Here is a 70889-nt window from a genome sequence, read left to right on the forward strand (position 1 = left end):
GCCCTGCGCTCTCTCCTTTTCTGCAGTCTTGCATTTCCTCCTGTCTTCAGGACTTCTCTACTTGGATGTCCCGCAGACACCTCCAACCTAACAGGTCCAAAATAGAACTTCTTATCTTCCCACCCAAACCCTCTAGACTGTAAGCTCATTGTTGGTAGGAAATGTCTGTTGATTGTTATATCATCCTCTCTCAAGGACTTAGTACAGTGCTCTGCACATGGTAAGTGCTCGATAAATATGATTGACTGACTCTGTCCTCCCCTGACTTTCCCATCACTATAGGCAACACCGCTATCCTGTCTCCCCAGCCCGTAACTTTGGCATTATCTTAGACTCATCTCTCTCATTCAACCCACATATTCAATCTGCCATCAAATCCTGATGGTTCTACCTTCATGAGAGTGCTGCAGTCTGGCCGTTCCTCTTCATCCACACTGATCCTCTCCTGATCCAAGACCTCATCCTGCATTGATTAATGCATCAGCCTCCTAGCTGACCTCCCTACCACCTGTGTCTCCACCACAGTCCAATCAATCAATTGTATTTATTGAGCACTTAGTGAATGCAGAGGACTGTACTAAGCACTTAGGAGAGTACAATATAACAGACATATTCCCTGCCCATGACAAGCTTGCAATGTAGAGGGGGGTGGCCTTATTTAATGTACTTATTTAATATAAATAAATTACAGGTCTGTACATAAGTGCGGTGGGGCTCCGGGCAGGGGCTGAATAAAGAGAGCAAGTCAGGGTGCCAGAAAATGAAGTGGGAGAAAAGGGAATGAGGGCTTAGCCAGGGAAGGCCTCTTGGAGGAGATGTGCCTTCAATACGGCTTTGAAGGTGGGGAGAGAGATTTTCTATCGGTTATGAGGAGGGAAGGCATTCCAGGGCAGAGGCAGGATGTGAGCGAGAGGTCAGCAATGAGAAACAATGAGTAGGTTGGCTTTAGAGGAGTAAAGTGTGCAGACGGGGTTGTAATAGGAGTGCAGCAAGGTGAGGTAGGAGTGGGCAAGGTGATGGAGAGCTTTCCAGCTGGTGGTAAGGAGTTTCTGTTTGATGCGGAAGCAGTGTGGCCTAGTGGATAGAGCATGGGCCTGGGAGTCAGAAGAACCTGGGTTCTAATCCCAGCTCCACCCCTTGCCGGCTGTGTGACCTTGGCAAGTCACTTAACTTCTCTGTGCCTCAGTTAACTCGTCTATCAAATGGGGATTAAGACCGTGTGAGCCCCTTGTGGGACAGGGACTGTATCCGACCTGATTACTTTGTTTCTACCCCAGCGCTTAGTACAGTGCCTGGCCCGTAGTAAGCACTTAAATACCACAATTATTATCGTGCAGTAGTGGGTAGGCAACCACCGGAGGTTCTTGAGGAGTGGGGAAACAGGGACTGAATGTGTTTGTAGATTACGATCTGGGCAGCAGCCTGAAGAATGGGCTGGAGTGTGGGGAGACAGGAAGAAGGGAAATCAGCAGGGAGGCTGATAAAGTCATCAAGGTGGGATAAGATAAGTGACTGGATTAATGTGGTAGCAGTTTGGGTGGAGAAGGAAGGATGGATTTTAGCGATGTCGTAAAGGTTGAACGACAGGATTTCATGACATTCATTCATTCAATCAATCATATTTATGGAGTGCTCTGTGTGCAGAGCACTGTAGGAAGCGCTTGGAAAATACAATACAGCAATAAAGACATCTATACAAGTAAACAGGCATCAATATAAATAAATAGAATTACAGACATTGAATATGTGCGTTGAACGAGAAACGAGTTAAGGATAATGCCATGGTTACGGGCTTGTGAGACGGGAAGGATGGTGGTGCTGTCTACAGTGATGGGACTCCTTGACTCAGCTCTCTCATTCACCCCACACATCCAATCCGTCACCGACACCTGCCGGTCTCACCTTCACAATATCGCCAAGATCTGCCCTCTCCTCTCCATCCAAACTGCTATCATGCTAGACCCCTGGCCCACCTCCTCCCGCTGACCTGGAATGCCCTCCCTCCTCACATCCGCTAAACTAACTCTCTTCCCCTCTTCAAAGCCCTACTGAGAGCTCACCTCCAGGAGGTCTTCCCAGACTGAACTCCCCTTTCCCTCTGCTCCCCCTCCCCTCCCCCCCGACCCTCTGCTCTTCCCCCTTCCCCTCCCCTCAGCACTGTGCTCATTTGTATCTTTTATTTATTACCCTATTTATTCTGTTAATGAGGTGTATATCTCCTTGATTCTATTTATCTTGATGATGTTGTCTTGTTTCTGTTTGGTTCTCTTTTGCTTTGCTGTCTGTCTCCTCCATTTACACTGTGAGCCCGTCACTGGGCAGGGATTTTCTCTGTTGCCGAATTGTACATTCCAAGCGCTTAGTACAGTGCTCTGCACATAGTAAGCGCTCAATAAATACTATTGAATGAATGAATGAATGAATGATTGAATGAATGGGAAAATCAGGGGGAGGACAGGGTTTGGAAGTCTGTTTTGGGCATGTTAGTTTGAGGTGATGGCAAGACACCCAAACAGAGATGTCTTGAAAGCAGGAAGAAGTGTGAGACTGCAGAGATGGAGAGGGGAGAGAGATCAGGGCTGGAGATGTAGATTTGGGGATCATCAACATAGAAATGGTGGTTGAACCCCTGGGAGGGCATGAGCTCTTCGAAGGAGTGGGAATAGGTGGAGAATAGGTGACCCAGACCTGACCCATTTGATTTGGCTTGATTTGAAACGTCTCAAGAAGGTGAACTCTGTTTCCTAAAAGTTGGTAGACAGAGTTGGTAGCTGCGTTCCCCGCCCATAAGGAGCTTACAGTCTAGAGGGGGACACGGATATCAATATAAATAAATTACAGATATGGACGTTAGTGCTGGGGGCCCGAGAGTGGGGTGAAGAAAGTGTGCAAACCCAAGTGCAAGAGCAGTGCAGAAGGGAGTGAGAGAAGAGGAAATGAGGGCTTAGTTAGGGAAGGCCCTTTGGAGATGTGATTTAGTTAAAGCTTTGAAGGTGGGGAGAGTGATCATCTGTGGAATACAAAGGGGGAAGGAGTTCCAGGCTGCAGGCAGGACAGGGGTGAGGGGTCAGCGGGGAGATAGACGAGATCCAGATACAGTGAGAAGGCCAGCAAAAGAGGAACGAAGTGTGAGGGCTGGGTTGGAGTAGGAGACCAGAGCTGTGGGCCAGGCCCAATAGGGAGACTCTTTTGGTGGGCTCGGGGTGGCTACTGGTGGGTCGTCCGTGGGTACCAAATATTCTACCCATGCTGGTCTCCAGTCTCACCACTCCAGTCAGAGTAAAATAGGGCACTGCAACGTCTCCCAGAGAAGCCAGTCAGGCAGAGAAAGATGGTGACAGTTATTGTGGGATCCATGGGTCTTTTCAGCAAACAGAGCAAGGAGAGGGCTTCCAAATGCTCTGCAGATCGATTGGTGAGAAAAAAGAAATGCCACTGTCTTTTAAAACGGGGCTGGGGTCACTTAGCTGCCCTTAGTTTTCGAAGATGACATTAATGTTAGTGAAGCGCAGAGGAGCAGAGTCCAGGGCTCGTATGCTCACACCGTACTGAAATTGGGTTTCTTTTCACTAAAGGCAAATCGCAAGCAGTGAATCAAAACAACAATCTATAGGTTCATCATAGCAATGGAATAAGCATTCCGGGTCCAGGAAAATGGCCTCTGAAGCCAATCTTGCTCAATACTGTTTTAAACATGATCTTGCTAATGAGGGTGGTTCAAGTCCTGTGCATTTACACTAAGTGTGGGGAGGGGAATAATTAACAAGGGCCTTAGCATCCTCAGAAATGGGGAACATTATGAACAGCAATGACCAGTCCTTATCCCTTCCTAGTCTTGGGATTCCCCAAATTGCCAAAAGAGATTCCTTCACACACACCCCACTGAGAGGCAACTGAGTTGAGGAGTGGAACGTGGAAACCTTCTACTCCATTCAAACGTCAAATGAGATTTATAAAGTGTCCCCTGCTCGGTGCTCAGCCCCATCACACTCCAGTGTCTGAGTACCCCAATCTTAGTAATGAGCACAGAAACCCCATTCACTCACCGTTCCTTTTGTAGTGGAGTTGTGTATTACCCTTACTTCAGCTATTCCTCCCAAATATGAAGAAGCGTGCGTGAGTGTGGTTGGGGGAGGTTGGGGGTTGCACTGAATCTGGACAGAACGCCTGCATGCCCGGCCAGTCCCTGGAACTAGTTAACTCAAGCATTCCTGCTCCCAAGAACCTGCAGAAAAGTTATGTAAGGTTCCAGGCTGTGATTCGTCAAGCTAGAATCGAACCCATGTGTAGGGTCCACTCCTTGATTTAGACAACGATTTGGAAGCTCGAACATTCGGCAACTGAGTCTACATCCGTGACAGAAGCAATTCTTCCGCTGTGGCTCCAGCAGTGGGTTGTTGGGAGGCGGCAACCCTCCAACCTGGGGCAGGGGTGGGGGTGAAAGGGGACTCCTTTCGACCAAAGGCCTTCGCAAGATCATGGTAGCAAAAGGCTGACCCTAAAACATCTCCAGCTGCTGCAAATCACACATATGGCAGGACAGCCAAGGACGATCTCTAAGCGTGTCCAGTGGGTGAGGACTGACCGCCACCCACGGAGATTTCCAGCTACCAACCCCACTGCACCTGATGTTCACCGAGAGCGTCATATTTGAAGATGAAAGGCAGTTAAATGGGAAATGATGTGGAAGCCAGGCAGGCTGTCATCCTAACTGTATTGCCGATGCTCACGTTACAAATCTTTAGGACTTTCTTTAATGCTAGCATTCTTCATTTCGATAGTAAGCTTTAGAAAAAAAAAGGAGAAAAAATGCAAGGTAGAGTTTTCCAATCATACGCTTTCCTCTTCTGTTGTCCAGCGGGGTCGTCGAGAACTAGGTGGGATGTCCCCAACCTGAGGAAGAAAGCGAGCTCTCCAAAGTTTTCCCAGACTGTCAGCAGGAGAAAGTTGACCTCCCACCTCACCCTGCAGGGACAGGTTGTTAAAGGAGATAGGAGCCCCATCCATCCCGATGCCCGCCTGTTATTGCATTAAGCTTTGTCCAAGGAAACTCCAGGGCAATCTCCCTAGAAAGCAGAGAAGAAGATATCTAGAATTAGAAAACAATATTCCCGGAGGCATTTTGCTGGATGAATCCATTTCAGACACTCGCTATTGGCCCACTGTCAGCCAGATTTAAAGGCCAGTGAGTCAAAACCACATTCTGCTTGGCTTCGCCACCACAAACCCCAAGAGGGCCCCGTAGAAAAGTAGATAGCCCGGCCAAGACAAGACAAAAAAGAGATCTTCCTGTTTAGCTAGAACAGGGCTGTTAGTGTCATTTCCTAGGTCATCAAAGGTAGCTGCTTAGTCCAGAGTCTGATCCTCAATTCCTGCTTCCTAGATCACACATCTCAGCTGTCCTGTGGCCATCTATTCCGTTATGGCAAAACCTCTGCCTGGCTTGGAACTTGTAAGGATCCTCTAACTTTAGTTCATATGCAGTCAGATCTGTTTTACCATTTGGGTGAAAAGGGGCGGCTCCAGAGGTCCAGGTCCCCTGGGGTTTGGGGAGTAGAGGGTTGGGGGAGATGTCATGGGGTCCACTGCGACTGTTAGAAGACCCCGGCATGGCCCTTGCGAAGGTATTCTCCCCCTCCCCTCACCACCTTCCATCTGCTGGAGCCACCGTTTCAGGTGGTGGGAGGTGGAGCCGGGAGAGAGGGAGAGGATCAACTTTGGCCTGAGCAATCCTCTTACCGTTTTGGAGCTGGAAGTGATAGTTGACAGCATAACTCCAGAAGTGTGGGTTTTGGTGCTGCGTTTTGAGATCCCCGTAATACATCTCCTGTACTCGTCTCTCACCTGGGGATTTAGAAACATAGTCAGTGGCCCATGCCCCTAACAGTGGCAGGAAAGTCAGCCCCTGCTGAATAGGGAGCAGCTTTTACCTGGCGATTGAGGACGCAGTGAATGAAGAATATGAACACTCCCTGCAGGCTGTTGATGATGGTGAATAAATATGCCATGACTTTGGCTGCGGGGCCCAACTGGAAAATCCCTAAAATCCAGGTGCAGCCCAGAATGAAGAGCTGAGCGGAGGCTTTCAATGTCAGTACCCTGAGTCGAGGAGATTTGAAAAGAAGAGATCAATTTCTGAAACTTAGCCTGCAGGAGACAGGATCATTTCCCAGAGGAGACCGTGGATGGGGGTTGGGGAAGGGGCTGCATGGCAGGATGGTGGTGCCAAAGTGATGGAGGAAGAAGAGGGAGGAGGAGGTATGTTCTCTCCCCCACTCTTTTTTATGGTATTTGTTAAGCGCTTACTATGTGTCAAACACTGTTCTAAATGCTGGGGTAATAATACCTGTGGTATTTGTTAAGCGCATACTGTGTGCCAGGAACTCTATGGATACAAGCTAATTGGGTTGGGCACAGTTCCTGTCCCACGTGGGGTTCACAGTCTCAATCCTCATTTTACAGATGAGGTAACTGAGGCACAGAGAGGTGAAGGTACTTGCCCAAGGTCCCCCAGCAGATGAGTGGTGGACCCTGGATTAGAACCCTTGACCTTCTGACTCCCAGGCCTATGCTCTATCCACTACTCCATGCTGCTTCTATTCAAGTTAATTAGGTCAAACACAGTCCCCGTCCCACCTAGGGCTCAGTGTCTAAGTAGGAGGGAGAACAGCTCTGCCATTTTAAAATCCCCCATTTTACAGTTGAGGAGACTGAGGCACAGAGAAGTTAGTGTGGCTCAGTGGAAAGAGCATGGGCTTTGGAGTCAGAGGTCATGGGTTCGAATCCCGGCTCAGCCACTTGTCAGCTGTGTGACTTTGGGCAAGTCACTTCACTTCTCGGTGCCTCAGTTACCTCATCTGTAAAATGGGGATTAAGACTGTGAGCCCCATGTGGGACAACCTGATTCCCCTGTGTCTACCCCAGCGCTTAGAACAGTGCTCGGCACATAGTAAGCACTTAACAAATACCAACATTATCATTATTATTATTATTATTAAGGGATATGTCCAAGGTCACACAGCAAGCAATTGGCAGAGCTGGGATTAGAACCCAGGTCCTCTGACTCCCGGGCCCGTGCTCTTTCTACTAGATCAAGCTGCTTCTCTCCTTTCCCCACTCTGCCTCCATCCCTCTTTGGCCTGGCTCCTAGAAACACCACCCTCATCCTGCCCTAGACCAGGGCAAACCTGGTCACCTTAGCTGAAATTTGGTTAAGTCACCAGCCACCTTTTATCTTTCCCAACCAGCTATTTTTCAACTTTAGGTGGCCATTTGCCCGGCTTAATTTATTTGTTGACAGGAAAGGAGGAGCTCAAGCAGCGGAAACTCTTATACTTCCAGGATGCAGCCTTATAAATCTTCCTGGGAGACAGAGCGGCCCTGGCCAGAGGCAATGTTCTAGCAGAGTCAGACGGAGGGTGAGGTGCCTAAATTATGCTCACAGCATAATTTAGGAGGAACGGTGGACTGCTGGGTCGAGGTGCCAGGGATCTGCCCACGGGTCCCAGGGCTGAGCTCCAGTAAGCTCTGGCACAATTTTAGCTGCGACTATTCGGGGGACAACTTCCCTCTTCTTCCTTCTCCCACTCACCCCATCATATACACAAACCCAAAATAACCCTTTTTCCTTCTGCCTTTAATCAGTACTACCTGGTGTTCCTGAGAGTAGACACATTCGCGTTGACAGTCGCAAGCTTCTCTCTCAGGATCCATAAAGTCAATGTAAAAAGGATCAAATTGATCTAACAACAAAAGCCAAAGAAACTTATCAGAATTGGAACTTGCAATTTTCCACCCAGTGTCCTTGGGGTGAAGAGTACGGCATCGCATTGCATTTCATTTGGGCCCGGATTCGATTTTCTAAAGCATTTGGCCCGAATGCCTTTTGGAAGTATGTCTACTCAATATCATATCCGTTTGGTCTCCTTTAAGATGGCAGCCCTCTCTGGGTAGTGCTTAGCACTGTCTTCACAGGCTCAAACGGGCTTCACCAGGAGATCCGGCATTTCGATCTACTGCAGGCATCTGATGAGGTGACAGGGAAGTTGCCCCAGATCCAGTCACACCTTCCCACATCAACCCCACGTGACTTTCGTTCACACCTCGCCCCCGCCCCCCTGCCCCACCGCCCCAACCCTCCCATTAATCCTCAGCTCTCGCATAGGTGTCTATAAAAGTGACAGGACCTTCCTCTAACTTTTAGGGCAGTTCTCCCCCTCAGAAAAAAAAAAATAATGGAGGGAGGATGTAGGCCAACTTGCAAAAGTTACGGCCCTCCCAAATCCTGTAGGCCAACTATTATAGATACCCACTTCTTGCACAACTACTTGCTGCCTCTAAACCTCCCATAACTCCTCTAGCCTTCCCTGAAAGACTGAGAATGGTCCTTGACCGGAGATTGACATACCACAATAATGCAACAAACAGGCCCCAGGAAACTCCAGATGAACCCTGACTCTGTGTTCAGCCAGCAGCTGTAGAAAGAGGATGGGAAGACTCAGTGTTAATGTCACCCCGTGTCACTGAATCATCCTCGGCTTGCGAATCCCCACAGGTCAGGGTCACTGCCATTTGGGCTGGAAGACAGGGCCACTGCCTGGACTGCCACAGTGGCTGGAAACGGAAATGGACTAATGAGGCTGGACAAAGCAATGAAGGGAGCAATGTGGCCAAATGAACTGGTGGGTTGCTTGTCCATTTCTGTTTTCTTTGCCTTATTGTTCCTCGAGGCAGTCTAGAGTACGCCTGAAGGGACCAGGGCTGTGAGACAGAAGTAAGAGAGTCAGAGAGGAATTGAGAAAAGAGAAGGACGAAGAGATGGAGAGAAGAATAGGAAAAGAGGTGGAGGAGAGATGAAGATAATGCCAGAGAGAGGAGGACAGAACTGCTTTTGACCCTGGTGGCACCTCCCCTCCCCTCTCTCTGTCTGTTTTCCTCTTCACCCCTTCTACGCAGACAGGGAGATGTGGGCTGACATAGGCGTGAGTTTCCCTCTCAATGTCGCCTCTCTCATCAGCTGAGACGCCAGACCTCTCTGTCGGCCATTTGGTGTAAAGGACTGGTGTTCTGCTAAGCTTTGATGTTTTGGGACTTAAATGTAGCCCACGACACCTAAAGAAGGTGGTGGGACAGTCTCCAAAACGGGTCCCATTTAGCCAAATCAGGATGTCTGATGACCATACTCATGCCCTCCAATTCAATTCCAAGTCCAAAAAGGCCTCAATCTGCTGCTGAAATAGAAAACAACCCTAGTGTGTCTCTCTCCCCACACCTCCCCAGCACTTCAAGCTGTGGAGATGCTCGAGGAAATGCTCACCAGGTGCCACTAAGCAAATCACTGCATTAAAAAAAAATGCTATTTGCTAAGTGCTTACTATATGGCAGGAACTGTACTAAGCCCTGTGGTAAATACAAGCTAATCAGGGTGGACACAGTCTTTGTCCCACTTGGGGCTAACAGTATTAATCCCCATTATACACATGAGGTAACTGAGGCACAGATAAGTTAAGTGATTTGCCCAAGATCACACAGTAGAAAAGTGGTGTAGCTGGGATTAGAGCACAGGTCTTTCTGACTCCCGGGCCCGAGCTCTAGCCACTAGGCCATGCTGCTTCTCTGATTTCCCAACCCCATCTGATCATCAGTCCCCAAAGACCAGAAAGACTTTCAAAGGATCCCAAAGCAATTTGTAAATCCAGAACAGTGCTCCACTTGACTACAAGTACAGTGCTCTGCACACAGTAAGCCTTCAATAAATACAACTGAATGAATAAATGAGTCTGTCCTTTAAGACAAGCAGCATGGCTTAGTGGGTAGAGCATGGGCCTGGGAGTCAGGAGGTCATGGGTTCTAATCCCTGCTCCGCCACTTGTCTGCTGTGTGACCTTGGACAAGTCACTTCACTTCTCTGTGGCTCAGTAACCTCATCTGTAAAATAGGGATTGAGACAGTGAACCTCAGGTGGGACAGGGTCTGTGTCCAACCTGATTTGCCTGTATCCACCCCTGTGCCTAGTACAGTGCCTGGCACATAGTAAGCGCTTAACAAATGCCATAATTATTAGTATTATTACAAATCAACAGCACCACCCCCAGGATCTGGATGTCGATGAAACATTACCGATTGTGCATCCCGTAATCCCTAGATTGGATTCCTGCAGCCGCGGCCACAATCACTCCTGGGAATCCATAGCCAAAGACACAGAGGTGCTGCACCTTGATGTTGCGGGAGCTGAAGTAGTTCACAACTTTCAAGTTCCGGACCGTGAGAAAAAGCATCACAGCCTCCACCAGCATCCAGGTGAAGCAAGCCAGGAAGAGGTAGTGCAGCAGGCCAGCAATGACAGCACATAAGGTCTGCAGGGGCGGAGGGAGAAGAAGACATGTTCAGCTGATATGGGTCCTCCTTCGAGGGAGCCAGAGCCCCTAAATCCCATGGCAGGTAACCCGGTCACCATCTCGGAGGGCTCACAAGAAGTCCCTAGGGATCTGGCCCAAGCCCAGCTGATCCCTGGAGACTAGGCTGATTCCGAGGAAGTGCTCCTCACTCCCCACCAGACAAGCAGCGTGGCTTAGTGGAAAGAGCACGGGCTTGGGAGTCAGAGGCTGTGGGTTCTAATCCCGGTTCTACCACTTGTCAGCTGTGTGACTTTGGGCAAGTCATTAAACTTCTCTCTGCCTCAGTAACCTCATCTGGAAAACGAGGATTAAGACTGTGAGCCCCACCTGGGACAACCTGATAACTTTGTATCTCCCCCAGTGCTTAGAGCAGTGGTTGGCACATAGTAAGCACTTAACGAATACCATCATCATCAACCCCGAATCCACGAAGTGGCCTGGTTTGGGCCAGATCCCGCCAGGGGGACAACCCCTCCATGTCTTTTCAACTCACCTCCAAGATTTGTGTTAGGAATGGTACCCAGGGGTGGGCCCACTGAGGCAGGGTCGCCTGTCCCCCTCCCCCCCGCCAAGCCCAGAGCAGCTATCTCAGCACCACCCCCTCAGATATAGGCAAGAAGGGGTCCCGAATAGGGGCTTCCCACAGGGTGCAGAGGGGCTCACAATGATCAAAAAGCCTGATCTGGGGTGGAAGGGAAGGAGGCGGGCCCGTTGGCTGAAACCCCTTTACTGGTATCAGATCCAAATGGTGGCCAAGAAATAAGCCCGGCTCATCTGCCTCTGTGTTGCTCTGCTGTGAGGCTCACGCTGGGGTGGGGGGCGTCAGGAGGGAGTTTGGGGCTCTTGACCTTGTTGTCGGTCTTGTCCACTCCAGTGAGAAAGAGGAGCTCAGCCAGGAAGAGACACACACAGAGATGCAGATGGATGGAGGTGTTGGGGTTCTGGATGGAGCGGCACTGTAGAAAAGTGATGATGGCCAAGCAGAGGCACAGCAGAGAGAGGATCAATCCCACGTGGCTGATCACAAATAAGGCCAAGTCCATCTGGAAGGAAAGACGGATACACACCCAGAACTTCACTGGCCAGCACCTTCCAGGTCACGCCACTGAATCCCATGATCCAAAGGCAGAATAGGACCTCAGGAGGTGTTCCAATCCATACCCCCCATCTTCACGCTGAGCCACCCCTAAACCATCCCAGGCCTCTGATAATCTATTCTGTTGGTCCAAACCTGTCACTTTCTCTGGAGTCAAATCAGCTGATCTCTTGTTCAGCAAATGGAAACCTGAACACTAAGGGTGGGTAGAGTCAGAGAGATGTTGAGAGAAATTCAGCTGACTGTGAATCTCCTTTTCTCCAGTTCCTCTTGGCTTATAATAATAATTATGGTATTTAAGTGCTTACTATGTGCCAGGGAATGTACTAAGCGCTGGGTTGGATACAAGCAAATCGGGTTGGACACAGTCCCCGTCCCCTGTGGGGCTCACAGTCTTGAGCCCCATTTTTACAGATGAGGTAACAGGCCCAGAGAAGTGAAGTGACTTGCCCAAGGTCACATAGCAGACGAGTGGCAGAGCCGGGAATAGAACCCACGACCTTCTGGCTCCCAGGCCTGTGCTCCATCCATCAGGAAAGGGATCTACTGAGCAAACATGCATGTACGTATGTGTGTGTGTGTTTGTGTGTGTGGCTGGGTGAACTCTGGCCGGGCTCCCGTGACAGTCTCTTAGCAACTCTGCAATTTACGTTGACCCCTGGAAATCACTTCACACACTGCAGAGCCTAGGGGATGGGCACTGAAAAGTCAACAGCCTTGAACCCCAGCTCTGATGAACTCAGATCTTGGGACGCTGCAGTGGCATTTGCTAAAAAGTGCCCCTGAGCTTGAAAGAAAGAGTACCGCTTAGCCGTGAAGAGTTGGCTAACCCACCCATGAGAGTAGCTCACACTTTAGGGGACCCGGATCATCTGATCAAAACCAATCAATACACCGGCTCTGGGTCACCTCTCCAGACCAGATTTTGCAGTCGGCACAGTGGGTTCAGCTGTTTTCCCTGCTTAGTTCAATCCTGTAACAGTGCCAGGATGCCTGTAAATGGGGCTCAAGAGGAGCAGTCGGATCAGTATTTGCAGCCTTTTGAAGATACTCGGAAGAGTGTGATGCTCTACATTTTCAGTGGGTGCCTGTTTGCCCCAACTATCGAGGACAAGAGATTGTGTTGACCAATTCTACTGTATTGTCTTCTCCCGGGTATTTAGTCCAGTGTTCTGCTCATGGTTAGCGCTCAGTAGAGACTATGGATTACTGACAGATCGACAACTAGACCGAGACCACCTTGTCGCATCCAGGTACTTGTTCCTCAGTTACCCAGCAGTGTCACCTCTAGGTGACAAAAGATTGGCATCACAAGGCCCTGCTCTCCCTGGATTGCTCGGTCCAACATCTGTGTACTTCACCCACTTGTCGCTCCCACAGAAAATCCACTGCCTTCGTTCCCCCTTTCTGACCCTACCGGCAGGGGCTGGAAAAGACCACCACTCATTCGCTCCTCCGGGGACCCAGAACTCTCAGATACCTGATTCAGCTCCTCACGGGCAGAGCTCTTCTTGGCCAGCCTGAGCTAATGGGTCAAAGGGAAGAGTCCCATTTACCGTTATCTCCCCGGAAGCCATGATGATGGCCAGGTTGGCCAAGTGTCTGCAGCTACACACTGAATGTGTCACATTGGAGTTCTCCATCTTACATCCTGCAGATGTCCACCATCCATCATGGCCATCCGAAACCCAGGAGACACAGATTAACTGGTCTGAGTAAATCTTTGGCTGGAGAATGAAAGGGATAGAATAAAAGAGTTTGATTTAGTCTGGGAACAGGTTTTATTTCAGGCAAATTTTTCAGATCTTTCGTGAAGGTAGACAGTGAGGGCTTTCTTTCACAAGTACTCCCAAGTCACTGTGTACCCCAAAGCATGATGATGCAGCTTCACTTCAAGGTCAGAGATACTGTTATTGCCTAGCATTCTTTACCTAGGCTACCAGCTACCAGCTACCAGCTTGAAATGGAGTGATTTGATATCGATGACAAACTTGGGGATTTGAATGTGGAGCTATGCCAGGAGTTTGGTCCATAGGAAGCCGAGATATTGCCACATTCTTAGGAAAATTGAAAGCAGGAGTGCTGAGGCATTCAACCTCAATTCAATCATTCAATGGTACTGAGTCCTTACTCTGTGCAGAGCACTCTTCTAGGCGCTTGGGAGAATACAATACAAGGAGCTGATGGTCTACTAAAAAACACCCAAATTATGGTATTTGTTAAGTGCTTATTACATGCAAGGCACTGTACTAAACGCCGGGGTGGATACGAGCAAATCAGGTTGGACGCAGTCGCTGTTCTACATGGGGCTCCCAGTCTCAATCCCCATTTTACAGATGAGGTAACTGAGGCACAGCGAAGTGAAGTGACTTGACTAAGGTCACACAGCAGACAAGTGGTGAAGCCAGGATTAGAACCCAGGTCCTTCCGACTTCCAGGCCTGTGCTCTATCCACTGGACCACGCTGCTTGTGGCTATTAATCAGCCGATCAATCAGTCGGTCATATTCACTTAGTGCTTACTCTGTGTAGGGGCACCGGACTAAGGGGAGAGTACCGTAGAGTAGGTAGACATGATCCCTGCCCTCAAGGGGTTCGTAATCTAGCAGGGGAGACAGACGCTAAAAGAAACTAAAGGGAGAAGGAAGCAAAAGAGTGTAAAGAAATATATGTAAGTGCAACTGTTGGGTGTGAATATCCACGTGGCTGGGTAATGTGGAAGTGTCAAAGTGGCCGTTGTGGGGGATTGAGGATGGGGAGATGAGAGATTAATCAGGGAAGGCCTCCTGAAGGAGATGTGAATTCAGAAGGGCTCTGAACATTGGGAGGGCAGTAGTTTGACAGACTTGGAGGAGGAGGGAGTTCCTGGAAGGAGGAAGTGTGTGAGGAAGAGGTCAAAGGTGAGAGAGACAAGAATGAAGCACAGTGGGTAGGTTGGTCATCTCGTTCCAGAGATTCTAGTGCTCAGAGATGCCTGGTGCCTAACAGGGTTGCACAGGACCGACACCGTCCTTACCACGATATTCTCCAAAATGTAGATGACAGGTTTGGAGAAGTTGATGCTTTTCTGGATGGTGATGGTGGCCCCCACTACTCGAGAATTCATCTTTACCTGCCTCTTGGTGCCGGCAGAGCTGCTGTCATGTAGCTCGTGGAAGAAGTTCTCATCCAGAATGGACTCCAGGCCCACGAAGGAGACAAAAGTCACTCCACTGGGGCCTGGCAATCATTCCCAAAGCAGGCAGGACAGGTCATTTCCTTCAACCGCCTAGTTTAAGACTCATCCCCCTTCTCCTCTACTTCCTCATCCACTCACTGTCCAGATTTGGCTTCCTGGAGCCTTTTGGCATAGGCCAAAACATGGCATAGTGGCCAGGAACTGGCCCGGGGCTCAGCCAGTTCAGCCACGGCAGTGGCAGCAGGGGTAGCCCCAGTGGGGGCTGCAGAAGAGGAAGATCGGGTGGCCTCTTCTCCACTCTTTCACCTTCCTTTGGTGCGTGCTCTGCCGGCCAGTTCGCCTTCCACCAGCCCAACCGAGAGTGGGAATGTAACGGGTCCCATCAGCGGCCTGTCAAGTGGAGGGTCCAACTGCCGAATTCCCGACTGGGCCCACCTCGCTCATGCATCTAGATGCATTAAACTGCTTTGGAGGTTTCCCAGTTCTGCACCTCAATATTATTGATAATAATAACTGTGGTATTTGTTAAGCGCTTCCCTTGTGCCAGGCACTGTACTAAGCGCTGGGGTAGATGTGACATAATTGGATGGGACATGGTCCCTGTCCCACATAGGGCTCAAAGTCTTCATCTCCATTTTACAGATGAGGGAACTGAGGCACAGAGAAGTGAAGTGACTTGCCCATGGTCACACAGCAGACAAGTGGCAGAGCCGGAATTAGAACCCAGGTCCTGCTGACTCCCAGGCCCGTGCTCTATCCACTAGACCACGGTGCTTCTCAGTCCAGGTATCTATTCTTTCTGAACCATTTCCCCAGATGCTCTCCTGGAATTATTGGAGGCAATGATTTACCTTGGGACGTTTCCCCAGAGACTGCATCACAGTCGATCTGCAGCATATCACCTTTGGCTTTCAGTCTGAACACTTCTTTTTCCATGCTGCAGCCTTTTTCGATGACTTTGCTTTCAATGTCTGAAAAGAGGAGAATGGAATAGCCGGTTGAATGTTTCGATGCCAATCCGCTCTCAGGATTAAAGTTCAACCCACCGGTAGCCAGAGAAAAAAGGGAGGAGACCCTGAGCTTTTTGGTCCACCTGAGAGAGAGAGAGAGAGAGAGAGTGAATGAAGCAGAGCAAGGTGAGAAGAGGCTCGAGGCTGAACTTGGAGAGGAGTCTCTTGGGCCAAACATATGGGGCAGGTAGTGACGGAGCTAGGGACAGGCAGGCTGTGAGTTGGAATGGGTTGCCCAGGCTGGAAAGGGAGGAGGACCCGGAAGGAAGAAACTGCCATGGGCAAAGCTATATTTGGGTACAGTCAAGCCCTGAGATCAATCAATCAATGATGATGATGATGATGATGATGATGGTATTTGTTAAGCACTTATAATGTGCCAAGCACTGTTCTAAGAGCTGGGGTAGATACAAACTAATCAGGTTGGACACAGTCCCTGTCCTACATGGGGCTCGCAATCTTAATCCCCATTTTACAGATGAGGTAACTAAAGCACAGGGAAGTAAAGTGACTGGCCCAAGGTCACACAGCAGACAAGTGGAGGAGTCAGAATTAGAACCCAGGTCTCTCTGACTCCCAGGCCCATGCCCTGTCCTATAGGCCATGCTGCTGCTCAATCAGTGGTCTTTATTGGGTGCTTACTCTGTGCACAGCACTATAATAAGCGCTTGGGAGAGTACAGTACAATAGAGTTGGTAGACATGTTCCCTGCCCACAAGGAGCTCACAGTCTAGAGGGGAAACAGACACTGATATAAACAAAGAAATTATGAATACGTGCGTGAGTGCTGTGGGGCTGAAGGTGGTGTGAATAAAGGGTACGGATTCAAGTGCACAGGGGATGCAGAAGGGAGAGGGACTAGGGGAAATGAGGATGTAGTCAGGGAAGGCCTCTTGGAGGAGATGGGATTTTAGCAAGGCTTTGGTGGTGGGGAGAGTGGTGGTCTGTCAGATAGGAAAGTCAAGCAGGGAGCATTCGGAATAACGCAAGCAGCTGTGGTACCCGGCTTGGTGAGAACATTGGAGTCTCCTGTGGAGAACGATGGGCAAGCCTGGGGCCTGAGACTGCAGAGGAATTGCTGATACGATTATAGCGCCAGAGTGGCTTGCTCAGTGCCACCCACACTCTCTCAGCCTAGCCAGTCACGCTCCCGCTTCTGGCACCGAGCGAACAGACGGGCAGGGGTGTGGTGCTGGGCAAAGAGCGAGTGCAGGTTTTTTGGAAGCAGGACCGACCCACCTAGGTATTCGCTTCTCACAATCTGGCTGGTGTTTACTGAGGGGGTGTTAAAAGCGGCCATTGTGGCACTCTCTACACTCTTCAGAAAGGCAGTGGCTGTGGCGGAGGCTTCTTCCTTACTCAGGTTGGACCAAATAGCAGTCTTTTCAAGGATGGAGCCAAAATTCCTTGCTGTTTTCTGCCGGGTGAGGGACAAAGATGATTTTTCTTCACATTTTTAGTTTGCGAGCTCCATGAGGAACAGGTACCATGTTTAATTCCCACCTGTGTATTCTCTTCCACCATTTAGTACAGTGCTCTGCCCACAGTAAGAGCTTAAGAATCAGTCAGTCTTATTTATTGAGCGCTTTCTGTGTGCAGACCACTGAGCTAAGCACTTGGGAGAGTACAGTATAACAATATAACAGACATATTCCCTGCTCACAACTAACTTACAGTCTAGAGGAGGAGGCAGACATTAATATAAATAAATAAATTACAGATACGCACCTAAATGCTACTATTTCTATTACTACTTCTATAACAAAGAGCCACCTTTCACCTTGCCTTCCCATTCTTGACCCAATCTCGTCGTATGAGGCAATTAAGGAGAAATATGCTGAGACAGGAAGCCAGTGTCCCCACCAGGAGAAACTCAAAATCTCTTGGGTCGAACCACCCACGTCTGAAACAAAGGTGCAAACCAATCGTGGCCCTAGATTCCTCCGACTTTCACTCAAGAGTTTCCACTTCACCAAAATATGGATGATCACAAACCCAGAAGTGGTTACCTCCAATGAGACGGTGGAGTTCACTTTCTTTCCACAGGTGTCTTCAAGAGCACTGGATGTGGCATTCATCAAGGCACAGAAAGAAGCCTGCCATGCCACGAAGGAATCAGTAAAGAGATTTCATTTGGAATTAAGCACGTAAGCATTGAACCCTGAATTCAAACCCAATAACGTGTTCTTGTTTTTTAGTGGAATTTGTTAAATGCTTATTAAGTGCAGGGCAGCGTACTAAACTAAGTTAATCAGGTTGGATACAGGACATGTCCCATGTGGGGCTCACGGTCTTAATCCCCATTTTACAGATGAGGTAACTGAGGCATAGGGAAGTTAGGTGACTTGCCCAAAGTCACCCACCCAAGTCCTCTGACTCCCAGGCCTATGATCTTTCTATTTGAGGAATGAGTAGCTGTTGGAGTATCATAAAGCACCTGACACATGGGAGTGCTTATAAAATAATGTTTCTACCACGAGCATGATTAGATATATGAAAGGCTATCTTTGTGCTAGGGAAAAACAGTCACCATTTGGTGCAAATTTGAAAATTAGTAGTATTTTCTGCCATGAAAAAAATAACTAAAGTGTTCTGAGGGACCCAAATGTGGGGGAAGTTCGTGAAATCTGAAAACTTAAAATGGCAGACTCTCCAAAGTGTGGATTCTAACCAAATTTAATGGCAGGGACCATCAGTTCTACCCTCAGGGCCGTCATGACTTCCCCCTCGCTGGAGATCTCTGAGAAAAGGGAAGGGTTGACCGCTAACATCCTGGGGCAGCATAGGGGCTATTTCAATTTGGGACTGGGCCACAGTCCCGCCTTGTGATTCTATTGGCAATCAGGACCCCTGCGAGGCCAGAACCCAAGAAATGATTACCTACATATTCAGATAAGTTCCCGTGTTTCTCTCCTAATGACAGGTTTTGGCACTGTTGCTCCAGGGCATATTTCTGCACAAAGTCGATCTGGCACTTGAAAGGAGCCCCTACGAGATACCAAATAGTCACGGTGTAAATACCTTAGAAGTAACGGTAGTTATAACATGTTTTGCACTCCATTTGGTGCCTTGCACTGAACCCGGTGCTTGGGAAATATAGAGTGATGAAGTGATTTCTCTCCAGCCCACAATGAGCCCCATGTGGAGTAGGGACTGTGTCCAACCTGATTTGCTTGTACTCCCACCCAGAGCTCAGTACAGTACCTGGCACATAGTAGGTGCTTAACAAATTATTATTATTACACTCTAACAGGAGAGGCAAACATAAGATTATCTGCAACTAGGAAGGTCACAATAATTATTTTGTTAAACAATTTTATGTTATTTTAAGCGCTTACCAAATGCTGTTCTAAGCGCTAGGGTAGGTACAAGTGGATTAGGATGGACACAGTCCCTGATCCACATAGGGTTCACAGTCTATGTAGGAGGGAGAACAGGAGAACTGAGACATAGAGAAGTTAAGGTCACACAGCAAGCATTTGGCAGGGCCAGGATTAGAACTCAGGGCTTCTGACTCCCAGGCCCATGCTCTTTCCACTAGGCCATGCTGCTTCATTTAATAACTATATATTATTCAGTGACTGTGTCCAACCTGATTTGCTTGTATTCCCACCCAGAGCTCAGTTCAGTGCTCGGCACAGAGTAGGTGCTTAACAAATTATTATTATTACTCTCTAACAGGAGAGGCAAGAGTAAGATTATCTGCAACTACAGAGGTCAAAATAATTATTTTATTAAATATTTTTATGGTATTTTATACATTATATACACACACATAAATACTCTAAAGATCGTTATGGGCTCTTCTCCTTCCAATCAGTAGTATTGATGTATCTCATCTGCCCAGCCCTCTGCAAACCTGGGAGTCTTATGGTATCTCCTAGCAATCAGGAAACTGGCATAGGGATAAGTGAGGTCAAACTCCCGAGCACCAGCTATTAAACAGGTGGATTCCCAGTCAATCTAGAAGCACACACAGGCTGCAAAAACACAGTCAGATTCAGGCCAACTGTTCTTGGCCACAGAGGAAAAACTTTGCTCTTGCTGTTCAATCCACAGTCAAGGAAAAGGGGCAAATTCAGGCACCACTCAATCTCCCGCCATCTTCGGAGCAAAAGACTTTGACTTTAGAACTTTGCAAGCAACCCCTCTTTTTAATGGTATTTATTAAGCCCTTATTTTGTGCCAGGCATTGTACGAAGTGCTGGGATAGATACAAGACAATCAGATTGGACACAAGCCATGTCTCACATAGTTATGGTACTTGTTAAGCACTTACCAGGTGCCAGGCACTGTACTAAGCACTGGGGTAGAGCAAATGGGGTTGGACACAGTCCCTATCCTATATGGGGCTCACAGTCTCAAACCCCATTTTGCAGATGAGGTTACTGAGGCACAGAGAAGTGAAATGCCTTGCCCAGCATCACACACAGAAGACAAGTGGCGGAGCGGGGATTAAAACCCAGGTCCTCTGACTTCCAAGCCCATGCTCTTCCCACTACGCCACACTGCTTCCATTGGGAAAGGCGAATGCTTTTCTTCCAAATCTAAGTGTAACTCTAGACTGTAGCTCGAGGGCAGAAACCATGTCTACCACCTCTGTTCTATTGTACTCTGTACACCTCTGTTCTATTGTACAGGGCTCTGCACCCAGTAAACGTTCAGTAAACATCGATTGATTGACATAGATGCTTAACAACCTCCCAGTGACTCTTACTTGTGCAGTTCAAGTGGCTGGGATCACCATGTCTCCCAGGGCCAACTTTAGAAGGTAGGAATCCAGTTGTGCAACTACATATGAACCTCCCTATGGTGTTACTGCAGACAGCATTTGGCCCACACAGGGCAGGATCCAAGGAACATTCATCGATATCTAGATGGAAGAATTCAACAAATTATCCATAAGAGTAGGAAAAGATTACATTATGAGGCAGCTTGGCCCAGAAAAAAGCATGTAGGACTGGGAGTCAGGAGGTCTGCTGTGTGACCTTGAGCAAGTCACTTCACTTCTCCATGCCTCTATTACCCTCATCTGTAAAATGGGGATTAAGACTGTGAAGCCCCATGTGGGACAGGGACTGTGTCCAACCTGATTACTATGTATCTACCCCAGCGCCTAGAACAGTGCTTGGCACATAGTAAGTGCTTAACAAATACCATAATTACCATTATTTTTATTACCCTAGTTTGAAGCCTTGGTCTGCCACTGGTCTGCTTGATACATTTAGGCAAGTCACTTAATAATAATAATTATGGTATTTGTTAAGTGCATACTATGTGCCAAGTACTGTTCTAAGCGCTGGGATAGATACAAGGTGATCAGGTTGTCCCACGTGGGGCTCACAGTCTTAATCCCCATTTTACAGATGAGGTAACTGAGGCACAGAGAAGTGAAGTGGCTTGCCCAAGGTCACACAGCAGACAGGTGGCAGAGTTGGGATTAGAACCCACTTTCTCTGACTCCCAAACCCATGCTCCTTCCACTGAGCCACAGTGCTTCTCTAATCTCTCTGGCCCTCAATCTCCTCATCTGTAAAATGGAGATTAAGATCCTTGTGCTCCCTCCTTTTTAGACTGTGATGTAGATTGTGGGACAGGGACAGTGTCCCATTTCATAATCTTGTATCTATCCCAGAGTTTAAAAAAGAGTAAGCATTCAATACTATAACTATTACCATTAATGATTATTTTCCTCCTCTAGTCATAGTACCCTATGGATTTTTGTTTTAATTTTGTGTAGTTTTTCAAAACTTTATGTTGTCTTACTGTTTTGTTTCATCTCTCTTTATGTGTCTGTCACCAGTCGCCTCTCCTGCCTAATATTTTCTGATTTTTTAAAATGGTATTTATTGTGTGCCAGGCACTGTACTAAGCGCTGGGGTAGATACAAAATAATCAGAATGAACACATTCCATGCCCCTCATGGGGCTCACGGTCTTAATCCCAGTTTTACAGATGAGGGAACTAAAGCACAGAGAATATTAACAATAATAATAATAATGATGTTGGGATTTGCTAAGTGCTTACTATGTGCAGAGCACTGTTCTAAGCGCTGGGTGTGATACAGGGTCAACAGGTTGTCCCACGTGAGGCTCACAGTCTTCATCCCCATTTGACAGATGAGGGAACTGAGGTACAGAGAAGTTAAGTGACTTGCCCACAGTCACCCGGCTGACAGGTGGCAGAGCTGGAATTCAAACCCATGACCTCTGACTCCCAAACCCGTGCTCGTTCCACTGAGCCACGCTGAAGTTAAATGACTTGTCTGAAGTCACAAAGCAGACAGGTGGCGGATCCAGGATTAGAACCCAGGTCCCCAGAGTCTCAAGCCTGTGCTCTATCCAGTAGGCCACACTGCTTTTTGTGAATCTCTCCAGGGCTAGGGGCTACATCAAATTCCCACTTGTGTATTCACTGAGTATAATGCTCTGAACAGGGTAAGCACTTAATAAGTATTATTACTACTACTATTATTATTATTTTTACTGGAGGCCTTTAGAAAACTGTTACGTCAACTATAAGTCTCGGTCCCCTTGTTTGGAACCAGCTCTCCACTCACCTCTACATTCCACTCCTTGACCCACAAACCGCTGTTCTCCACTGCTCGATGCAAATCCCCCTTTGCAAGTGCAAAAATATTTTCCTTGAGTGTTGCTGCAAGTTGCATATGCAGGACAAGCTGTGGTGTCCAGACACTCATCAACATCTGGAGGACAGAAGAGGAGACAGAGAGGCCAGTCTAGTTAGGTGGCTTTATAGGCTAGACCTTAACCTTGGCGTTATCCTTGACTCCACTCTCTCATTCAATCCACATATTCAATCCGTCCCCAAATCCTGTCAATCTCATCTCCACAACATCAGCACTTTCCTCTCCATCCAAACTGCTACTTCGTTAATATAATCTCTCATCCTATCGCACCTACATTACTGCATCAGCCTCCTTGCTGACCTCCCAACCTCCACTCCATACTTCATCACTCCACTCCATACTTCACTCTGCTGCCCAGATCATCTTTTACAGAAACATTCAGTACGTCACCCCCCTTCCTCAAAAAACTTCAGTGGTTGCTTATCCACCTCCCTTCCAAACGAAAACTCCTCACCACTGACTTGAAAACAGTCCATCACCTTGACCCCTCCTACCTCACCTCACTTCTCTCCTTCTACAACCCAGCCCACACACTTAAGTCCTCTGTTGCTAACCTTCTCACTGTGCCTCGATCTCACCTGTCTCACCGCTGACCCCTGGCCCATGTCCTACCTCTGGCCTGGAACGCCCTCCCTCCTCAAATCCACCAGAAAATTACTCTCCTCCCCTTCAAAGGCTTACCGAAGACACATCTCCTAGAGGCCTTCCTAGACTAAGCCCCACTTTTCCTCATCTGCCACTCCCTTTTGTCTTGCCCTGACTTACTCTTCCCTCCCATCCCTGCCCCACAGCACTTATCTGTAATTTTATTAATTTATATTGATGTCTGTTTATGTGTATTGATGACTGTCTCCCCCCGCAGACTGTGAGCTTGTTGTGAGCAGGGATTGTCACTCTTTATTGCTGTGTTGTACTTTCCCAAGCACTTAGTACAGTGCTCAGCACACAGTAAGCTCAATAAATACGATTAATTGAATGAATGAATGAATGAATGAATGAATGAATAGACATTGGCTAGTTCACAGTCCCACAAGTTCAGAGATGAGGTTAGCCAGAAAAATTACAAGTTTACAACTAAGAATGAATGTCCACAGAACCTTCACATTGTGAATTCCTAAAGACAAAGCCATTCTTGCAGGTGCAGGAATAACTCCCCACTGTGTTATGACAGTTGAAATTCTGAAGACAGGCAGAACTTTGGAGACACTCATCAATATCTGGAAAACAAGGGCAGAAGTTCCCGTTAAATTCTGTAAGGACCTGACTTGGATTCTAGGCCCCGGTTGAAGAGGCCAGGGGTATTGCGAGTAATATATTATTATTATGATGGTTATTATTATATTTTTCGTGTCAAGCACTGTTCTCGGCACTGGGATAAATGCAAGTTACCTGCAAAGCAATAATAAAACTATAAAACAGTTTGATCATATTTATTAGTATAAAGGGGACTGTTATAAACCTAGCGCTAGCCATTGATCAGTTTTGATTACGTCAGTGAGAATACTGACATTGATCCAAGTGAACTACTCTCAAGAACTATGAACCTTTTTCACACAGGGCACATATCAATTCTGACTAGATCCTGCTGGCCCTGTAGGTCACGTGTGCTAGCCACTTGGGTAAAAATCATTGGTAAAACTGAGGCAGGTCGCACACTGCATTCACTTAGGTCTCCTAATGACCCTCCCACCCCCACCCCTTCCCCGACTTAGGCATTTCAGGAGACACCAGATGGTCCAGGGAAAAGTTGGAGTTTGTACTGGAGGCATCCAGAAAATAGCACTGATTCTCCACTTCGCTTTGTCAGTGGAGATCTGGGCTTGAGTTTCTCCTCCACAATGGGAGCTACTGGAGCCCAAGGCAGGAGGGAATACAAGGTTGCAGAGGAGAAAGGTCAGGACTTTAGTGAGGTAGATGTGAGAATCATCCATGCAGAGGTGGTAGAGGTGAGTCCAATCTCTTAATCTTGTATCTACCCCATGGTTTAACACGTAATAAGCATTAATATTATCATTATGACCATCGATTATTTTTCTTGCAGGCCTTTTGAAAGCTGTTCCACCAAATATAAGTCTCAGTCCCCTTGTTTGGATCTAGCTCTCCACTCACCTTTACATTCAACTCCTTGACCCACAAACTGCTGTTCTCCACTGCTTGATGCAAATCCTTCATTGCAAGTGCAAAAATATTTTCCACGGGTGTTCCTGCAAGTTGCATTTGCAGGACAAGCTGTGGTGTGCAGACACTCATCAACATCTGGAGAACAGAAGAGGAGACATAGAATCCAGTCTAGTTAGGCGGCTTTATAGGCTAGACTTTGGCTAGTTCACAGTCCAACAAGTTCATAAATGAGGTTAGTCATAAAAATTGCAAATTTATAAACAAGAATGAATGTCCACAGAACCTTCGCACTGTGAATTCCTCAAAGCAAAGCCATCCTTGCAGGTGCAGGAGTAACTCCCCAAAGTGTTGTGACAGTCAGAATTCTGAGGACAGGCCGAACTATGGAGACACTCATCAATATCTGGAAAGCAAGGGGAGAAGTTCCTGTCAAATGCCGGAAGGGCTTGACTCGGGATCTAGACCTCGGCTAAAGAGGTCAGTGGTGTTGTGATAATACGTTGTTATTATTACTATTAATATTATCATCATCATATTTGTTAAGTGCTAACTATGTGTCAAACACTGTTCTAAATTCTGGGATACATGTACAGTGATAACTAAAGTAAGAAAACATTTTAATCACATTCATTAATGCAAAAGAGGACTGTTCCAAGCCTAGTGGTAGCCGTTGATCAATTTTGATCATATATCAACAAGAATACTAGCATTAATCTCACTGAACTACTCTCAAGAACTGTGAGGTTTCTTTCAGTCAGAGCACATATCCATTCTGACTTGGTCCTACTGGCCCTGTAGGTCATGTGTGCTAGCCACTTGGGTAAAAAGTTGTCAAAAACCCGAGGCAGGCCACAACCACAATAGAGAAGGAGCGTGGCTCAGTGGAAAGAGCCAGGGCTTGGGAGTCAGAGGTCATGGGTTCGAATCTGGCTCTGCCACTTGTCAGCTGTGTGACTGTGAGCAAGTCACTTAACTTCTCTGTGCCTCAGTTACCTCATCTGTAAAATGGGGATTAACTGTGAGCCTCACGTGGGACAACCTGATTACCCTGTATCTACCCCAGCACTTAGAACAGTGCCCTGCACATAGTAAATGCTTAACAAATACCAACATTATCATTATTATTATTATTATCATTACTGTGTAGTTAGGTTTCCTGATAGCCCCTTCCCCCCTCCCCTCGACTTGGGCATTTCAGGGGACACCAGATGGTAAAAGGGAAAGTTGGGGGTGGTGCTTTAGACTAGAATTAGCTCTCCACTCACCTTTACATTCCACTCCTTGACCTACAAACCTCTTTTCTCCACTGCTCGATGCAAATCCCTTATTGCAAGTGCAAAAATACCTTCCATGAGTATTGCTGCAAGCTGCATTTGCGGGACAAGATGTGGTATCCAGACACTCATCAACATCTGGAGGACAGAAGAAGAGGCAGAGAAGCCAGTCTAATTAGGGGGCTTTATAGGCTAGACTTTGGCTAGTTCACAGTCCCATGAGTTCATAAATGAGATTAGCCATAAAAATTGCAAGTGTACAAATAATAATGAATGTCCAGAGAACATTCACACTGTGAATTCCTGAAAGCAAAGCCATCCTTGCAGGTGCAGGAGTAACTCCCCAAAGTTTTGTGACAGTGAGAATTCTGAGGACAGGCCGAACTATGGAGACACTCATCAATATCTGGAAAGCAAGGGGAGAAGTTCCTGTCAAATGCCAGAAGGGCTTGACTCAGATTCTAGGCCTGGGCTGAGAGGTCAGTGGTGTTGTGGTAATACCTAATTATCATTGTTATTATTATTATTATTGTTATCATTATTATCATCATCATCTTTGTTAAGTGCTTACAACGTGTCAAACACTGTTGTAAATTCTGGGATACATGCACAGTGGTAACTAAAGTAAGAAAACACTTTAATCACATTCCTTTATACAAAAGAAGTCTGTTCCAAGCCTAGTGGTAGGCATTGATCAATTTTTATCATGTCAACAAGGATACTGGCATTAATCTAATGGAACTACTCTCAAGAACTGTGGGGTTTCTCTCAGTCAGGGCACATACCAATTCTGACTTGAAACTGCTGGGCCCATAGACCCTGTGAGCTAGCCACTTAGATAAAAGTGGTTGGTAAAAATCAGGCGGGCCATATACTGCAGTCATTTAGGTTTCCTGTTGTCCCTCCACCCCCTGACTTAGGCATTTCAGGGGACACCAGGTGGTCCAGGGAAAAGTTGGAGTTTTTGCTTGAGACACCCTAAAAATAGGTTCCCCACTTTGCTTTGTCAGTGGATATCTGGGCTTCAGTTTCTCCTTCACACTAGGAGTTCCTGGATGCCAAGGCAGGAGGAAATGCAAGGTTGCAGAGTTGAGAGATCAAGACTTCAGAATTGAGAATCATCAATGCAGAGGTGGTAGAGTCGTGTCTGATCTCATAATCTTTCATTCAGTAATATCTATTGAGTGCTTACTATGTGCAGAACACTGTACTAGGCGCTTGGAATGTACAATTCAGCAACAGACACAGACAATCCCTGCCCACTGACGGACTCACAGTCTAAATGGGGGAGACAGACAGCAGAGCAAAACACAACAAAACAAAGACAACATTATCAACATAAATAGAATCAAGGGGATGTACACCTCATTAACAAAATAAATAGGGTAATAAATAATATATACAAATGAGCACAGTGCTGAGGGGAGGAGAAGAGGGATGGGGGAGAAGCAGAGGGTGGGGGAGAGCAGAGGAAAAGGGGGCTATAGAATCTTAATAGAATCTTGTATCTTGGTTCAGCACATAATAAGTATTAATATTATCATTGTGACAACTGATTATTATTCATGCAGGCCTTTTGAAAGCTGTTCCATCAAACATAAGTCTCAGTCCCCTTGTTTGGAACCAGCTCTCCACTCACCTTTACATTCCACTCCTTGACCCACAAACCGCTGTTCTCTGCTGCTCGATGCAAATCCCTTATTGCAAGTGCAAAAATATTTTCCATGAGTGTTGCTGCAAGTTGCATTTGCGGGACAAGCTGTGGTGTCCAGACACTCATCAACATCTGGAGGATAGAAATGGAGACAGAGAGGCCAGTCTAGTTAGGTGGCTTTATAGGCTAGACCTTAACCTTGGCGTTATCCTTGACTCCACTCTCTTAGAGAAGCAGCGTGGCTCAGTGGAAAGAGCACGGGCTTTGGAGTCAGAGGTCATGGGTTCAAATGCCGCCTCGGCCATTTGTCAGCTGTGTGACTTTGGGCAAGTCACTTAACCTCTCGGTGCCTCAGTTACCTCATCCGTAAAATGGGGATGAAGACTGTGAGCCCCACGTGGGACAACCTGATTCCCCTGTGTCTACCCCAGCACTTAGAACAGTGCTCGGCACATAGTAAGCGCTTAACAAATACCAACATTATTATTATTATCATTCAATCCACATATTCAATCCGTCCCCAAATCCTGTCAATCTCACCTCCACAACATCAGCACTTTCCTCTCCATCCAAACTGCTACTTCGTTAATATAATCTCTCATCCTATCGCACCTACATTACTGCATCAGCCTCCTTGCTGACCTCCCAACCTCCACTCCATACTTCATCACTCCACTCCATACTTCACTCTGCTGCCCAGATCATCTTTTACAGAAACGTTCAGCATGTCACCCCCCTTCCTCAAAAAACTTCAGTGGTTGCTTATCCACCTCCCTTCCAAACGAAAACTCCTCACCACTGACTTGAAAACAGTCCATCACCTTGACCCCTCCTACCTCACCTCACTTCTCTCCTTCTACAACCCAGCCCACACACTTAAGTCCTCTGTTGCTAACCTTCTCACTGTGCCTCGATCTCACCTGTCTCACCGCTGACCCCTGGCCCATGTCCTACCTCTGGCCTGGAACGCCCTCCCTCCTCAAATCCACCAGAAAATTACTCTCCTCCCCTTCAAAGGCTTACCGAAGACACATCTCCTAGAGGCCTTCCTAGACTAAGCCCCACTTTTCCTCATCTGCCACTCCCTTTTGTCTTGCCCTGACTTACTCTTCCCTCCCATCCCTGCCCCACAGCACTTATCTGTAATTTTATTAATTTATATTGATGTCTGTTTATGTGTATTGATGACTGTCTCCCCCCGCAGACTGTGAGCTTGTTGTGAGCAGGGATTGTCACTCTTTATTGCTGTGTTGTACTTTCCCAAGCACTTAGTACAGTGCTCAGCACACAATAAGCTCAATAAATACGATTAATTGAATGAATGAATGAATGAATGAATGAATGAATGAATGAATGAATGAATAGACATTGGCTAGTTCACAGTCCCACAAGTTCAGAGATGAGGTTAGCCAGAAAAATTACAAGTTTACAACTAAGAATGAATGTCCACAGAACCTTCACATTGTGAATTCCTAAAGACAAAGCCATCCTTGCAGGTGCAGGAATAACTCCCCACTGTGTTGTGACAGTTAGAATTCTGAAGACAGGCAGAACTTTGGAGACACTCATCAATATCTGGAAAACAAGGGCAGAAGTTCCCGTTAAATTCTGTATGGACCTGACTTGGATTCTAGGCCCTGGTTGAAGAGGCCAGGGGTATTGTGAGTAATATATTATGATTATTATTATATTTTTCGTGTCAAGCACTGTTCTCGGCACTGGGATAGATGCAGGTTACCTGCAAAGCAGTAATAAAACTATAAAACAGTTTGATCATATTTATTAGTATAAAGGGGACTGTTATAAACCTAGCGCTAGCCATTGATCAGTTTTGATTATGTCAGTGAGAATACTGACATTGATCCAAGTGAACTACTCTCAAGAACTATGAACCTTTTTCATACAGGGCACACATCAATTCTGACTAGATCCTGTTGGCCCTGTAGGTCACGTGTGCTAGCCACTTGGGTAAAAATCATTGGTAAAACTGAGGCAGGTCGCACACTGCATTCACTTAGGTCTCCTAATGACCCTCCCACCCCCACCCCTTCCCCGACTTAGGCATTTCAGGAGACACCAGATGGTCCAGGGAAAAGTTGGAGTTTGTACTGGAGGCATCCAGAAAATAGCACTGATTCTCCACTTCGCTTTGTCAGTGGAGATCTGGGCTTGAGTTTCTCCTCCACAATGGGAGCTACTGGAGGCCAAGGCAGGAGGGAATACAAAGTTGCAGAGGAGAAAGGTCAGGACTTTAGTGAGGTAGATGTGAGAATCATCCATGCAGAGGTGGTAGAGGTGAGTCCAATCTCTTAATCTTGTATCTACCCCATGGTTTAACACGTAATAAGCATTAATATTATCATTATGACCATCGATTATTTTTCTTGCAGGCCTTTTGAAAGCTGTTCCACCAAATATAAGTCTCAGTCCCCTTGTTTGGATCTAGCTCTCCACTCACCTTTACATTCAACTCCTTGACCCACAAACTGCTGTTCTCCACTGCTTGATGCAAATCCTTCATTACAAGTGCAAAAATATTTTCCACGGGTGTTCCTGCAAGTTGCATTTGCAGGACAAGCTGTGGTGTGCAGACACTCATCAACATCTGGAGAACAGAAGAGGAGACATAGAATCCAGTCTAGTTAGGCGGCTTTATAGGCTAGACTTTGGCTAGTTCACAGTCCAACAAGTTCATAAATGAGGTTAGTCATAAAAATTGCAAATTTATAAACAAGAATGAATGTCCACAGAACCTTCGCACTGTGAATTCCTCAAAGCAAAGCCATCCTTGCAGGTGCAGGAGTAACTCCCCAAAGTGTTGTGACAGTCAGAATTCTGAGGACAGGCCGAACTATGGAGACACTCATCAATATTTGGAAAGCAAGGGGAGAAGTTCCTGTCAAATGCCGGAAGGGCTTGACTCGGGATCTAGACCTCGGCTAAAGAGGTCAGTGGTGTTGTGATAATACGTTGTTATTATTACTATTAATATTATCATCATCATATTTGTTAAGTGCTAACTATGTGTCAAACACTGTTCTAAATTCTGGGATACATGTACAGTGATAACTAAAGTAAGAAAACATTTTAATCACATTCATTAATGCAAAAGAGGACTGTTCCAAGCCTAGTGGTAGCCATTGATCAATTTTGATCATATATCAACAAGAATACTAGCATTAATCTCACTGAACTACTCTCAAGAACTGTGAGGTTTCTTTCAGTCAGAGCACATATCCATTCTGACTTGGTCCTACTGGCCCTGTAGGTCATGTGTGCTAGCCACTTGGGTAAAAAGTTGTCAAAAACCCGAGGCAGGCCACAACCACAATAGAGAAGGAGCGTGGCTCAGTGGAAAGAGCCAGGGCTTGGGAGTCAGAGGTCATGGGTTCGAATCTGGCTCTGCCACTTGTCAGCTGTGTGACTGTGAGCAAGTCACTTAACTTCTCTGTGCCTCAGTTACCTCATCTGTAAAATGGGGATTAACTGTGAGCCTCACGTGGGACAACCTGATTACCCTGTATCTACCCCAGCACTTAGAACAGTGCCCTGCACATAGTAAATGCTTAACAAATACCAACATTATCATTATTATTATTATTATCATTACTGTGTAGTTAGGTTTCCTGATAGCCCCTTCCCCCCTCCCCTCGACTTGGGCATTTCAGGGGACACCAGATGGTAAAAGGGAAAGTTGGGGGTGGTGCTTTAGACTAGAATTAGCTCTCCACTCACCTTTACATTCCACTCCTTGACCTACAAACCTCTTTTCTCCACTGCTCGATGCAAATCCCTTATTGCAAGTGCAAAAATACCTTCCATGAGTATTGCTGCAAGCTGCATTTGCGGGACAAGATGTGGTATCCAGACACTCATCAACATCTGGAGGACAGAAGAAGAGGCAGAGAAGCCAGTCTAATTAGGGGGCTTTATAGGCTAGACTTTGGCTAGTTCACAGTCCCATGAGTTCATAAATGAGATTAGCCATAAAAATTGCAAGTGTACAAATAATAATGAATGTCCAGAGAACATTCACACTGTGAATTCCTGAAAGCAAAGCCATCCTTGCAGGTGCAGGAGTAACTCCCCAAAGTTTTGTGACAGTGAGAATTCTGAGGACAGGCCGAACTATGGAGACACTCATCAATATCTGGAAAGCAAGGGGAGAAGTTCCTGTTAAATGCCAGAAGGGCTTGACTCAGATTCTAGGCCTGGGCTGAGAGGTCAGTGGTGTTGTGGTAATACATAATTATCATTGTTATTATTATTGTTATCATTATTATCATCATCATCTTTGTTAAGTGCTTACAACGTGTCAAACACTGTTGTAAATTCTGGGATACATACACAGTGGTAACTAAAGTAAGAAAACACTTTAATCACATTCCTTTATACAAAAGAAGTCTGTTCCAAGCCTAATGGTAGGCATTGATCAATTTTTATCATGTCAACAAGGATACTGGCATTAATCTAATGGAACTACTCTCAAGAACTGTGGGGTTTCTCTCAGTCAGGGCACATACCAATTCTGACTTGAAACTGCTGGGCCCATAGACCCTGTGAGCTAGCCACTTAGATAAAAGTGGTTGGTAAAAATCAGGCGGGCCATATACTGCAGTCATTTAGGTTTCCTGTTGTCCCTCCACCCCCTGACTTAGGCATTTCAGGGGACACCAGGTGGTCCAGGGAAAAGTTGGAGTTTTTGCTTGAGACACCCTAAAAATAGGTTCCCCACTTTGCTTTGTCAGTGGATATCTGGGCTTCAGTTTCTCCTTCACACTAGGAGTTCCTGGATGCCAAGGCAGGAGGAAATGCAAGGTTGCAGAGTTGAGAGATCAAGACTTCAGAATTGAGAATCATCAATGCAGAGGTGGTAGAGTTGTGTCTGATCTCATAATCTTTCATTCAGTAATATCTATTGAGTGCTTACTATGTGCAGAACACTGTACTAGGCGCTTGGAATGTACAATTCAGCAACAGACACAGACAATCCCTGCCCACTGACGGACTCACAGTCTAAATGGGGGAGACAGACAGCAGAGCAAAACACAACAAAACAAAGACAACATTATCAACATAAATAGAATCAAGGGGATGTACACCTCATTAACAAAATAAATAGGGTAATAAATAATATATACAAATGAGCACAGTGCTGAGGGGAGGAGCAGAGGGTGGGGGAGAGCAGAGGAAAAGGGGGCTATAGAATCTTAATAGAATCTTGTATCTTGGTTCAGCACATAATAAGTATTAATATTATCATTGTGACAACTGATTATTATTCATGCAGGCCTTTTGAAAGCTGTTCCATCAAACATAAGTCTCAGTCCCCTTGTTTGGAACCAGCTCTCCACTCACCTTTACATTCCACTCCTTGACCCACAAACCTCTGTTTTCTACTGCTCGATGCAAATCCCTTATTGCAAGTGCAAAAATATTTTCCATGAGTGTTGCTGCAAGTTGCATTTGCGGGACAAGCTGTGGTGTCCAGACACTCATCAACATCTGGAGGATAGAAATGGAGACAGAGAGGCCAGTCTAGTTAGGTGGCTTTATAGGTTAGACCTTGGCTAGTTCACAATCCTGCAAGTTCACAAATGAGGTTAACCATAAAAATGGCAAGTTTACAAATAAGAATGAATTTTCACAGAACCTTCACACTGGCAGTTCTTGGAAACAAAGCCACCCCTGCAGGTGCAGGTGTAACTTCCCATGACATTTTTACAGTTGGAATTCTGAAGACAGAATTCTGAGGAATTCTGGAGACACTCATTGATATCTGCAAAGCAAGTAGAGAAGTTCTTTTAAATATCGGAAGGGCTTGACTTGGATTCTAAGCCTGGGCCGGAGAGGTCAGTAGTGTTGTCAACAATATAGTATTATTATTATTATCATATTTGTTAAGCACTTACTATGTGTTAAGCACTGTTCTAAGGGCTGAGGTACCTGCACCACAGCAACTAAAGTCCAAAAACATTGTAATACACTATTTAGCACAAAAGGCAACTGTTCCATGTCTAGTGGTAGCCGTTAGTCAATTTAATCATGTCAGTGAGAATACTGGCATTAATCCAACTGAACTACTCTCAAGAACTGTGGGTTATTTTCAGTCAGGGCACATGCCAATTGTTACTAGATCCTACTATCGCATAGGTCAAGTGCGGTAGTCATTTGGGTAAAAATAGTTGGTAAAAATCTGAGGTGGGTCGCACACTGCAGTCAGTTGGGTCTCCTGATGGACCCCTTCTGACCTAGGCATTTCAGGGGACATCAGACAGTGCAGGGGAAAGCTGAGGTTTGTCCTTGAGACACCCAGAAAAAAATGGTTCTCCACTTCACTTTGTCAGTGGCGATCTGGGCTTGAGTTTCTCCTTCACACCAAGAGTTCCTGGAGGCCAAACCTACTTTTTACTGGTGCACTTGTTACTAACTGCCCACAGGATTGGAACAGTTGGAAGTCATAGGACAGACCAAGCTTATGAGACTCCTGACAAAATCTATAAACAGGTTGGTAAAAGTGTGTCGTTAATTCCTAGTAAGTTTGCTGATACCTATTCACAGTAACTCTCCTAATCACCTAAAATTGTCCAGGTAATCATGTTTTCAAAAGTATTGGCGTAGATGGAATTAGCACTAAAATCTGTAGGTAAAGCTCCGCATGACTCCTCAGGACTGAGCCCCTCAACCTGGGGAGGTCATTAAAAATGCAAATCCAACTGGGCTTGGACAGCCGCCTTGGCCTCCCCCTCACAGCCCTCCATTTCAGGAGGGGCCCAGTTCTCTTTTTTTACCTCCATCCCAAATCCTCAGTCTCCATTCATCAGGCCACCCATTCCCCAGTCCTCCACCACCTATCCCCATCAAGAGCTATCGAGGACAAAATTCCCTTCATTCTTGACCTCTTCCTAACCCAAAAACTGTTCCCCCGAGCCTGGGTTCACTATGTAAGCATGATACTTTCTCCCCTGTTACTGCCTCCCTTTGTGGACCTAAAACTTCTTCCACTCTGCTCATCACCACAGGGAAATCAAACAATCGATAAATCAATAGTATATATTAAGAGCTTAGTCCATGAAGAGCACAAGCAGTTAGTCCTTGCAATAAACCTTACTAAGTTCTTGGAAGAGTGCACTGGAGGTTTTTGAGGATTGGGGAGATTTTTTAATGTTATTTGTTCAGTGCTTAGGGTGTGCCAGATACTGTATTAGGCACTGGAGTAGATACAAGCTAATCAGATTGGACACAGTCCATGTCCCTCTTGGAGCACACAATTTTAATCTTCATTTTATGGATGAGTAGCTGAGGCCCAGAGAAGTTATGTGACTTGCCCAAACTCACACAGCAGACAAGTGACAGAGCCAAGATTAGAAGCCAGTTCCTTCTGATTTCCAGGCCAAAGCTCTACCAACTAGATGGTTTAGGAAAAGCATCCAGGCGGCGACGTGAAATGTCAACTGGAGAAGAGAAGGTGGAGGCAATGTGGCCCGGTGAAAAAAGCACAGACCTGGGTGCAAGAGGACCTGGGTTCTAATATCAGCTCTGTCAATTGCCTGCTGTGTGATTCTGGGCAAATCACTTAACTTCTCTGTGCCTCAGTTTACTCATCTGTAAAATGGAGATTCGATATCTGTTCTACCTCCTATTTAGATTGTGATGTGAGCCCCATGTGGGAGAGGGACCCAGTTCAACCTGATTAATTGGTATCTATCCCAGCCCTTAGAACAATGTTTGACATACAGTAAGTGTTTAAGAAATACCATGATAAAAATAAAAAATTGGAAAAGGAGGCAGGAAGTTCTGAGAGGAGGCTAATGCAGAAGTCAAGTGGGGCTATGATAAGTGCAGAAGTCAAATGTGGTGGCAGTTTGGGTGGAGAGGAAGGGCAGATTCTATTAACGTCTCTCTCCTCTGCTGGACTGTATGTTCCTTGAGGGCAGGCATCATGCCTAATTACTCTGTTTTACTCTTCTAAACATCAGTACAGTGCTTGGGACACACTAAGTGCTCAGTAAATGCTATTATTTAATTGACTGATTAATTGATTGACAGGATTTGGTGTCAGGCTGAATCCGAGAGTTCATTCAGTCATATTTATAAAGTGCTTGCTCTGTGCAGAGCACTGTACTAAGTGCTTGGAAAGTACAACTCGGTGAAAGAGAAGAGTCAAGGAATCAAGGACAGGGGCTTGAGATGGGGGTGGGGGGTGTTATCAAGTCTGATGGGAAAGTTATTTGGAGGAGAGGATTTGGGAGGGAAGATTTTGGGCCCTTTAGGACGTGGAGTTTGATTACCAGAGGACATGCATGTAGAGATATCTTAGAGGCAGGAGGAGAGGTGAGGTTGCAGAGGAGAGAGGTTTTAAGTGATGTAGATTTGAGAATCACCCATGCAGAGATAGGAGGGGTGTATCTGATCTCATAATCTTGTATCCATCCCAGAGTTAAGCACACGATAAGCATTAATGCTATCAGGATTACCATTGATTATTGTTACTGCAGGGCTTTTGAAGGCTGTTCTTCAAACGTAAGTCTCAGTCCCCTTGTTTGGAACCAGCTCTCCACTCACCTTCACATTCTACTCCTTGGCCCACAAACTGCTGTTCTCCAGTGCTCGAAGAAAATCCCTTTTTGCAAGTGCAAAAATATTTTCCAAGAGCGTTGTTGCAAATAGCATACACAGGACAAGCTGTGGTGTCCAGACACTTATCATCATCTGGAAGACAGAAGAGGAGACAGAGAGGCCTGTCTAGTTAGGTGGTTTTAAAGGCTAGACCTCGGCTAGGTCATAATCCCCCAAATTCACAAATGAGGCTAAGCCAGAACAAGTGCAAGTTTACAAATAAGAATTAATTTCCACAGAACCTTCACACTGGAAATTCCTGAAGGCAAAGCCATCTCTGCAGGTGCAGGAGTGACTCCCCACACTGTAACGACAGTGGAAATTCTGAGGACAGGTGGAATCACAGAGACACTGGGTACCATGTGTGAAATGCTTGGATCTGTGATCTTTGGGCAATTGATATTTGCCCCACCCCCAACCCTGCAGCACTTAGGTACATATATTTAAGTTGTATATTGTAAATTATTTATTTATGTTAATGTCTATTTTCCCCTCTAGACTGTAAGCTCGTTACGGGCAGGGAATGTGTCAGCTAATTCTGTTGTGCTGTACATTCCCAAGTGCTTAGTCTTCTAGACTGTAAGCTCGTTCTGGGCAGGGAATGTGCCTACCAACTCTGTTATATTAATGCTGGTATTTGTTAAGCGCTTACTATGTGCAGAGCACTGTTCTAAGCGCTGGGGGGATACAAGGTGATCAGGCTGTCCCTTATGGGGCTCACAGTCTTCATCCCCATTTTACAGATGGGGTAACTGAGGCCCAGGGAAGTGAAGTGACTTGCCCACAGTCACACAGCTGACAAGTGGCAGATCTGGTATTCGAACTCATGACCTCTGACTCCAAAACCCGTGCTCTTTCCACTGAGCCATGCTGCTTCTCTATAATTTGGGGTATGGCAGTGGTGGGATACGAACCCACGCCATTATATTGTTATACTGTACTCTCCCAAAAGGTACAGAGCTCTGCACACAGTAAGCACTCAATAAATACGATTGATTGATTGATGGTACCGTGCTCTGCACATAGTAAATGCTCGATACATACCATTGATTAACTGATTGATCAATTGATAACACAGAGAAAGGATGTGTTTCCTGCCCACCAAGAGCTTACTGGACTTTGAAAACCCGTAAGATCAAGAACTTAACTTCCTGTGATCATTATCTAGCTCCTCATTGTCTAGAACTTCATTATATTCATTCATTCATTCATTCAATAGTATTTATTGAGAACTTACTATGTGCAGAGCACTGTACTAAGCGCTTGGAATGGACAATTCGGCAACAGAGACAATCCCTGCCCAATGACGGGCTCACAGTCTAAACGGGGGAGACAGCAAAGCAAAAGAGAACAAAACAAAAACAACATCATCAAGATAAATAGAATCAAGGAGATATACACCTCATTAACAAAATAAATAGGGTAATAAATAAATGATTTGGTTTGTACCTTTCATGGTCATTCACTGGCCCTGGAGCAGTAAGACATTCTTACCTTGTTTGGAAGTCTCCACACTGATTCTTTCTATCCATCTACTTCTTAGCTCTCCACCAGTCAGCCCCTTAGGCTGGGAGCCTTGTGTAGGACAAGGAGTGTGTCTGACCTGATTGTCTTGTATCTACCCCAGGGCTTGGCACTCAGTGAGCACTTAACAAACATCGAGATGATTATTATTGCTATTGTTATTCTTCTGCTACACTCAGTTCGCATCCTCCAGCATGGTCTAGTGGATAGATTATGGGCCTGGGAGTTAGAAGGACCTGGGTTCTAATCCCAGCTCTGCCACTTGTCTGCTGTTTGACCTTGGGTATGTCACTCCACTTCTCTGTTCCTCAGTTACCTCATCTGTAAAATGGGAATTAAGACCGTGAGCCCCATGTGGGACAGGGACTGTGTCCAACCCAATTTGCATGTGTCCACCCCAGCACTTATTACAGTGCCTGGCACATGGTAAGTGCTTAACAAATATTATTAGGAAAGACTTTCTAGGTCTTGGAGCCACCAGTCTGCTGGTTCTCCCCACCCCACCCAGGCGTCTTATAGAAGGTCCCTCCCTCATCTGGAAATGGCAGCACAGTTTGTTTTCCACCAGTTGCTAGACTCTAGCTTCCTCTTCCCCCCGCCCACCCCCCTATTGTCCAGTTCCCCTTTTGCACTTTTATTTTCACAATTTGAGCAAATTTCAATTTCCTGGGTTCCTGTCTGGAATGAGTCAGAGTTGCCGTCACAGTGTAATGGACCTGGAAGGAGCCTTAAGAGACTTTCTAGGGTAGAACAGGCCTCAGTCCCCTTACCTCCTAGCGGCCCAGTTAGCCTGAAGCTTCTCCCAGAAAAAAGCATTGCCATCTCGGAATTGGGGTCCAATCTCTGGAGCTCAGATCAGCCCGCACCATTCTTCTTGCTCTCCCTAGTTCTCTCCCACCCCCTGCTGCTCCAGGAAATGGCTTAGCCCTCTATGCCTTCCAGCCCCTTCCCCGAACTGGCACAGGCCTTCTGGACCAAATAATCCAGGGGGCTGGGAAGCCACAAAAACAAAGAATTGGTGAAAAGGAAGACCCTATGTGGTTGGAAGACCGTGACTAAATCCCTCATTAGATTTCTCTTCCTGGTCTGAATAATAAAATAAAAATTAAAAAATAAATTATGGTACATTTTAAGTGCTTACTATGAGCCAAGCACTGCCCTAAGCACTGGGATAGATACAATTTAATCAGGTTGGGCACAGTCCCTGTCCCACATGGGGCTCACATTCTTATCCCTGCCTTACAGATGAAGTAACTGAGGTACAGAGAAGTGAAGTGTCTTGCCCAAGGTCACACAGCAGACACGTGGCAGAGCCAGGATTAGTACCCAGGTCCTTCTGACTCCCAGGCCCATGCTCTATCCACAAAGCCATACTGCTTGACACTAAGCCATGCTGCTTCACAGTTTTTCCACATTTCTTTCTTGCCCTTTCATTCTCAACCAATGAGAGGGGGCTTCTGGAGAGGGAGAGGTGGGTCCCCATTCTGCTTCAGTCCTGTTGCTGCTGGAAGTGGTGGAGGCTTGTGTAAGGGTCTCCGGTGGCCCAGGAGGGAGCCTTCTTTCCAGACTCTTGAGGCAGAGCTCTGTCTTATTGGCAGAGGAAGCATTTCCCCATTCATGAACTAACAACTTCTTCCTTCCTTCCCAATTCCCCTACCTGACTCTGTGTTCTGGGGAGTCCACTTACCCTGGATTTGAGCTCTTAAGCTGGAAATGAGGCAGCCGACACCTGGAACGAAAAAAAAGGGGAAATCTTCAACAAATAGATTTTTTAATGGTATTTGTTAAGTGCCTACTATGTGTCAGGCTCTGTCCTGAGCACTGGGGTAGAAAAAAGCTAATCAGGGTGGACACAGTCCATGTCCCATATGGGCTTACATTCTTTATCCCCATTTTACAGATGAGGGAACCGAGGCACAGAGAAGTGAAGTGATCTGCCCAGGGTCACAAAGCAGACAAGTGGTAGAGCTGGAATTACAACCCAGGCTCTCTGACTCCCAGGTCCGGGGTCTTTCCACTAGGCCATGCTGCTTCCATACTTGGCATGGTCTTGTTGGGGGACTCTGGGATTTTTCTCCATTTGGAGAAACTGGCATCTGAGTCCTTTAGAAGCTTATACTCTTTGGGAAAGACAAAATGAGCCAACAGATATGAAATGAGACAGAGGCTTGCTGAGGCCAACTTTGTTGTATTGTACTCTCCCAAGTGCTTAATATAGTGTTGTGCACAGAGTAAGTGCTCAATAAGTAGCATTGATTGATTGAAGCACCTGGCTTCCCGGTGGTTCAGAGTGAGCCTGAGAGCAGACAAGTCATGAGGGGGCAATGGGTGCGGTCCCTCATGATTATAAGGGAAGCTATTGAGGATGGACACACCATAAGCAGAACTTGGGCAAAGTTCATAGGTGGGCGGGAGGGCCTTTTACTGCACCATCCTTTTTCCCAGACACCTCCATGGCAGCGTTCTATGCAAGATGGTTGCCCTGGGTCAGAACCAGCATCAGCAAGAGTTTTCTTTGTTGTGCCATTTCCAGAGGGACCAGGGAAGCGGAGGGTGGGGTGCGAGGGGGTGGTGAGTAAGGTAAGATGCCTGGATGTCCCTGTTTCGACCAGACGGTCCTGGAATTTAGGGGGTCTATCCCACCTTTCGCTTTAGGACATGAATATATCCTGAAGAATCTCAAGGGCAAAATAAGGTCAACCAAGATGCCTGAGCAGCTCAGCCAATGAGAGGCAGCCAAACAGGGAGGGAGGTGTTTGTTTATTGTGATGGTATTTCCCTCCCGGGTAGGGGAGGAGGGGCCTGAGTGAAAGGAAGGGAGAAAGACAGAGGAGGATGGCTGGAGCCTCCCTACAAATGTCAGAAGCAAAGGGAACAGAGGATTATTGCTCTTCATTCAGCTATCCCTAGTCCCTCACCCCTCATGCCTCTCTCCTCTTCTTACCTCTTGTCCCTCTCCCCCTTTGCCCCTTTTCCCCCTCCTTTTCCTTCTCTTCAGGCCAGTTCTCTCTGCCCCTGCCCTTCTGGAGTCCCCTTCCTGGCCCACTGAAAAAAACAGCTTTTGGTCACTTCTCCCAGAACTCCTGGATCCTGCAGGCCTTTGTCTTTGCCATTTCTGGGGATTTTACTCCCAGTTCTTCTGCTCCGCACTGGTTTCCCTGCTGCCAAACAAAGGCGTGGGTGTCCCTGAGAGATGCAGGATGGTGGAAGGGGTCTGGATGCAGCGACATTAGAAAGTGGTACTTGGCATTCTGGGAAGTATTTAAAAATAATTAGGGGTTTTTTTTAAACACCTCCACACCCTTGCACTCTGCCCTCCTAAATGCTCACTACTCTCCATGCCCCAGCAGAACACGACTTGACAGACACAAGAGAGCCTGAGCACCAGCACTAGAACCAATTCTTCTGTGCACGTTCTTGGTCCTGAATAATGAAAATAATAATAATAATTGTGGAATTTGTTAAGTGCTTACTATGTGTTAAGCACTGTACTAAGCACTGGGATAGATGCAAGATCATCATAATAATAATAATGGTACTTGTTAAGTGCTTACTATGTGCCAAGCACTGTTCTAAACACTGGGGTAGATACAAGGTAATCAGGTTGAACACAGTCCCTGTCCCACATGGGGCTCACAATCTTGATCCCCATTTTAAAGATGAGGGAATTGAGGCTTAGAGAAATGAAATGACTGGCCCAAGATCACACAGCAGACATGTGGAGGAGCCGGGATTAGAACCCAGGTCCTCCTTTCTCCCAGGCCCAAGCTCTATCCACTAAGCCACGTTGCTCCAGGTCAGACACAGGCTCACAGTCTAAGTTTCAAGATCTTGTCAGGAGACTCCATCAGCAGCAGCAGCAGCATCACAAAGGATGCCAAGAACTAGAGAAATAGTGTGGCCTAGTAGAAAGAGCCTGGACCTGGGAGGCAGAGGGCCTGAGTACTAATTCCAGCTCTATCATTTACCGACTGTGTGACTTGGGCGAAGTCACTTTACTTTTCTGGACCTCATTTTCCTCACCTGTAAAATGGACATAAAATACTTGTTTTCCCTCCCCCTGAGTGTGAGCCTCATGTGGGATAGGACTTTGTCCAGTCTGTTTATATTAGATCTTACTGTTATTATTATTCTGAGCACTGGGACAGTTCTAAGATTACGAGAGCGATTTGACCCAGCCGGCCGTAGGTTTCATAATCTTAGAGGGAGAGCAGGTATCTTAGCCCATTTGACAGATGAGGAATCTGAAGAATAGAGAGGTCAAGCAACTTGCCCAAGGTGACGTTGGGATTAGAAGTGAGATCTCCTGACTTCCAGGACTAGGCTCTTTCCATTATGTCAAACAGCTATTCTGAGGGAAAGAAAGAATGGTGGCTACAGGGTGTAACAGCCCAAACCTAGCTTTTTGTTGTTGTTGTAGTTTTGTTGTGGGATTTTTTTTTAATGGCATCTGTTAAGTGCTTACTATGTCCCAGGTGCTGTACTAAGCTCTGAGCAGATACAAGATAATCAGGCTGGTTACAGTCCATGTCCCACATTGGGCTCACAGTTGTAATTTCCATTTTATAGATGAGGTAACTGAGGCACAGGAGAGTTAAATTACTTGCCCAAGTTTCCACAGCAGACAAGTGGCAAAGATGAGATTAGTTTAACTAGGAACTCCTGGTTCTTCTCAGGCCTTGAAGCGGGAAGTTGTTTAAGGAAATCTGGAGCTTTCCTCAGCTTTCCCCTGCCCATCAGGGGATCGATAGGAATGAAATACTTGTGAACCTGGGAGTTCCTCCTCTAGGACTCCCGTGTCATACATTCTCCTGAGATCTACAAGAGGCTGGACCCTGTTGGTCCAGGGGGAAAACTAGGGTTCCCAGCAGCTAGGTGACTTGCTGAAGAAGGGCTAGCATCAATACCAGGCCTAGATCATAGATTTCCTTCCACCCTCTAGATCAGTGATGCAGCCAACAATCAGGGTGTGTCCCCCAAATCATCAAATCACCAAAATAATAAAAGTTCTCGTTGAAACTTTCCTACCTCATTGTTTTTCATTGTTCTCCACCTACTTACCTTCAACTTAAAAACCATTGGCTTTTATGAAACTATTTTAGAAAGGTGGGGCAGGTCTCAAAAATGGAGCCTCCTAATAACCAATGCCAAATACAACTGGGTATCAATTCACTTGCTGGCCCTCCTCCCCGCCCCCCAGTCCCCACACCGCCAAAAAAAAAATGGTATTTGTTAAGTGCTCACTATGTGCCAAGCACTGTTATCAGTCATTTGATGGCATTTATTGAATGCTTACTGTGTGCAGAACCTTACTAAATGCTTGGGAATATACAATACAAAGCAGCTGGTAGAAACAATTCCTGCCCACAATTACAGCCTGCAGGGACAGACAGACATTAAAATAGATTAAAGATTTGGAGAAGTAATAATAACAATAATTGCATTTTGTTAAGCCCTTACTAAGTGCAAAGCACTGTTCTGAGCACTGGGGAGGATACGAGGTGATCAGGTTGTCCTACGTGGGGCTCACAGTGTCAATGCCCATTTTACAGATGAGGTAACTGAGGCACAGAGAAGTTAAGTGACTTGCCCAAAGTCACACAGTTTACAAGCGGCGGAGCAGGGATTTGAACCTGTGATCTCTGACTCCCCAGCCCATACTCTTTCCACTGACCCACGCTGCTTCTCTATAAGAATATTGATATATGTGTTGTGGGACTGTGGTGAATTTCAAAGTGCTCAGGGAGTAACTCACCTCCTCCAAGAGGCCTTCCCAGACTGAGCTCCTCTTCTCCCTCTACTCCCTCTGCCACCCCCCCTTTACCTCTCTGCAGCTAAACCCTCTTTTTCCCCTTTTCCCTCTGCTCCTCCACCTCTCCCTTCCCATCCCCACAGCACTGTACTCGTCCGCTCAACTGTATATATTTCCATTACCCTATTTATTTTGTTAATGAATTGTACATCGCCTTGATTCTATTTAGTTGCCATTGTTTTTACGAGATGTTCTTCCCCTTGACTCTATTTATTGCCATTGTTCTTGTCTGTCCATCTCCCCCGATTAGACTGTAAGCCCGTCAAACGGCAGGGACTGTCTCTATCTGTTGCCGACTTGTTCATCCCAAGCGCTTAGTACAGTGCTCTGCACATAGTAAGCGCTCAATAAATACTATTGAATGAATACACAGCCAAGTGCATAGTTCATTCATTCATTCATTCAATTGTATTTATTAAGTGCTTCCTGTGTGCAAAGCTCTGTACTAAGCACTTGGGAGAGTATAGCATAACAACAAACAGGCGCATTCCTGCCCACAACAAGCTCACGGTCTAGAAGGGAAGACAGACATTAATATAAATAAATAAAAATAGGTTAATAAATAAATTACAGATATATACAGATATATACATATGTGCTCTGGGGATAGGAGGGAGGATGAATGAAGGAGCAAGTAAGAGTGGCACAGAAAGAAGTGGGAGAAGAGGAGAGGCAGGCTTAGCCAGGGAAGACTTCATAGTTGGCACAGAAGGAAAGGTTAGTAGAGGAAATGAGGGATTAGTCAGGCCTTTCTTTAAGCCCAGCAACATTATTTCTCCATCCTTAATGACTCCCATGTCCATTGCCTGGCAAGTTGTTTCAGACAGTTTACTCCTTCCTCAAACCACCCCCCCCACACACACACACCTCCCCAATCTCTTGCCCCTAATGACCTGGCTACATACTTCATCAGCAAAATTGAAACCATCAAGCGTGACCTCCCTAAAGCCTCCCCTGCTTCTCTCCAGTCCTTCCCACCCCCTGCCCCTTCTTCAACTTTCCCATCTTTCCCAGCATTATCTCAAGAGATCTCCTGCCTCCTCTCAAAATCTAACCCCTCCACCTGCTCCGACTCCAACCCGTCACATGAAAACACTTGTCCCCTCCCTACTTCCCTCCCAACACTTGTCCCCTCCCTTCTTCCCTCCCTGATCCCCATCTTCAACCACTCACTCTCCAGTGGCTTTCTCACCACTGCTTTCAAACATGATCATGTCTTCCCTATGTTAAAAAAAGCCTCCCTTGACTCAGGTTCCTCCCATCTCCCTCTTACTATTCCTCTCCAAACTCCTTGAGCAAGTTATTTACATCCGCTTTCTCAAGTTTCTCTCCTTCAATTCTCTCCTTGACCCCCTCCGATCTGGTTTACACCCCCTTCACTCCACCAAAACCGTCCTCTCAAAAGCCATCTATAATCTCCTTTTTGCCACATCCAAAGGCCTGTACTCCATTCTAATCCTCCTTGACCTCTCAGCTGCCTTCAACACTGTCTTCCACCCCTTTCTCCTGGAAACATTACCCAATCTTCAGCTTCACTGACACTGTCCCCAATCTTCAGCTTCACTGACACTGTCCTCTCCTGGTTCTCCTCCTATCCCTCTGGCTGTTCATTCTCAGTCTGTTTCATGGACTCCTCCTCTACCTCCCTTCCCCTAACTGTGGGAGTCCCTCAAGGCTCAGTTCTGAGTCCCCTTCTATTGTCCATTTACACCCACTCCCTTGGAGAACCCATTAGATCCCATGGCTTCAACTACCCTCTCTAGGTGGACGGATCTCAAATCTCCCTCTCCAGCCATGATCTCTTTCTTTCTCTGCAGCCTCATATTTCCTCCTGCGTCAGGACATCTCTACTTGGATGTCCCACCTACACCTCAAACTTAACATGTCCAAAACACAATCCCTCATCTTGCCACCTAAACCCTATTCTTCCACTGACTTTCTCATCACTGTAGATAGCACCACCATCTTCCCTATCTCACAAGCCTGTAAATTTGGTCTTATTCTTGACTCGTCTCTCTCTTTTAACCTCTCCACCAAACTGCTACCATGTCGATCCAAGCACTTACCCTATCCTGTCTTGTCCTCTACATCAGCCTCCTTGCTGACCTTCTTCCCTTCTGTCTCTCCCCACTTCAATCCATACTTCACTCTGTTGCCCAGATCATTTTTCTACAAAACCATTCAGTCCCTGCTTTCCCACTCCTCAAGAACCTCCAGTGGTTGCCCATCCACCTCTGCATCAAACAGAAATTCCTTTCCCTTGTCCCCTTAAACCCTCAATCACCTTGTTCCCCCATACCTCACTTCTCTGATTTCTTACTACAACCCAGCCCCCATACATCTTTCCTCTAATGCCAACCTACGCACATCAATCACATCTATCTCACCGCCAACCTCTTGCCCACGTCCTGCCTTGGGCCTGGAACTCCCTCCCCCTTCAGATCTGACAGACCCTCACTCTCCACATCTTCAAAGCCTTATTAAAAGCACTTCTCTTCCAAGAGGCCTTCTCTGACTAAATCCTCAATTCCTCTTCTCCCACTTTCTTCTGCATCACCCTTGAACTTGAATTTACACCCTTTATTTACACCCTCAGCCCCACATTTATTTATATTATTGTCTATCTCTCCACTAGATTGTAAGCATACTGGGAGCAGGGAACATGTCTACCAACTCTGTTACATTGTGCCCTTCCAAATAGGACAGTATTCTGCACATGGTAAGTATTCAATAAATAGGATTGATTGATTGTTTGATTGAAAGGTCTCTTGGAGGAGATGTGATTTTAGGATAGTTCTGAAGATGTGGAGAGGGGTGGTCTTTCGGATGTGAAGGGAATGGGGGTACCAGACCCAAGGGAGAACTTGGACGAGGGGTCGGCGGTGAGAGAAACGAGATCAAGATAAAGACAGGAGGTTGGTGTAAGAGGAGCGAATTGCATGGGGTGTGTTGTAATAGGAGATGGCCAATGTAAAGTAAAAGGGAGAGAGCTGATTGATTTTTTTATAGCTGATGGTAAGGAATTCCTATTTAATACTGTGGGGGATGGGCCACTATTGGAGGTTATGAGGAGTGGGGAGACTGAAAGTTTCTTTTAAAAAAGTGATCCAGGCAGCAGAGTGAAGTTTGGATTGGAATGGGTAGAGACAGGAGGTAGGGAGGTCAGCAAGGAGGCTGATGCAGTAGTCAAGGTGGGAAATGATAAGTGCTTGGATCAGCATAGGAGCAATTTGGATTGGGAGAAAAGAACAGATTCTAGAGATGTGAAGGTAGAATCAACAGGATGTGTAGGTTGAATGAGAGACGAGTTGGGGATGATGCCAAAGTTACAGGTTTGTGAGACAGGAAAGATGGCAGTGGTGTTTACAGTGATGTTTTGGACATGTTAAATTTGAGGTCCTGGAGGGACACCCAAGTAGAGATGTCTTGAAGGCAGGAGAAGATGCAAAACTGCAGAGAGAGATGAGGGCTGGGGAGTTGATTTGGGAATCATCTGCAGCCCTGTAATAGTTGAAGCCATGAAAGTGAATGAGCTCTCCAAGGGAGTGGGTGTAGATAGAGAATAGAAGGGGACCCAGAACTGAGGGATTCCCACATTTAGGGAATTTGAGGCAGAGGAAGAGCTCCTGAAAAAGACTGAGAAGGAGCAGCCAGAGAGGAAGAAGGAGAACAAGGAAAGGACAGTGTCATTGAAGCCAAGGTATCAGGCCCAAAACAGTTCCTGTCCCACATGGGACTCCCAGTCTAAGTAGGAGTGAGAACAGCTATCGAATCCCCACTTTACAAGAGAGGAGACTGAGGCATGGAAAAGTTAAGTGACTCACCGAGGGTCACACAGCAAGCTGGGAGTAGAACTCAGGGCCTCTCAGCTCTATCCCCCCTCCTCCTGGTTCCCAGAGCCAAAGACCAACACTCTCGCCCCATCCAAGAAAGAGTCTGGTCCACGAGTCCTACTCACCCAGAAGGAACACAGTGTAGCTGTCCTGCATTTTGCTGGCACAATTCTGGCTCTAAAAGGGAAGCTCTCCTCTCAGTGGTTTTCTGTGGTGGCCGAGAAAGGAGTTGGGTAATGCTGCTTCGAGTGGGTGTCCTGAGGTCCTCTTTAGTATATCTGGTCATCTGATGACTTTCCATTGAGCAACAGGCCATTGGTGTTGGCCCTAAAATTACCCTTCCTCCTCTCTGAAAGTATTCTCTTCACCAAAAAAAGGGAAGTTGCTGGGAACGTGAGTTGTTGGAAAACAACCTAGAATACAATCTCAGATTCAATGTCGAGTAAAACATTAATGTGCAAGAAAGCCATCCAAAATAAGAAAAGCAGTGAGGACTAGTAGAAAAAGCATGGACCTGGGAGTTAGAAGACATGGGTTCTAATCCCAGCTCTACCACTTACCCACTGTGTGACCTTGGGCAAATCACTTCATTTCTCTGGGCCTCAGTTACCTCATCTGTAAAATGGGGATTAAATACTACTCAGATTGTGAGCCCCATATGTTCAACCTGCGGATCTTGTATCTGCCTCAATGTTTAGTAAAGTGTTTAGTAAAGTGTCATTGAATTGATTCTGGATTTTAGAAGATAAAGACGGTGGGGCCAGCAGCTCTCTGAAGCTGTACCCTGTACCCTTTACCAACAGCCCTGTACCCTTATCGTCCCCATACACACGGTAAGAAGTTGACAGCTACTCCCCCCTGCCCCAAATGACCTTCCTTCCATCTAGCATCATTCTGGTTACCATGTTGCGGCTCCCAGAATGAGAAAAACATCATGGCCTTGTGGGCCTCGGTCCAGATGGGAGGCACTCTGGATTTTAGAAGACAAAGACGGTGGGGGCCAGTTGCTCTCTGAAGCCCCTTTGCCCCCCAGCCCCTCATGGGTCCTTCCCACATGGCCCCAGTCATGCTTTCCATGGGGTACTTAGCCCTGGCTAGCTACCCCTCTGAGCTTGATGATCCTTTTAGATATCAATCAAACTTCTCTAGTAGGCATGTGGGTATTTGCTTGACAGAATTGGGTACTTACTTAACAAGTACCGGAAAAAGAAATAGGTCCAGGCTTTAAAATTATGTACAAAGCCATACTGGTTGGCCCCATGGTCCAAGCAGCCCAGGACTGTCTTCAACAACAGCACCAGGACTCTTGGAAGAACCTTGCTCTGGTGGGCTTCCTGGACCGCCATCCTCATGGTTAAGGATGGACCAGTTAATCCCTAACTTTCCTTCTAGTAGCCTGTGGATCCACCCATCCATAAATGTATCTGTTTGTCTGTTGGTTTGCTTTGAACCTACCATCTTCTGTCTGTGTTAAGTGTCTCCTCACCCTGATTCAACCCCTTCATGATCCTATAAACAACAATCCCATCCCCTCTCAACCTGCATCTCGCCAGGCTGAAAAGCGCTCATGTTTTCGGCCTGTCCTTGCCCTTCTTGGGTCCTTCTTCTAGCTGTTAGGTTCTTCTCAAGATACAGTAAATAGAAGCTCACGCAGAATTCCAGAGGAATTGAAAGCACCATTTTGGAGGAGTGCACCATTTTGGAGGAGTAAAAGTAGGCTTGGCCTGGCTTCCTCTGTCAGGAAGGAAGTATCTATGTCCTCACAATGTCATCGACTTTATAGATGGGGGCAGAGAGGAGGGGGAAGAACGAGGGGAAGAAACAAGCAGGGAACAGATAAGTTCCAGGAAAGAAGATTTGACCCATGGCTTTTCTTCTGAAAGACAAATAGATCAGCCATATCTAATATGAGACTGAGAATTATTGGTTTTTGTTTGAAGGCCAAAACTGGCTATACTTGCCCAGGTTCCTACCTGCAACCCCTCTCATAGGCCCCAACTTGGTGGGGGCACTGGGAGCTTTCACTCTACACCTTGGTTTCCAGCTGTGGATAAAGCTGTTGTTGTCATGTCCCCTCCCCACTAAATTGATTGGATTAGACTCCCAGCCTTGCTCATTGTAGGACTCCACAAGACCTAAGAGATTCCCAGTAGAACCGCAAATACTTACGATTGGATCCTGAGAAGCAGTGAGGCGTAGCAGAAAGATCCTAGGCCTAGGAGTCAGAGGACCTGGGTTCTAATCCTGGCTCTGCCACTTTTCTGCTGTGTGACCTTGGGTAAGTCACTTAACTTCTCTGGGCCTCAGTTTCCCCATCTGTAAAACAGGGATTGATAATTGTTCCCCCTCCACCTTGGGCTGTCAGCCCGTGGGGGACAGGGACTATATCCAATCTGATTAACTTGTATCTACCTCAGCACTGAGGACAGTGCTTGGTACATAGTAAGTGCTTAACAAAGGCAATTATCATCATCATAGGAAGCATTTACACATACCACATTTATTATTATTAATTACCTTTCTCGCCAGTTCACTCTTCAAAGCCTTATAGTCCTACTCTTGTTCTACTGGGTCTTCGCCAACAGCCCTGTACCCTTATTGCCCCCATACACATGGTTAGAAGTTGACAGCTACTCCCCCCTGCCCCAAATGACCTAGCATCATTCTGGCTACCATGTTGCGGCTTCCAGAATGAGAAAAACATCATGTCCTTGTGGGCCTCGGTCCAGATGGGAGGCACTCTGGATTTTAGAAGACAAAGACGGTGGGGGCCATCCGCTCTCTGAAACCCTCTTGCCCACCAGCCCCTCATGGGTCCTTCCCACATGGCCCCAGTCTTGCTTTCCATGGGGTTCTTGGCTCTGGGCTAGCTACCCCTCTGAGCTTGAAGATTCTTTTAGATATCAATCAAACCTCTCCAGTAGGCATGTGGGCATTTGCTTGACAGACTATGGATTGAGATGCCCTTACTGTATTACACTTTTTTAGTGAGGATGGGAGTACCAACGCCCAGAAAAACTGACCATGGTAGTCCCACCCAGTAGTCATGGAAATGTGCTCACTTTACTAGTTTGAGATATCCAATCCTCATCAATGGGAACTTGGGGCTGGGCTTTGGGGTCTCCCCCATAACAAAGGCTGCTATGCCCACACCCACAAACACTCTCACCACCCCCCTTCTCATCCAACTGAGCAGCCTCCATGTCCTCTGAGAGAACTGCTTATGAATCGTCACTTGGACTTTTCCACTGTTAGGCCTGCAAATATTCCCAAAATGTCTTATTTGTACAAAGTAACAATAATAGTAATAATTGTGGTATTTGTTAAGCACCTACTATGTGCTGAAGACTGTAATGATAATAATTGTGGGATTTGTTAAGCGCTTACTATGTGTAAAGCACTGTTCTAAGCACTGGGGGGATGCAAGGCGATCAGGTTGTCCCACGTGGAGCTCACAGTTTTATTCCCCATTTTACAAATGAGGTAACTGAGGCACAGAGAAGTTAAGTGACTTGCCCAAAGTGGAGGAGTCAGGATTAGAACCCATGACCTCTGACTTCCAAGCCCACGCTCTTTCCACTGAGCCACACTCCTTCTCAATAGGGTAGAAACGAGATCATCAGGTCCCACATGGGGCTCACAGTCTAAGTAGGAGGGAGAACAGGTATTAAATCTCCATTCTGCAAGTGAGAGAACTGAGGCACAAAAAAGAAGTTAAGTGACTTGCCCAAGGTGACACAGCAGGTATGTGGAGGAGTCAGGATTAGAACCCAGGTCCTCTGGCTCCCAGGCCCATGTTCTTTCCACTAGGCCACACTGTTCACTGCTTCTCAAAGTACAAAGATAGTTTCTACCAACATATTTGTGGTACCAAGCAGTGGAATCATATGCCCCATATAGCCCAGGCAGCTTGTCTCTCCAAAAATCCCTCATCACATCTTTCAACACTTCCTCCTCTTCTTTCATTCTTGCTGATGTGGGGCAGACCCTCAGCCCTCTGTCCTGGACCCTCTGCTCTCCCCTCTACTCCCTCTTTCTGGTGGAATCAGCTACTGTCAAGGTTTCTTCTACCTCCGATCTCCCGTGGGTGACTTCCACATCATCCATCCTGATGTTTTACCCTCCCTTCAGTTTCAGGTCACACCCTGTGTGTTAGTGATGCTTTGGCCTCCCCAGCTCCACGACACCACACCCAGAGAGCCCTAAAAATCCTCCACTTTCTTCTTCACTGTCCAGTCATTGGAACCACGTCAGCGTTTCCAAAGCCCATGTACTGGCCAGCGAGGGATACTGGATGTGTGTGGTGGAAGGGTGGAAGGTGTGGGGGCGGGGGTGGGGGGGAGAAGGGGCGTAGAATGGGAGTACTCTGAGCTTGAGAGTTGAACCCAGTGAGACACACCTGAAGACTCCCAGCTGGACACCACAGGCCTTGGGACCAGACCCTGACAGCCCACCGCCCTTGATTTCATCTCAGGTTCAGCCACTCATTACAGAACGGGTTTTCTCTGGTTAGAAAACAGAGCTGGAGGGAGGAGGTGGGGAGGGGCACTGCAGACTCATCTCTCTTGCCCAGTTCAACTCCCAGGACAGTGACCTTTCCCGCAGGAGCCCCCAGTGTGGGGAAGGAGAAGGAAAGAAGATCAAGATCTTGATCTTATTTTCAATATCTAGCTCTAATAGAGAGCACTCTCATCTTTCCCCCACAACCCCACCACTGCCCAACTTCCCCCTGAGTGCGGGCAGCACTAACCACTTGCCCTGGCAATCTGACAATGTCCTGGCATTATCTCGTATCCCAGATGAAATCCAAATTCTTCAAAGAAGGCCCCGCCCTTCCTGTTTGCTCTCATCTGTGGAGAAGCCCGCACATTCCAGTCCACCCAGCCCTGCCTTCTTGCCACCCTTGCCCCTTACCCTCCTCGGAGGTTCAACTGTCCCATACATTGATCGTGGCACAACTTCCCTTCTTATCAGTCAGTCATTGGTATGACCTAGTGGAAAGAGCATGGACCTGGGAGTCAGAGGACCTGGGCTCTAATCCTACCTCCAGTGTGTACCTGTGGTGTGGCCTTTGGCAAGTCACTTAACTTCCCTAGACCTCAGTTCCCTCATCTGCAAACAGTTCCCTCATCTGCAAACTAGGCATATCCTTTCCTCTTCTCCCACTTCCTTCTGCATCGTCCTGACTTGCTCCCTTTATTCACCCCCACCACCCCACCCTATGATGCTTATGTAAGTATCTGTAATTTATTTATAATAATGTCCATCTCCCCCTCTAGGCCATAAGCTAGTTATGGGCGGGGAATGTGTCTGTTTACTGTTATATGGTACTCTCCCAAGCTCTTCGTACAGTGCTCTGCACACACTGAGCACTCAATAAATACCATTGATGATTGATTGAGCGCTTACTGTGTGCAGCACCGTACTAAGCACTTGGGAGAGTAAAATGCAAATAGGGCTGGTAGACAGGATCTTTGCCCTAGAGGAGCTTACAATCTAGTGGGGGAGACCGACATTAAAGTAATTGACAGGTAGGGGAAACAGCAGAGTATAAAGATATGTAGCTGTGTGGATGTGGTGGTAGGGGGTGGGGGTAGAGGTGTGAAGGTAGGGGTGGGATAACTATCAAAGTGCTTAGGGGGAACAGACCTGAGTGCAAAGGTGACGCAGAAGGTCTGGCAGGTATGACTGGGAAGGGAGGTCCAGGTTCCAGGGGCAACGTGAGCAAGGAGTCAGAAGTGGATACGGTGAGAGCGAGGCACAGCCAGAGGATGGATTTGAGGAGAGGAAAGTTGTGAACAGGGAAGTAGGGGGTGAGGCGAGCCACCAAACAAAATCTTGTGGACAGCCTTAAAGCCTAGGGTAAGTAGGCTTGCTTGATGTGGAGGGAGATGTGTAACCACTGTAGGGATTTGGGAAGGGGGAGACATATGCTAAGGCATGCTTTGGGAAAACTATCATAATAAGAATAATAAGTATGGTACTTGTTAAGCACTTACGTGTTAATCAGGTTGAACACAGTCCCTGTCCCACATGGGACTCACTCTTAATTCCCATTTTACCGATGAGGTAAATGAGGCCCAGAGAAGTTAAGTTACTTGCCCAAGATCACACAGCAGACAAATGGTGGAGTTAGGATTAGAACACAGGTCCTTCTGACTCCCAGACCCATGCTCTATCCGTTAAGCTATGCTACTTTCAGCAGCAGTGTGGAATATGGACTTAAGTGAGGAGAAGTCGAAAGTAGGGAGACTAGCAAAAAGGCTGACACAGTAGTCCAATCTTGACATGGCAAGTGCTTGAACGAGGGCAGAGGCTGTATGAGGGGAGAGGAAAGGGTGGATCTGTGAAATTAAAAAGGACAGTGAGGAGTCGTGGATGTAAATTGAGAAGCAGTGTGGTCCAGGGGTTAAAGCACGGGTCTAGGAGTCAAAGGATCTGGCTTCTAACCCTGATTCCCCACTTGTCTGCTGTGCGACCTTGGGCAAGTCACTTAACTTCTCTGGGCCTCAGTTCTCTCATCTATAAAATGGGGATTAAGACTATGAGACCCACATGGGACATGGACTGCATCCAACCTGATTAGCTTGTATCTACCCCAGAGCTTAGTACAGTGCCTGGCACATAGTAAGTGCTTAACAGATACCTTTGTAAAAAAAGGAGGGGGTCTGGGTGGCAAGTTAAGAAGATAGGTTTTGGGCATGTGGAGTTGGAGGTGTTGGCAGAACAGTCCCATAAACATGTACCAGAGACAAGAGGAGATGCAGGATGGTCTCACGGGGAGAGGTCAAAGCTAGAGAGGTAGATTTGTGAGTCAGTAATGATGGTATTTAACCAGTGCTTACTCTGGGCTAAGCACTAGGATAAGTACAAGATCATCAGGTCAGACACAGTCTCTGTTCCCCACACTCTAAGGGGGAGGGAGAACAGGTATCATATCCCCATTTTGTAGATGAGGAAACTGAGGTTCAGAGAAGTTCAGTGACTTCCCTAGTCCCCACAAACAATAAGTGGTGGAACCGGATTTAGAACCCAGGTCCTCTGGCTCCCAGTCCCTCACTCTTCCCACTAGGGCAAACAGCCTCTGCCTTGCCAAAATTTCCATGATTATAGGAGGTTCAACAGCAAAGTCAGCTTGGGTAGAAATCTTCCCCTCTTCAAAGCCCTACTGAGAGCTCACCTCCTCCAAGAGGCCTTCCCAGACTGAGCCCCCATTTTCCCTCTGATCCCCCTCCACCCTCTGCTCCTCCCCCTTCCCCCTTCCCCTCCCCTCCCCCCCACCCTCTGCTCCTCCCCCTTCCCCTCCCCTCAGCACTGTGCTCATTTGTATATATTATTTATTACCCTATTTATTTTGTTAATGAGTGTACATCCCCTTGATTCTTTTTTTCGTGATAATGTTATCCTGTTTTGTTTGGTTCTGTTTTGCTCTGCTGTCTGTCTCCCCCGATTAGACTGTGAGCCTGTCATTGGGCAGGGATTGTCTCTGTTGCCAAATTGTACATTCCAAGCGCTTAGTACAGTGCTCTGCACATAGTAAGCACTCAGTAAATACTATTGAATGAATGAATGAAAAGGGCCCAGTTGAGCAGGAGAACGAAGCAAATAGAGACAGCGTGGTGCTTGGAAAGTTCTCTCTGAAGCAGAGAATCACTCCATTATTTTACTCCCGATTTTTGTCTAAAGAATTTCTTTTTTTTTCACATTCTAATTGGACAAAAATGTTCTAGCCTGCCAGCCATCAGTGTGCCTCCCCCTGCCCCATCGTGTCCCCCTGCCCTCCCCACCCCACTTGGTCCTGCAAAGGAAAATAACAGTGGGTCAGAACCAGCTCAGGGCAACCAGAAGTGTGTGTGGAGGCCTAGTTGCTGGCCCATGCACCTGGACACTGGAGTCAGGCGGGTGGGGAGGGGTTGGTTGTTGGGAGAATAAAGAACCAAAGATTGAAAATTCCTCTGGCCCTGCCACATACGGTCCAGTTTCTTCTTTCAATGTCCTTTGAGCAACTGTCAGTGTTTCACTCGCATCAATCCAACACCCACATTGAACACCCTTTTTTAAAAATTCCCTCACCTTGGAACTTATGTACCAGTGTTTTGTTGTTGTTGTTGTTTATTTATTTGTTTAGTCAATTACTTATTCGGCTATTTCATCTTGATCTCTCTAGTCTACTGCCTGCTCTATCCTTGTTCTTACTCTTATTTCCACTGTTTGTCTTCCCCATTAGAGTGTAAGCTCTTTGAGGGGAGGGAATGGATCAAAAACAATGTGACCTATTGGAAAGCACTCAGGATGAGGGGAGTCAAGAGATCTGATATTATTATTCTCTAGGTGATCCTCCAAGCATCCTCTTGCCCCTGATGGAGATAGAATATCCAATAATAGCATTCATTTGGAATATACCTCTGTGTGTGTGTGATATGTGTGTTGGGTAATTAGCATCCTCCCTGATGCTCCCTCAAGGAGTGGCAGAAGGTCGTATGGGGAGAATTAGCCCAGTGAAGCTTCAGGCAGAAGTGGGGAATGGAAAGATGGGGAGCAGGGGAGGGAGAAGGTTAACAGAGCCAGGTTTAGTCCTGCTGAGTCTCTCACGAGCCCTGCAGCCAGTTCTCCCTCACTTCCCTTGGCTGGCTCCCTCCAACTGCTTCTCCCGCCACCCCACACCTCTGCCTCCTCCAGGTTTCCCCGTCCATCAATCAATCACATTTATTGAGTGCTTACTGTGGGCAGAGAACCACACTAAGCGCTCGGGAGAGTACAGAGTTAATAAAAGACCCTCCCACCCTCAACCCCAGACTTCCAGCAAGCTGGACCTCTGCAACAACTCTCCAGTCTGGACCCTCACCTCTTCCCCAACAGCAAACACTTACCCAAGAATAAATGGATTATTTGTGTTTGAATGGAAATCTGAGAGTGGTTATCAAAACTCTAGAAAGCCAGGGGCAGAGAAAGAACACAGATCTCTTCTAACCCTCCTCCCCCTGCCACTCCCTGCACCCCAGGAGAGTGACACTTTCCCATCTGGTCCCCAAATGTAAGGCTAAGGCCCCTCGGCTCCCCCTGAGCTCCAGCACCAAGAGCTTGTTTTATTTGTTCCCACTTGTCGATGGGCCGGGCTTACCCTGCCCTCGGGAATGTCCTGCATAAGAGAGAGGCAGAAATACTCCTGGCAGGACCTGGAGAGAAGACCTCTCCAGTTTTATGGAGAGTGGAGTTGAGAAGGGATGAATGAGTGGCAAGGGCTCGGAAACAGGAGAGTGGAGAGAGGAGCAGGACAGAGGTGGGCTTGGGGGGAGGCCCTGATAGGTGAAGTCTGTTCACATGGGAGACAGGTCAGCAGCGGGGAGGGGGGGACCTCCAGCCCCTCAGAATAAGGTTCCAGCCAACCAACTACACTTCGTTCAGCCCCATCTTTGAAAACTAAGTGAACCTGTGCCTGGGGGTCACTGCTGGCTGGGTCCAACCCACGTTGTGAAATCACAACACCCAATTTGTTACCAGCAGTTTGGGTCAAAGTTGTTCACCATTTCAGGAACTTCTCAGGGCTTTGACAACCTGGGATTCCTGCCAGCTCAGTTCTTTCTCTTTTGCTCAGTTCTGTTAGGAGTCACTGGTTCTTCTGGGTTCACTACCCTCTGTATCTCACAAGCCCATAATCTTGGCATCGTCCTGTACTCATCTCTCTCATTCAACCCTCATATTCGATCTGTTACCATATCCCCTAGATTCAACCTTCACAACATTGCTAAAATCCACCCTTTCCTCACCATCCAAACTGCTACCATGTTAATCCAGGCACTTATCCTATCCTTGATTTTTGCATCTATCTCCTTGCTGACCTCCTTTCCTCCTGTCTCTCCCCAGTCCATACTTCACCCTGCTTCCTGGATCGTTTTTCCACAAAAATGTTCAGTCCATATTTCCTCACTCCTCAAGAACTTGCGGTGGTTGTCCATCCACTTCCACATCAAACAGAAATTCCTTACCATCAGCTTTAAAGCCCCCAGTTGGCTCACCCTCTTTAAACTTACCTCCCTCTCCTCTAACTCCAACCTACTCACTGTACCTTGATATCATCTCCCTCAGGACAGACCTCTAACCCATGTCCTCCCTTTGGCCTGCAACTTCCCTCCACTCCCTTTATATCCAACAGACCACCACTTTCCCCACCTTCAAAGCCTTACTAAAATCACATCCCCTCCAAGAGTCCTTTTCCAACTAAGCTCTTAATTCCCCTATTCCCTCTCCTTTCCTCCTCACCTATGCACTTGGATCTGTACCCTTTTAGCACTTGATATTCACCCCACCCTCCTCCCCACAGCACTTATGTACATATCCATAATTTGTAGACCATAAACTCCTTGTAGGCAGGGAACGTGTCTACCGACTCTGTTGGATTGTACATTCCCAAGTGCTTAGTACAGTGTTCTGCACACAGTAAGCAGTCAATAAACACCATTGACTGATGGATGGATGGATGGATGGATTGGTTTCTCCGGGGCCAGTGGGGACTGAGCTGCCTTCTCTCTGAAAGACCTATTTGGGCCAGTATATAGGGGAACTAGCAGATAGCTAGGAAACTCAGCAACATCTCCCCTGACTTCCTCTCACAAAGCTAGGAAAAGGAAGCCGCAAAAACTATGCAAAACTACAAGGAGTGCCCAGGGCTCCCCTCTTGCTGATCCAGTGGAGAGGGGAGAATGGTAAGGGACAGATGGTTCAGAAGCTTGCTTGGAACAAAAAGCGTGAGCTAGGGGAAAGCAGGAGAGGAGAGTGAGGTCCTAAGACTTGGAGTCAATGAACCCCATTAAAGTGAAAGCTCCTTATGGTCAGGGAATGTGTGCTCGCTTCTGTTGGACTTCCCATAAGCCTAGTACACGGCAGCGCATCCCATCACCACTCAACAAACACCATCACTACAGTACTACATAATAATTATGGTATTTGTTCAGCACTTACTATGTGCCAAGCACATAGGGGTAAATACAAGATAATCTGTTCAAACACAGTCCCTGTTCCAAGTGGAGCTCATGATTAAGGAGGAGGGAAAACAGGTATTGAATCCTTGTTTTCCAGATGAGGAAACTGAGGCATGGTAAAGTTGAGTGACTTGCCCAAACAGCAAGCACGTGTCAGAGTGGGGATCAGAACCCAAATCCCTTGACTCCATGGCCCGTGGTTTTTCCACTAGATCATGCTGCTTCTCATGGTCAGGGGTTTATGTTTTATGTGAGAAACAATTAATGGGGGGAGGGATGCTGGTGATTTTTGAGGAGTGGCATGATGAGTTAAAAATCTTAGGGGGAAAGGGGTGCTGGTGATTTTTGAGGAGAGGCATGATGTATTGAGGTGTTAAAAACATGTCACATGAAACTGGCAATATAGACTGAAGAAGGAAGAGGCTACAGCCAGGGAAAAGAATAAGGAGTCGGGACGCCATCGCCTCTGGCCCCAACCTTCATCTCTCTCCTCACTGGATTGCTTAACCAGCCTCCTTCCTGGCCTCCCAGTCTTCAGCCTCTCCCCTCTTCTGCCAGGATCAGCTTCCTAAAACCTCATTCGGAATGCACTCCTCCCTTGCCGCAGTGTCTTCAGGAGAGAACCAGGTTTTGGTGATGGCAAGGGAGTGGAGTCAGGTCTGAGATGAAGAGGAGTTTACCACAGTGGAGTCGGGGTTTAGTGGGACAGTGTGGCCAGCGGGTGTTTCTGATGCACACAAATGTGGAATTATCCTTGACTCATCGTTCTCTATCAATTCTCACATTCAGTTTGTTGCTAGATCCCATCGGCTTTTCCTCCACAACATTTTCTGGATCCACCCTTTCCCTTCCATCAGAATGACCACCACCCGGTCCCAGCACTCATCAGTCTTCTGGCTGGTCTCTCTTCCTCCAGTCTCTCCCCTCTCCGATCCATACCTCAGTCTTTTGCTCAGATCATCTATCTAAAATGTTGTTCTGCACATGGCTCTCCACTCCTCAAAATCCCCCAGTGGTTCCCCATTCAATTTAGCATCAAAAAGAGACTTCTGACCATTGAGTTTTAGACACTGCCATCAGTTCTTTCCCTCTTACGTCTCTGCTGTTTCGTACTATACCCCAGCTCACACTCAGTTCTTCCTAAGCTCACCTTCTCTCTGTGCCTCATTCTCGACACTCTCGCTGCTGACCTCCTCCTGGCTCCGGCCTACCCTCCTGTCTTGAATTCTCTGGCCCTCCATATCCACAAAGCCCCAGACCTCCCAATCTTCAAAAGCAAAGCGTAATGGATAGAACACGGGACTGGGAGTCAGAAGGTCATGGGTTCTAATCCCAGATCCAGCACTTGTCTGCTGTGTGACCTTGGGCAAGTCACTTAACTTCTCTGTGCCTCAGTTACCTCATCTGTAAAACAGGGATCGAGACTGTGAACCCCACGTGGGACAGGGACTGCGTCCAACTTGATTTGCTTGTATCCACCCCAGCCCTTAGTGCAGTGACTGGCATATAGTATGCACTTAACGAATACCATAATTAATATTCTGAAATCCCCCCCTTCCAGGCGACTTTCCCTAATTGTTCTTTTCTTTTCTCCAGGTCACCTCCTCCCTTCTACAGTCTCAGCACTTATGCACTCACCACTTCTCATTTCATTTTTGTGTATAGCGTCTTACATGCTCTACAGTTTGTGCATTTCTTCCTCTTGTTTGGAAATTATTCTATGGTTTTATCCCCTGCTAGACTAGGTTCCCTGTGGGCAGGGACGGTCTTTTCTTCTACTGGACTCTCCCAAGCACTTAGTACAGTACTCTGCACATGATAGACTCTCAATTATTACTATTGATTGGTGGATTGATTAGAGCACAGACTTTTCCTGAGCCTCCCCTGTCCCTTTTCCCCATTCCCCCAAAATCTGTGGCCACACCCGGGGTAGGGCGGGGGGAGGTCTGAACCCTATGCCCAGGTGGGACCCTCTGCCATTTTCTTCAGTCCTCTCTCTCCGCCCTGTGGCTTGGCAAAAGCAGTTTTTTTGTTGTTGTTGTTTTACATGCAGGGCCCATTAACAGTCAAAGTGACAGCAACATAGTGCCGACACTGTACGGTAGCCTCACCACTGGGCAGACTGTTGCCTTGGAAGCCTCTGCAGTCTCTCGCCACCCATGTTAGCTAGCAATTTTTCTGGATTCCTGCTGGGCCTGTCCATCTCACAGAACACCCTAGGTGGTTCTTAAATCACAAACTTTCACCACTGATGCCAAAGCCCCAGCAGGCAGAGCTAGGACTAGAACCCAGGTCTCCTGAGTCCTCAAGTCCAGCCATGAAGGGTCAGGAAGTACTGTCATGCTTGGACTTTAATCTGTGCTATTAGCACCTAACTGTGGTCAGTTTGGGTCACTGCACTTTGAAAAGCCTGAAGAGTAGCCAGACAGAGTCCAGCGTTGAAGGGACAAAAATAATGAAAAGGTTAGTCATTCCTGCTTGGGAGACCGAAGACCTGGGTTCTAATTCCACTCCACCACTTGACTTCTCATTCATTCCTCTGCCGCTAACCTCCTCATGGTGCCTCGTTCTCACCTGTCCTGCCGTGGACCGCTGGACCACGTCCTACCACTGATCTGGAATGCCCTCCCTTCTCACCTCCGCCAAACAAACTCTGTTCTCCTCTTCAAAGCCCTGCTGAGAGCTCACCTCCTCCAGGAGGCCTTCCGAGACTGAGCCATCCCTTTCTCTCTACCCCTCCTCCCCTCCCCATTCCCCCTACTCCCTCCCTCTGGTCTACCCCCTTCCCCTCCCCACAGCACTTGTGTATATTTGTCTATATTATTTATTACTCTATTTTATTAATGATGCATAGATATCTATGATTCTATTTATCTTGATGGTATTGATGCTTGACTACTTGTTTTGTTTTGTTGTCTGTCTCCCCCTTTTAGACTGTAAGCCCGTTGTTGGGCAGGGATTGTCTCTGTTGCCCAATTGTACATTCCAACCGCTTAGTACAGTGCTCTGCTCAAGTAAGTGCTCAATAAATATGATTGAATGAATGAATGGATGAATTTATTGAACGCTTACTGAATGTGGAGCTTGGGAGAGTACAATACAGCAATAAGCAGACACATTCCCTGCCCACTACGAGCTTACAGTAAGTAGCTCATAAGTACAGTAGTTTACAGTAGTAAATGCCAAACAAATACCATTATTAATTACAGTCTGGTGGGAAGTGGGGAGGAGAGACAGACATATATGTATAAAAATAAATAAAATTACAGATGTGTACATAAGTGCTATGGGGCTGGGGTGGGAAAGACCAATGGAAACAAGTCAGGGTGATGCAGAAGAGAATGGGAGATGAGGAAAGGTGGGGCTTAGTCTGGTAAGGCCTCTTGGAGATGTGCCGTCAAGAAGCTTTTGAAGTGGGGGAGAGTTGGATTTGAAGAGGGAGGGTGTTCCAGGCCAGAGGCAGGACGTGGGCTAGGGGTTGGTGGCGAGAGGCGAGATCGAGGCACAGTGAGAGGTTTAGCACTAGAAGAGCGAAGCATGCGAACTGGGTTGTAGAAGGAGAGAAGTGAGGTGAGGTAGGAGGGGGCCAGGTGGTGGAGTGCTTTAAAGCCAATGGTGAGGAGTTTTTGTTTGATACAGAGGTGGATGGGAAACCACTAGAGTTTTGGGAGGAGCAGGGTGAAATATCCTGAACGTTTTTGTAGAAAAATGATCTGGGTGGTAGAGTGAATTATGGACTGGAGTGGGGAGAGGCAGGAGGCTGGGAGGTCAGCAAGGAGGCTGATGCAGTAATCCAGGTGGGATAGGATGAGTGATTGTATTACAGTGGTGGCAGTTTGGATAGAGAGGAAAGGGCAGATTTTAGCGATGTTGTGAAGATGGGACTGACAAGATTTAGTGATAGATTGAATATGTGGGTTGAATGAGAGAGAGGAGTCAAGGATAACACCAAGGTTCTGGGCTCGTGAGACAGAAAGGATGGTGGTGCCATAGTTTATAGTGATGATAAAGTCACAGGGAGAACAGGGTTTGGTGGGAAGATAAGGAGTTCTGTTTTGGGCATGTTAGGTTTGAGGTGATGGGAGAACATCCAAGTAGAGATGTTTTGAAAGCAGGGAGGAGATGGGAGACTGGAGAAAGGGAGATAGATCAGGGCTGGAGATGTAGATTTGGGCATCTTCCTCATAGAGGTGGTAGTTGAAGCCATGGGAGCAAATGAGTTTTCCAAGAGAGTGGGTGAAGATGGAGAATAGAAGAGGAACCAGAAATGAACCTTGAGGGATCCCCACAGTTAGGGGGTGGGAGGAAGAGGAGGAGCCCATGAAGGAGACTAAGAATGAATGGCCAGAAATATAAGAGGAGAACCAGGAGAGAACAGAGTCAGCAAAGCCAGGATTGGATAACGTTTCCAGGAGAAGGGGGTGGTCCCTAGTGTCAAAGGCCGCTGAGAGGTTGAAGAGGATTGGGATGGAGTAGAGGACATTGGAATTGGCAAGAAGGAGATCAGTGGTGACTTTGAGAGGGTGGTTTCTGTGGAGTGAAGGGGATGGAAGCCAGTTTGGAAGGGGTCAAAGAGAGAGTGTGCTTCAGTTCTCTCATCTGCCAAATGAGGATTTTTAGTATTATTATTATGATATTTGTTAAGAGCTTATTAAGTGTCGAGTACCATTCAAAGCACTGGGATAGACACAAGTTAATCAGGTTGGGCACATTCCCTGTCCCACAGTCTAAGTAGGAGGGAGAACAAGTATTGAATCCCCATTTTACAGTTGAGGAAACTGAAGCACAGAGACTTTAAGTGACTTGCCCAAGATCACACAGCAAACAATTGGCAGAGGCAGGATTAGACCCTAGATCCTCTAACTTCCAGGCCCGTGCTCTTTTCACTAGGCCATGTTGCTTCTTAATACCTGTTCTCCCTCTTAGACTGTGAGCCCCATGTATTCATTCATTCACTCAGTTGTATTTACAGAGCGCTTACTGTGTGCAGAGCACTGTAATAAATGGTTGGGAGAGTAAAACAATAAACAGACACATTCCCTGCCCACGACGAGCTTACAGTCTAAAACCTGATTATCTTGTATCTACCCCTCTGCTTATTACAATGCTTGGCACATTATAGAGAAGCAGTGTGGCTTAGTGGAAAGAGCACAGGCTTGGGAGTCAGAGGACATAGGTTCTAATCCCGGTTCTGCCACTTGTCTGCTGTGGGACCTTGGGCAAGCCAATTAGCTTCTCTGTGCCTCAATTACCTCATCTGTAAAATGGGGATTAAGACTGTGAGCCCCATGTGGGACAACTTGATTACCTTGCATCTACTCCAGCACTTAGAACAGTGCTTGGTATGTAGTAAGCACTTAACAAATACCCTAATCATTATTATAATTGTGATTGTTACTAATAAGAACAACAACAATAATAAATATCGCAACCACTGTCGTTATTATTTTTTTGCTAGTATTATTATTGTTATTTATTATTAGTAGTGTGTGGGCCGGGAATGGATGGTGGGGATGGGATGAGTTCAGAACAGTACCGGTTTATTCCGCTAGAGGACACCCTCTGCCCGTAGGCTGTGCTGGGGTTCTGGGGCAAGGGGCGTTGAGTGTGGTGGAGTAGATACTCCTGAAATTCAAGGTGCGGCACTACAGAGCGCTTTAACAGGGCCTGGCACTCCAGAACCACGTCGCAATTATTCAACCAAGGCAGAACAATACTGTTGTGTTCTTGGGGCCTGCAGTGGCACAAGAATGTGCCCTACCCCAGAGTAATTACCTTTTATGAAAAAAGGACAGGAGTGCCTTGTTTTCGGGGTGGAAACTGCACACACTAGCCCCCTAACCGGACTGGCTCCTCAGAGGGACAGCCCACATGATCTCCGGTCATCCTCTCCCTGCTCTACTGTTCTTTCATTTAGTCGTGTAAGCACACAAATCAATTAAGGAATAATGGTATTTGCTAAGCATTTATTATGTGCCATATGCACATATCTGTAATTATTTATATAAATGTCTGTCTTCCCCTCTAGACTTGTAACCTTATCCTTGGTAGGGAATGTGTCTGTTTATTGTTGTATTGTACTCTTCCAAGAGCTCAGTACAGAGCTCTGCACGCAGTAAGTGCTCAATAAATATGATTGATTGAACTGAATGAATGCCAAGCACTCTACTAAGCACTGGGGTAGAGCCAAGGTAATCAGGTCGGGCAAAGTCCCTGCCCCACAAAGCGCTCACAGTCCAAGGGGGGAGGAGAACAGGAATTGAATCCCCATTTTACAGATGAGGAAACCGAGGCCCAGAGAAGTTAGGTGACTTGCCCAAGGACACTCAGCAGGCAAGTGGCTGAACTGGGATTAGAACCCAGGTCCTCTCGGTCCCGTGCTCTTTCCACTAGGCCACACTGCTTTCTGTTCTCCAGAATATTTCACAATCATCAGCAGAAAGATTGATGCTAAGGGCTTTAGCCAGCAGGATTCTCTGGGCTAATGCATTTGATCCTCTTCCCCTCTTCTGGGGTTGAACCCTACTGTCCTCTCCCTTGGCATCTCCCTCTCCTCCACCTCCCTTCATGTACAAACCACTCTTGCCATCTCCCCTGACCCTCTCTCTCCAGCTCCTCCAAGAAAGACCCAGTTTCTCTGCCCAGAGTGGCGGAACCACAGACAGAATTTATTTTAGTGTCTGGCCCCTGCTAGATTGTAAATTCCCCAAGGGCAGGCATCTTTATCTACTTACTCTATGGTACTTTCCCCAGCACTCAGTCCAATGCACCGCACACAGCAGGCCCTGGGTACAGCTCATTGGATTGGATGACATTTGAACCTAGAGAGAGCCTAACACCCAGGCCGGCCTGCTCCAGAGCCCTCCTCAGGTGTGAGGAAGTTGTATGTCCACTCAGGAATTTTTTTTCCATTAATCATTTATTTAATAAAGTAAAGATTTCTTAGATCCATGCCACCATGAAAGAGAAAAGAGAAAACTGAAGCTTTATAAATTAATAGTCCAGGAGTATTCCTGAGAATGTGCTGGCAGAAAGACACCATGTCACCTTGGCTGTAGCTTGGGACCTCTCAGGATGTGGTTTTACAGTGCTCCCGCAGGCTGTGACTCCCCAGGCTTCCGAGTCACCCCAGAAACTAGACTCAATCTTCAGCAGTATTCGGAGTAGTCTTCTTCCACGTAGTTCGAGGGGAACCAGCCGATCTAGAGGAAGCCGGAAGAGATGGGATTCAAGGAGAGCCAGGCCTCTGGGGGTCCTTTGGGTCTCAGCTGCAGTCTCCCAGCCAGGCGCCCCTCCCCCCACCCCCCACCCCTGTCTCCCCAGTAGTGGCAGCAGAATAAGGCTAAAAGGCTGTAGGGAGCTGTCCCACCTGCTGGGAAACTAGGCCTGCCCAGCACCTTCCAGGTCCCATCTGATTTCCCTCCCCGGGGCCAGATTGTTCTATATGATATTCTGCACACCTGGGTGGCTTCACAGTCACTGGCAGGCCATTGACTCTGCCAACAGCTTTCACAGCTCCCTCTCCTTAACCATCGATGGATGTGTACTGAGCCCCGGCCAGGGACATTAGATTTTTTCCTAACCCTCAGGATCCATTCGTTTTACTTTTCTCACTGTGGGCAGGGAACATGACTACCAACTCTATTGTATTGTGCCCTCTCATGTGCTTAGTACAGTGCTCTGCACACAGTAAGGGCTCAATAAATACCATTGATTGATTGATTCTCCAAGTTTCAATGCCTCAGAACCTTGTGCCACAATCCTCTGGGTTTCTATTCCCTCCCTTAGTCTGGAATGTGCTTAGATTGTATATTTCCTGGGGAAGTCACACACACACACGCTTCCCACCCCCACCCTCGGCCCATTAAATGGCAATGGCACATCACAGCTTTGGGTCTCAGTTTCGTCATCTGTCTAATGGGATCTCGATTCCTGTCCTCCCTCCTACTTAGACTGTGAGCCCCATGTGGGACCTGATGATCTTGTATCTACCCCAGCGCTTGGTACAGTGCTTGGCACAGAATAAGTGCTTAACAAGTACCACAATTATTATTTTTATTATGCACCAGGTTCTCACGTTCCTCTATTATCCCTGCATTCTACCGGGCAAACGTCAGGCTTTTCACACTGGAAAATATCACAGGTCCATAGATCCTGCTCCTCTTCTCCCCGCCAACTCCCTTTGCCAAATCCGACCCCCGAAGCCCTACCCCATGCCGTTCCTCTGTAGCTGTCTGAGGTAAATCCCCTTACCCGGCCATAGATTTCCCCTTTCCACCAGCCCTGCTGTCCCTTCTTGTTGAGGATTTTAATGATGTCACCCTCCTTGAGGGACAGCTCTGTCCGGTCCCGAGCACAAAAGTCGTAACGGGCTTTGGCTGACCCAAAGTACTTAGCATTTCCTGCTGGAAAGAAAAGAGCAACTGAGGTCTGGTTACCAAGCAAGGTTCACACTACGGCCTAGTGACAAGAGTCCAGGACTGGGAGTTAGGAGACCTGGGTTCTAATCCCAGATCCACCCCTTGCCTGTTATGTGACCGTGGACAAGTCACTTTTGTACATATTCATATACTTGGATGCTTCCTTTACTTGTAATTTATTTTAGTTTCTGTCTCCCTCGCTAGACTGTAAGCTCCTTGATAGCAGGGATTGTGGATTACTCTATTTCACTCTCCCAAGTGCTCAGTACCATGCTCTGCACAGAGTAAGTGCTCAATCAATGCTACTGATTGACTGCTTTAACTTCTCTATCCCTCAGTTTCTTCATCTGTAAAATGGGGATTTAATACCAGTTCTCCCTCCCCCTTAGACTGTGAGCTCCATGCAGGACCAGGACTGTGTCCGACCTGATTGTACTGTGTCTACCCCAGAGCTTGACACATAATAAGTGCTTCACAAATATCACAGTAGTAATTATTATTTCCCTGATTCATCTCTCTTCTCCCCAGATCACACCTGCCCAACTACCACCTCAGCACTTTTGCATCCCCTCTAAGCTCGTTGTGGGTGGGGAACTTGTCTACCAACTCTGTGGTATTGTCCTCTCCCAAGCGCTCAGTACAGTGCTCCACACACAGTAAGCACTCAATAAATGCCATTAATTGATTGACCCATGACCTCTGAGAGCACTGTTGTACAAGTGGATTTCTACTCACTGTTTAAGCACTTCTTTCTCCTATCTCTAAATGATGGTGTGCGTGTGCCTCCCCCAGGGGATAGATTTTTGGTGGGGGAGGGTGGTTAGTGGGGATGGAATAGAGCAGGGGTGGATGCGGAGTCTTGTTTGGGGATGAGGAAGCCCTGGTCTAGGTCAGAGCTGGAAACCCTCACGAATTGAGAGCACATGGGGCCCAAGATCCTACCTGGGGTTTTGGAAATGGCTCTCCTTTCTGGTTCTTTGAATGGAAACTGCAGGGAAGTGTCCAGGGACTTGAAGCAGTCTTTGAGGGAGTTTTGCTGGTAAAATTCCACGAGCTCCTGGGAGGCAAACACCCAAAGGCATTGACTCAGGAGTTGGGCTGAGACCAGAACGTAGGAATCTCAGGCATAGCATACTCTTCTCTGGGTATGCCCTCCCCTCCCCCAGCACCCCCTCTCTCCCCACCCCTCCAACCCCAAACAGGACATTTTTACCCATTCTGTCATCTTTCTGGAAAATGTAAAACCCCAGCCATCAACCTGGACTGCAAGCTCCTTGAGGGCAGGGATCGTGTCTACCAACTGTAGTGCCCCCTGCCGAGCAATTAGTCCAGTGCTCTGCACACAGCAAGTGCTCAATAAATACCGTCGATCAATCGATTGATCACCTAGGTGAAGGGAAAAATGCAGCTGTTTCGCACGGAGTTCTGGAGACCATCCGGCATCCTTTTTAGATTGAGGACAGGGACCGTGTTTAATTCCCACTTGCATAGTCTCTCCTAGAGCTTAGTACAGTTCTCTGCACTCAGTAAGAGCTTCATAAATAAAATTATTACTACCTACCGTCAGTCCTCTGAAGGCCTTCTTCTCAGTAATGCGGTAGAGGCCCTCAGCCGTCATGATCTTGATGTGTTTGACTTCCACGTTAAACCTGTATAAGCAGGTATTCAAGAGCCTTTAGTTTCCTGGTACATCCCAAGCTAACCTCCATATCATAACCTCCTCTAGACTGTAAGTTCATTGTAGGCAGGGAACATGTCTACCAACTCTATTGTACTGCCCTTTCCCAAGTGCTTAGCACAGTGCTCTGCACACAGTAAGCACTCAATAAAAAACACTGATTGAAAACACAGGACCATGGGCAATCAGAAACTTGGTTAAGGAGCAGTAGCTTTTCCACACCTCTTCTTCTTCCTATCTGGAAATTATTCGTTGTCTGTTGCCCATTAGATTACAAGCAGCGAGGCCTAATGGACAGAGCAAGGGCCTGGGAGTCAGAGGACCTGGGTTCTAATCCTGGCTTCGCCACGTGCCTGCTGTGTGACTTGGGGAAAGTCACTTAACTTCTCTGGGTCTCAGTTACCTCATCTCTACAATGGGAATTTAATACCTTTTCTCCTTCCTGTTTAGGTTGTGAGCCCTGGGTGGGACAGGGACTGTGTCTGACCTGATCATCCTGTATCTTTCCCAGTGCTTAGAACAGTGCTTGGCACATAGTAAGCCTTAATACTATTATTATTACTATTATTATTATTGTTGTTAATATTAACTCCTCGAGGGCTGGGACATCTTCTACCTCTATTGTGCTCGTACAAGGTTTCTGCATATAGCAGATGCTTGCTATAAGAAGCACGAGAAGCAGTGTGGCTCAGTGGAAAGAGCCCGGGCTTGGAAGTCAGAGGTCACGGGTCCTAATCCCGACTCTGCCACTTGTGAGCTGTGTGACTTTGGGCAAGTCACTTAACTTTTCTGGGCCTCAGTTACCTCATCTGTAAAATGGGGATTAAAACTGTGAGCCCCAAGTGGGACAACCTGATTACCTTGTATCCCTCTGCCCCAGTGCCTAAAACAGTGCTTGGCACATAGTAAGCACTTAACAAATGCCATCATCATTATTATTGTTATTATTATTGCTCAATACAGGTGATTGGCTCTTTTGGTGAACTCTGTCAGGTTCAGACCCCTCTTCTCTCAACCAACGGGGCAAGAAAAGATCTGGTGTGGGAGCCATGAATTGTACCCTCCCTCCTTGTCCTTTCTTTCTCAGAGGAGGAGCCTGAGGCACAGAGACCACTCCCCACTACCCCAGGAGACTGATGGGAGGGCTGGAGCCACTATGGTCTAGTAGCCAGAGCCTCAGGGTCTTCATCTGAAGATGGAGAAACTGAGTCCCAGAGAGGTTGTGGGGCCGGGCTGGGAGCTGTGGGGGTCTGTTCTTTAGGGGGCCACCTCTCTAAGCACCGAAGATAGGGCAGTAGTTACTTGATGCTGATGGCAAATTCCGCTGTATCCTTCACCCTCTGCCGCACCAGGAAGGTCCCATCCGAGCGGGAAGTGAGGATCCGTTCAGCGTCTCCTCTCTCCATGGGTCCCGCATACCTGCCCACAGGTGCAATCAGAGATGAGTTGGCAGAGGCCAAGGGTGCTCATAAGGACATTGAGAGTGGAGCAGAAGTCCTCAGGTTTAGCATGCGTTTCTACTAGAGGAGCCAAAGCTGGGATCTCTACAGTAGTTCCCAAAGGCTAATCATGTCCCTTGGAAATTCTGTCGGTTTCTTGGGCCCCCTAAGCACTTAGGTGCCCACTCCACCCCACCCCCACCCCCACAGCACTTCTCTTTCTACTCTTTTGCTTCCCTTACTGTAATTTAGATCAGTGTCTGTCTCCCCCTCTAGACTGCAAGCTTCTTCAGCTGCAGGGATCGTGTCTTCCAACTCTGGTGTATTGGACTTTCCCAAGGGCTTAGTCCAGTGCTCTGCACACAGTAAGCACTCAATAAATACCACTGATGGACTGACTGGCTGATTGATTCCTGCCATTCCCAGACAGAACTCAGTTCCCACTTCTGACTCCCCTCACCTCCAGAAATGGCCGGAGCAGAAGTGCACCAAAGCCTCCACACTGTAGGTACACATTGCGTCCCCTCCCCGATCATGTACACAGCGACCCCAATCTCTAGGAGTGCTGCTGCCACTTTACCTGGGGGGAGGCTGGGGCCTTCTCTGATCTGAGATCTTCTAACCCTTAAAGCCTAATCGCTTCCTATCTCTCCAGCCTTATCATCTCTCTCCTCCCATGAGGGCTGCTGCTCAGCTCGTTGTAGGCAGGGAATGTGTCTGTTTATCATTGAATTGTCCTCTCCCAAGTGCATAGTAGAGTGCTCTGCACACAGTAAGCACTCAATAAATACATTTGACTGACTGACTGACTTTGAGCTGTGAGCTTGAATGGGTCTGTTCTCCATCCCATAATGGCCCCAGAGGGAAGCTGTGGGCTTCTTCGGGTCTCCAGCTGGCTCCTGGGGAGCAGGAGAGGTGCCTTCTGACCCATTTCCAGGAAAGACACCCTACTCTATTCATTCAATAGTATTTATTGAGTGCTTACTATGTGCAGAGCACTGTACTAAGCGCTTGGAATGAACAAGTTGGCAACAGATAGAGATAGTCCCTGCCGTTTGACGGGCTTACAGTCTAATCGGGGGAGACAGGCAGACAAGAACAATGGCAATAAATAGAGTCAAGGGGAAGAACATCTCATAAAAATAATGGCAACTAAATAGAATCAGGGTGATGTACATCTCATTAAACAAAATAAACAAAATAAATA

General features: G+C 47.1%; 2 protein-coding genes across 15 annotated transcripts in view; both read right to left on the reverse strand.

The window, feature by feature from the left end:
• Positions 1–4697: 4697 nt before the first annotated feature.
• ADGRE1 (adhesion G protein-coupled receptor E1) lies at positions 4698–47393 on the reverse strand. Of its 12 annotated transcripts, XM_039910303.1 has the most exons (29): positions 47292–47392; positions 39209–39250; positions 35944–36090; positions 33032–33157; positions 32737–32883; positions 31114–31260; positions 30132–30251; positions 29837–29983; positions 28834–28953; positions 27364–27510; positions 25716–25862; positions 24734–24853; positions 24439–24585; positions 23427–23546; positions 22240–22386; positions 20398–20553; positions 18565–18668; positions 17690–17776; positions 16920–17097; positions 15522–15641; positions 14509–14711; positions 13050–13220; positions 11246–11440; positions 10120–10355; positions 8408–8474; positions 7651–7742; positions 5931–6099; positions 5740–5844; positions 4698–5066 (listed from the first exon to the last, which is right to left on the reverse strand). In XM_039910303.1, the coding sequence occupies exons 1-29, from the start codon at positions 47320–47322 to the stop codon at positions 5031–5033; spliced, it is 3774 nt and encodes a 1257-aa protein (XP_039766237.1). In that variant the 5' UTR covers positions 47323–47392; the 3' UTR covers positions 4698–5030. The 12 variants fall into 12 exon arrangements, with proteins under 12 accessions (XP_039766237.1, XP_039766239.1, XP_039766240.1 ...); XM_039910305.1 differs by lacking the exon at positions 24734–24853 and having other exon boundaries at positions 47292–47393; XM_039910306.1 differs by lacking the exon at positions 20398–20553 and having other exon boundaries at positions 47292–47393.
• A 17652-nt stretch (positions 47394–65045) lies between these two features.
• Positions 65046–70889, reverse strand: part of VAV1 (vav guanine nucleotide exchange factor 1) — a 60580-nt gene continuing 54736 nt past the window's right edge. For 2 of the 3 annotated variants that reach the window (XM_029052135.2, XM_029052132.2), the window contains exons 23-27: positions 69546–69662; positions 68127–68214; positions 67508–67622; positions 66399–66550; positions 65046–65347 (exon numbers count right to left, since the gene is read on the reverse strand). In XM_029052135.2, the coding sequence (XP_028907968.1) occupies positions 65294–65347; positions 66399–66550; positions 67508–67622; positions 68127–68214; positions 69546–69662 (526 nt within the window). In that variant the 3' untranslated portion in view covers positions 65046–65293. The remainder of the gene's footprint in view (positions 65348–66398; positions 66551–67507; positions 67623–68126; positions 68215–69545; positions 69663–70889) is intronic. The other variant, XM_029052134.2, reaches the window with a different exon arrangement.

The sequence above is a fragment of the Ornithorhynchus anatinus genome, chromosome X1 (genome assembly GCF_004115215.2).
Source record: "Ornithorhynchus anatinus isolate Pmale09 chromosome X1, mOrnAna1.pri.v4, whole genome shotgun sequence".
NCBI classification, from domain to species: domain Eukaryota; kingdom Metazoa; phylum Chordata; class Mammalia; order Monotremata; family Ornithorhynchidae; genus Ornithorhynchus; species Ornithorhynchus anatinus.

What these genes read in the sequence shown, in the direction of transcription:
- ADGRE1 (XM_039910303.1), bottom strand. Translation starts at nt 47,322, where the DNA reads ATGCAGGACAGCTACACTGTGTTCCTTCTGG. An exon ending in ACTCCACCGTCTCATTGGAG is followed by an intron (nt 17,098 to 17,689) that starts GTAACCACTTCT and finishes CTCACCCGGCAG; the next exon opens with AAAACAGCAAGGAATTTTGG. An exon ending in TGGACAAGACCGACAACAAG is followed by an intron (nt 10,356 to 11,245) that starts GTCAAGAGCCCC and finishes CCGCCCCTGCAG; the next exon opens with ACCTTATGTGCTGTCATTGC.